Source organism: Sorex fumeus, unplaced genomic scaffold, assembly GCF_029834395.1.
Source record: "Sorex fumeus unplaced genomic scaffold, SorFum_2.1 ptg000024l, whole genome shotgun sequence".
In the NCBI taxonomy this organism is placed as follows: Eukaryota; Metazoa; Chordata; class Mammalia; order Eulipotyphla; family Soricidae; genus Sorex; species Sorex fumeus.
The window spans coordinates 54870492-54941982 of NW_026606081.1; the positions used below are offsets into that span (position 1 = coordinate 54870492).

General features: G+C 49.5%; 1 protein-coding gene across 1 annotated transcript; it reads right to left on the bottom strand.

Moving 5' to 3' along the window:
- Positions 1 to 9981: 9981 nt before the first annotated feature.
- Positions 9982 to 32963, bottom strand: SV2B (synaptic vesicle glycoprotein 2B). The gene is made up of 12 exons (XM_056114398.1): positions 32341 to 32963; positions 23777 to 23957; positions 23125 to 23276; positions 22286 to 22419; positions 21292 to 21381; positions 20475 to 20585; positions 19236 to 19324; positions 17241 to 17405; positions 13928 to 14061; positions 13118 to 13318; positions 12600 to 12759; positions 9982 to 10377 (listed from the first exon to the last, which is right to left on the bottom strand). Exons 1-12 carry the CDS (start codon positions 32879 to 32881, stop codon positions 10194 to 10196), a joined length of 2142 nt encoding a protein of 713 aa, XP_055970373.1. The 5' UTR covers positions 32882 to 32963; the 3' UTR covers positions 9982 to 10193.
- Between the last annotated feature and the right edge of the window lie 38528 nt (positions 32964 to 71491).

Consider the following 71491-nt stretch of genomic DNA (forward strand, 5'->3'; position numbering starts at 1 on the left):
GTAAAGGCAAGGGACTGGTAGAGTAATCAAGAGAGAGAAAAAGAAAGCCTGGCAGAGGGTACCATGGACAGGCAAATAGTCACCGGATTCCACGTCAGCAACACCCAGATATCAGATTCCGAATCAGTATCAACTTGAGACCGGATTCCACATCAGCCTCTGGTAGCCCTGCCCCACAGTCCCCACCAATTCCCTGGGGGCCAGGAATGGCTTCCTCGACCCAAGTCGATGGCCCTCCTGCACATCTACTTAGGCCTTCTGTCGGCCACCCAGATAACCAGAAACAGAAAATTTAGGCCTTTCCAGAAAACAGAAATCAGTGCACCTCAGAATAAGATCCTCGGGCCCTTTGGGCAATTCCTCCAGAATAAGAGATCCCAGATGAGTCTCCAAAATGTTAAACCGGGCCAAGACCTCTCCAGAGGAATCACACAGAGACAAGTTGCAATGCAGTAAGCAAAGGGTCTTTATTGGCTAGCTCGAGCTAGGGTCCAGGTCTCATCCAATGCAGTGGAGTCTTGACAAGGACCCTGACTCCAAACCACAAGCAGTTTATATAGGGCTCAGAGTTAAGAGTCATAGAGTTAAGAGCGGTTTATACACTTGCCTGTTTTTAGCATTGGCCTTATTACATCAGTGATCAGCAATAAGACAGCAGGTACCAGTAACAGATTGGGGTTCTTTCCAAGAAGGATGAAGCGACCCCTCATGACTAGCCAGATCCTACTGCCCAGTTTCTTATTTAGGTGATTTATTCCATTGGGAGTTTACCGGAAATTGCAAGTCCTGCCTCGGGGAAACAGAAAGTGAGGCCTAGATGAGACTTAATGTTAGCTGTATCTTGTCATGGCATCAGTTTTGCCCTCACACAAGGAGGTAATTAGTGCTTTCAATGCTATAATTGAATTTTCTGGAAGCCAAGCCCTGGCCTCCAGAAGCCAGGTGCTGCTATTTGTCCAAAACAGACTCTCCAGAGGCAGAAAGTCCCATTTGCGTCTTCCTCTTTATCTCCGGAAAGCAGAAAATCCCATTTGTGTCTTCCTCTTCCACGTGGGGGTCTCAGGAGATCAGCTTCAGTGAACAGCAGAGATCTCATCCATATAGCATGTCTTAAAATGATGGCCCAGGGATGGAACGCCCAGCTGGGAGGGCATTTACCTTGCATGCACCCAACCCTGAGTTCAATCCCCAGTATTTCCCCTGTGTCCTGACTCCCACCAGGAGTGATTCCTGAGCACAACTGGGTGAGCCCATCCCATAAAATTATTTTAAATAAAGTAGGCAAGATGCTACTCCAAAGAAGACATAGAAAAAAACCCACAGACCTACAAAAGATACAGCGGAAAATGTTCAATGTGATTATTAGGGAAAAGCAAACAAGAATTATAATGAATTATCACATCCCATAAAATTGTGGGGGCCTCCTAGGCCATGCCCAGAAGTACTGGGGTATTGGGGGGCATGGATGGAATTGGACTCCTGCACCCATTTTCCTGTCTCCCATCTAATATTCTCGGCCTCTCCCTGTCCTCCTCTTTTTCCCTCCCCTAGATTCAGTTCCCCAGCAGGGACAGTGCTGTACATGCCATGCAAATTACAGTAGAACTCCGTGGAAAGGCAATATGGATTTTGAAGCAAGATTATGTAAATTGGGGAAAGTCTATGCCTTGGCTTGTCGAAAATCCTTCAGAAAATTGCAAAGTTGAAGTTCTTTTGCATGAGGCCAGCGGCTAACAAGTCAATCCAGAATGGTCATACTCTGAGACACACTTCTTATAAGCACTTGGCAAAGCTGCATTCAGACACTATACGCATCCTGGGTCGGAGCGATAGTACAGCAGGTAGGAAGGCTATGTCTTTAAGCAGGCATTCTCACTCGAATACTCAATCCCTGCAAATTTCCAGGCACAGCCAGGGCTCTGCCTACATAAAATCAGACACCAGCAATAAAATGGGGCAGAACTTCTAAAATGAGGAGGATTTAAATACCAGCTGTGACCACAACACCCAAAAGGAGAGAGAGAACACAGGGGATTGCCCTGCCACAGAGGCAGAGGGGGATTGGGGTATGGGGTGGGGGGGATATTATCCATGGTGGTGGAAAATGGGCACTGGTGAGAAAGTTTCTGTTCATTTCATTGCCCCATTTTTGGATGGGGTTGGATGTTTTCTTCTTGTGGAGTTTAACCAGTATTTTGTATATCCTGGATATCAACCCCTTGTCAGATGTGTATTCGGTGAATATCCTTTCCCATTCTGTAGACTGTTTTTGTATTTTGGTCACTGTTTCTTTGGAGGTGCAGAAGCTTCTTAGTTTAAGATAGTCCCATTTATCTATCTCTGTTTTCACTTGCTCGGCCAGTGGCGTGGCATCTTTGAAGATACCATTAGCTTCAATGTCATGGAGGGTTTTGCCAACTTTATCTTCAATGTACCTTATGGTTTCTGGTCTGATGTTGAGGTCTTTAATCCATTTTGATCTTACTTTTGTACATGGTGTTAGGCAGAGTTCTGAGCCTATTTTTTTGCATGTAGCCGTCCAGTGATGCCAACACAATTTATTAAAGAGGCTTTCCTTACTCCACTTCACATTACTTGCACCTTTATCAAAGATTAGATGAGCATATGATTGAGGAGAGATGTCAGTGTATTCAACCCTGTTCCATTGGTCTGCAGTTCTGCCTTTGTTCCAGTACCATGCTGTTTTAATTATTACTGCTTTGTAGTACAGTTTGAAGTTCGGGAGGTTGATTCCTCCCATTTTCTTTTTCCCAAGAATTGCTTTAGCTATTCGTGGGGGCTTATTGTTCCATATAAATTTCAAGAGTGTTTGCTCCATTTCTTTGAAGAATGTCATGGGTATCCTTATAGGGATTGCAGATCAAAACCACAATGAGATACCATCTCACACCTCAGAGACTGGCCCAAATTCAAAAGAACAAAAGCAACCGATGCTGGCGTGGATGTGGCGAGAAAGGGACACTCCTTCATTGTTGGTGGGAATGTCCACTGGTTCAGCCCTTCTGGACAACAGTATGGACGATTCTCAAAAAATTAGAAATTGAGCTCCCATTTGACCCAGCAATACCACTCCTGGGAATATATCCCAGAGAGGCAAAAATGTATAGTCGAAGTGACATCTGCACTTGTTTGTTCATTGCAGCCCTCTTTACAATAGCCAGAAACTGGAAGAAACCTGAATGCCCAAGAACAGATGACTGGTTAAAGAAACTTTGGTACATCTACACAATGGAGTACTATGTAGCTCTTAGAAAAGATGAAGTCATGAAATTTACATACAAGTGGTACAATATGGAAAGTATCATGCTAAGCGAAATGAGTCAGAAAGAGAGGGATAGACATAGAAAGATTGCATTCATCTGGGGGATATAAAGTAACAAAGTATGAGATTAATACCCAAGAATAGCTGAGATCAGCACCAGGAGGATTACTCCATAACTTAGAGGCCAGCCGGGTATCCTAGAGGAAAGGGCTATTCAGATAGAGAAGGGAGCACCAAATAAAGGATGTTTGGAGGATCCTCCCAGGAGGGGAGCTGCATGTCGAAAGTAGACTATGGACTGAACATGTTTGCCACTCAATGCCTCTTTTGCAGACCACAACACCCAAAAGGAGAGAGAGAACACAGGGGATTGCCCTGCCACAGAGACGGGGGGATGGGGGGATGGGGGTGTGAGGGATATTATCCATGGTGGTGGAAAATGGGCACTGGTGGAGGGATGGGTATCTGATCATTGTATAATTGAAACCAAAGCACAAAAAATTGTAAATCTACAACTTTAAAAAAAATAAAATAAAATAAAGGGGAAAAAAAAAAAAATGGGCACTGGTGGAGGGATGGGTATCTGATCATTGTATAATCAAACCCAAGCACAAAAAATCGTAAATTTACAACTGTACCTCATGGTGTTTCACTAATAAAAAAAGAAAAAAAAAGTCAAAAAAAAATAAAATAAAATAAAATTCTAAAAAATTTAAAAAATAAATAAATAAATAAATACCAGCTGTGGGTTTCCATGTCTGAGTCTCCATCTAAACTGCCCCAAAGATGACCCAAAAATAAATAATAAAACCACCTCTAGCAAATGGTCGAGGGCGAGGGACTCCGGGGTTTTGAGCGAATGTGCTCTGGAATGGCCCTCCAGATCCCAGCACCTGCTAAAGGCTAGACGTTCATGGGTTTGGGAGTTTCTCAGAGATGCCAGGAAACGGGCTAACCTGAGTGACAGCATCCCGGTCTCTGCTGCTGCCTAGTGTTCAAGGATGGAATTCAACTTCCCCTGGAAACTAAAACCCCAACTCAGGCATAGGGCGTCATATGCCAAAACAGAGTCCTGGAAAGCATAGCAATAAGAGGGCTGAAATGCAGGTTTCTGGAATTTATCCTTATTCAAGTCATAAGTAAATTAGCTATCAGCATCCTACATTGGCTAGAGTTGCTTTTTCTGGACCAGTGTCATAGTGGAAGGAAAGTTCTACCCTGAAGTGCAATAGGATGAAATGATAATTTGGAGCTGATGGAACAGCTCAGGGGTCAGAGGTCCAAGACCCCAGGTTTGATCCTCAGTACTGTCTGCCCCCCACTGGGGTGGCCCCTTTGGCCAGGAATGGCCCCAGGTCCCAGGAGCACTTCCTGGTGACAATCCCACCTCCTGTTTTAAAAATATAAAAATAGATTAATAAACACTTGCTTTATCACTTTCAACTATTTTTAAGGTGAGAATTACTTTGTCATTCTTCAGTAGTGACCAATTCCTTCCTAAATAAAATTTCCTTCCTAAAAAAGAATTTGTGACAAGTTCTTATAAGAAATATAAGAATATGAGAATAAGTGACAAACTTCCTTCCTAAATAAGCATCACAGTTACTCCCCAACGTGTGGAGAGTTCTGATACAATTGGGGTTGTATCTGTTCCTCTGTCCACAAGTGGGTCTCAGCGACTTTGCCACTTTTTTTGCTGCCAGGACAATGCCTTGAGGCCCTTTCACAGTCAGAGAGAGAACAGAACTCAAAGCAATGCTGTGAAGCAACGTGCTAGCCCTGCCAGGCAACCACACACTCTGGCTTCCCACTCTGTAAAATCAAACGTGTGACAGTAGCATACTACACAGCTACACAGCTCTAAGAAAGAACAGCACTGGGGACGGAGCAATAGTACTGCAGGTAAGGCTATGCCTCCAGCAGCCAACCTGGGTTCTATCCCCCGCATCCCATATGGCCCTCTGATCGCACCAGGAGTAATTCCTGAGCTCAGAGCCAGGAGTAACCCCTGAGCACTGCCTAGTGTAGCCCCATTAAGAGGGAAAAAAAGAAAAAAGAGGAGGAGAAGCTGAAGCAGAAACATAAGCAAAAGAAGCAGAAGAAGTAAAAGATAAGAAGTAGCAGAAGCAGAGGCAGAAACACAAGAAGGAGAAGGAGGAGAACCCTTGCACCTGGCTTGAATGTTCCAGAAAGTGTTTTATGTCTCTAAGTACATGTTCTGTCCATGCTATAATTGGAGACAACGGTAACAACCTTTATTCCTCCACCCAGCTTTAGTGAGTTGTTCTAAGCCTCTGTTCCAGTTATCATTAATTTTTTGGGGAGGGACCTCATTTGTTTTGTTATCAAAAGCAAGCACATAAATTCCCCCACCTTGTAGTGAAATAAAATGTGCTGCAAACTTGCCTCAAATGCAAAGGCTCCGTAGGATTTATTTCCAAACTCTTCTTACGATTATACCTAAAAACATACGTGGTGACAGAGTTATGCAGCAAAACTTCTCTAGAGAAGCTTCCAGAACCCTTCATGCCACAGCCCTTTATAAGTTCAACTTCCCTCAAAAGCACCAAGTTTTACTTTTACTTTTCACTTTTTTTTTTTTTTTGGCTTTTTGGGTCACACCCAGAAATGCTCAGGGGTCACTCCTGGCTCTGCACTGAGGAATCAGTCCTGGCGAAGCACCAAGTGTTCAATGGAGGATGCACACAGAGGCAGCAAGGGATAGGCGGTCACTATTTTGAAAACATACTTTGCCTAAGGACCGAGTGCAGGCATCTGCCCCTCCCTTTCCCTTTTATCGAGAAGCTTTCAGTGCTTCTCCAAAGATGTCTCCACGCCGAGCTTATGCTGACACTCCAGTATACGTGTCTTGGCATGGACTTACCAACTTCTAATGCAGCCCTGTGTGCAGAAGAAAGTTGGGGGTTTATTGTTATTTTGGAAAGAGAGAACCATTATCAAAGCCAAATTACAAGGCACCACAACATGTTTTATGTCTGTGAAAAATCATTGCCATATAGGGCTGGAGAGATGAAACAGGTGAAGCATTGGGCCTTGTACACAGCCGACCTGGGTTCGATCCCCAGCATCCCACATGGTGACCTGAGCCAGCCAGGAGTGAGCATATAGCCAGGAGTAGTAAGCCCTGAGCATAGCCAATATGTCGCGATTTGGAAGGAAAGGGCTGTTATCGCATACACTCGGGTGACCGCACAGCTAGAATGGCTCTGGACGCTGATGGCCACTTCTCCAGGATGTGAGTTCATGAGTGTCAAGTCAGTCTGGTATTTGATCATTGGGGCCATGAACTTCCCCCAACAAAAATATCGACACATCAGTGCAGTCCCAGATACGGTTTCAGGACAGACACTATCCATGTCACCTGGGAGATTGTGAACAACACATATTGCTGATTTTTGCCTGCACTCTGGATGTGAGGACCAGTGCTCCAGCAGCCTTCCTGGTCCATGAAGCAGCCCCTGGGAAACATGCTCTCCCTCAGCACCGAGAACCTCGGGCAGGAATCTGTCCTCATCCAGAGATGACAAGCAATCAGGACCCCGTCAGGAGAGAAAAATAAACTTTTGACTTCTTACTATTGTCTGCTTAGCCTCCAAGCTTGGGTTTCCAGCTATAAATGAATCCTAAGTGAGTCCCCAATATTGGGTCGACATTAACTGAGGTGCCTCAGAGGAGAAGACAGTTTTCCTGCCCCACTCTCAGGTCCTGCCAATGTTTGCTCTTGCCCTTTCTCCTTCCATGCAGGCAAACCAGTTTCATTTCTACAAGCATGACCCAGCTTTAGAGGGGTCACCTGGGACTCTGAGATGATGCCACATCTGGCCATGATCTATTTAAGCTCCCACACGGTCATGATCCAGACACACACACAAACGAATCTTGGACCTGAGCAACTTGCTGCATCAATCTCTTCAGACCCTAATTATTAAAATTTTAGAATTCTTAGAGCCACGGAAGCTCTCGCTGCTGCACAATATTATATTATATGCATAACATTATATTGTATCCATAATATAAACACATTGTCTAGCATTGCCTTTTCGGCAGGTATGAGTGGTGGTAGAACTGGTCTCGAAATATCGAAGGTAACTAAAGTAGAGAGAGTATTGTGCAAATTATCTGCCACACAGGCAGGGGGAGGTGTGGAATGGGGGGTGGGGGGGCATTGGGGATTTTGGTGGAAAACGTGCACTGGTAAAGGGATGGGTGTTTGACGACTGTATGATCAAAGCTAAAACATGAAAGTTTTGTTACTGCACCTCGCGGTCAATCAATCAATCAGTCTATCAACAAATAGAGGGGTCACCTGACATCTCCTGGAGGGAAACAAACACTGTTGAGGTAGTCTCACTCAGAACCCCACCATGGATGGTCCAAGTGGGAGTCCCCTATGGAGGAGGCATCTGACCACAATACAATCACGTCACTTTCTTCTTGGTGCCAATTTAATCTCCAACTCACCCACTTGCTATAAATGGGGAACAGCAGCAAGAACGGTGCCCCCAGGGCTCAGCCCAGAGACTGGCACCCAGGAAGGAGAATGGATGAACACACTTGGTGAATTTATATCGATTTTGAATTTATTTATGCCGATCTTGTACTGATTCGAATCTTTCTGTTTTCTAATCTTCTCACTCCTCCTGGGTAAATGGTGCATTTTCCACTTCTCAAAGCCTCCATGGGAGAAGGTCACAGGAGGTAGAGGTTGGTGGGGAGAAATAGTCCAGAACTAAAGGAACAAACCACAGTCATGAAAGCAACCATGAAAATCATGGAGCACCTGCAAACATAAGGAAGGTCTGTATCATTAGGTTCCATGGGTGGCGTTGGAAGACTAAATGCTTGAAACGGTTGTATAAGGAACAACTTTGTAAATCATGGTGTTTTAGTAAAGATTTTAATAATTTAATTTTTTAAAACAAAGACTCACCTCATTTGACCTTTCAGGAGCCTCCTAAGCAAAATTAGAAAGTTGAAGGGAACAATTCTCAACACCCCTCCCACAATACACACACACACATACACACACACACACACACGTACTGATACAATCAATCTAAGAATAGCCAAGTAACCTACGTATTTGAAAATAATCTCTAGCCTCAGCTCTTTAAGGTTTGTTGATAGTTATTTTTATTATTCTTTTTAATGAACAAATACAAGGTTTCCAGGGGCCCCTGGGAGTGGGGTTACTGATTACACAACCTTAGGCTAATGGGCTAGCAACGTCCCTTTTAGGCACCCCCCCTACACACACACACACACTAATAATTTCCAATAAATGACAGATTGAAAACCAGCATCCAGAGATGATATGGTTTAGCTGAGACTCTCATACGCAGATAGTCCCCACGCCGGGCACCGTCGAAGCCAGTGTGACCTGTGAGCGATGCACTTGGACATGGGAAGACTCACATGTCTTGAACCTCCCTGGATGCCATCAGGGCATCCTCAGACAGAACATGCAGAGAATGCAGCCAGGTGCATCATCCCGACAGGCTGCCACGGAGACAGCTTTGAAACAAGCGATTCCTCTCAGGAGCAGTGACAACTCTGATGGCAGCCCAATGGCGGCCGGTCCTTCATGGGCACAAGACACAATCCTTATGCATCCCTCAATCCGAGTGATGGATGAGAGGGGAATCACCTTGCTTTGCTTAGGAAGTTGGGGTAAAGTGCCAGAAAGAGACCGAGGATGTCAGATGACGGCTGCAACCACTTCAGTGCCGAAGAGACATGGAGCTCAGAGATTTGCCCCTGGGACCTCATCCTTAGAACAATTTTCTCTGGTTTGGCTGCTAAAAGGAACAAAGGATTTACAAGGACGAATATAGTCTCCTTGCTCACTCCCCCCGTGTGCGGTCCAGGTCATAGAAGGACTTTGTTGGTTCTGAGCGAGCAAGAAAGTCCGTAGCCAGTGCTGAGGGGGTTTTCAGGAGTGAGGTGAGGAGACAGAGTGCGTCTATCCACCCTCACGAAGGAGCAGGAGCATACCCGGGTTACGTGAACTACGCAGCTCTATTTACCCCGTGTATCTCCCAGGCAGAAAAGTTAAATGGCTTTAAGAATTTGTGCTTGCATTCCAATCCATACATCCAATCTCCCAGGACCTCCACCCAGCCCATCCTTCCAAAGTATGGCAAATGCTTGCAGGTTCCATTTCTTCCTGTGACACCCAAACACGGCTATGTACAAAGTTAGTTTACAGAGTAGCAATGCCGTTTCTTGGAGTGACCCAAAATAAGCATGAAGAGCATCATTCAACTAGCCAGTGCATCACCCTGGATAGCTGAGAACACTTTGGTGGGGAGATAGATCCCTCCGGAGAATGCCAGAAGGTTTCGATTTTGATGATCAGAGTATCCACAAGGCAAATCTGCAAGTTTTCCAGGGGAAAAACAAGAGAGGCGATGCTTTGAAGTGCAAAAATTAGATGTAGTCTTTCCTGCAAGTCCTCAGGTGAGTTGGTCAGATCTCCGACCTCCAAGAAAATTTCTGAGGGGAGGCTGAGAGTTTTGTAACATCAGGTTCTGCAGTGCCAGGACACGTGGAGAAACACACCCTTCTTGCCTCGTGCCTGGGAACTGTGGTCGTTCTCGGGTCAATTCCTGGATATTCTGACTTCTCTTGTCACTAAAAAGATTTAGATTTTATCACCTCTTTTATATATATATATATATAATTTAAACACAGCCTGTGGTTGTGTTACCTGAAGTTAAGAGATCAGGGAGTGCAAAGGGGGCTGAGTAGCCCCAAATCCATCACCTGAGTCAGACACACCGACAGCCCTGAATGAGGGGGTCACAAAAGCAACTGATTTGAGCTGTCCAGGGGTAAGGACAGAAAGCGTGGGTGCCTTGGAAGCTCCCAGAAACGGTTCTTCTTCCCCTCACATCAGGACCTGTTCTCTAGTCTCCGGTAGCCGAAGAGCAATGAGGCCGCCACCCACGAGGGATGCAGCAGCCAGAAGGATGGGGATCACCTTGGTGATCCCAACAAATGAAGCGAAGATGGTGTTCCCCAGGATGGCGCCAAACTTGCATATTCCGTTGAGGATGCCAAAGGCGGTGGCCCTGCAAAGGAAAAAAGGTCCATAAGGATCCTGGGGTACTTTCTCTTTCTGGTGGTGAGAGAAGGTACAGAGATTGGGTGGGGGGTGGAGGGGGAGGGAGGAGAGATTGTTTTCCTAGGGGCCAGAGTCATAGAACAGTGGGGAGGGCACCTGACTAGCAGAAAGCCAACCCAGGTTCAGTCCCTGGCATCCTATAGGAGTGATTCCTGAGTGCAGAGCCAGAAGTAATTCCTGAGCACCACCGGGTGTGACCCCAAAATAAATAAACTGGAAAAAAAAAGAGAAAACTTTGGAATAGGGGGAAGGTTCCCAGTGGACTTTCACTGACCTATTATTCACACCACTGGACACTCCTGATTTTTAGGGGGGTCACACCCAGCAATGCACAGGGGTTACTCCTGGATCTGCACTCAAGAATTATTTCTGTATGCAGGCCAATGTTTGGAGATAGAGAGTCAGCTGTCCAGGAGGAATTTTACTGAATTTTGGATGGACTCAAGTTAAAGAAAAAATAAGGAAAATTCAATATTCATATCATAATTTAAGCTTGGGATGTGACCTAGTGGTAGAGAGCAAGGTTCATGTATGTGAGGCCCTGAGTTGATATCTGTCCCCCCCCCACCCCGCAACATACACACACACACACACACACACACAAACACACACACACATCAGTACAGTGTATCTTGACATATATTTAAATTGTCTTTTATATCTTCCAGTAAAGCTTTTTGGTTTTTACTTCCCATAACTGTTTTACCTTTCTCATCAAATCAATTCCTGGGTATTCTCATTTCTCTTGTCACTATAAAGATTTAGATATATATCACCTCTATTTTTATAATTAAAAAAATCCATATATTGTTGGTTTTATTCCTAGTCACTTACCAAAGCATTTCATGGCTTCTTACAGTCTCTTGAATGACGTCTTTTGGATTCCCTAGGTACAAAAATCACTTCCCACTCACATAATAATCTGTTCCCTCTCATTTTAGATAATACACAGAAATTCTTTGACTGGAGAGAGAGAGAGCGTCCAGTTGTGCTCTTCCAAGCTGCCTCTCCCCAGTGCCCTGGGCAGGAGAGAGAGGAAAGCGGGGTGGACGCTTGCCTAGCACATGGCTGACCCAGGTTCGATTCCCACCAGCCCAGTGGGCCCATCAAGCACCACCAGGAATGATTCCTGAGTGCAGAGCCAGGATTAATTGCTGAGCACCACCGGGTGTGACCCCAAAACAAATAAACTGGAAAAAAAGAGAAAAGTTTTGAACAGGGGGAAGGTTCCCAGTGGACTTTCACTGACCTGCTATTCACACCACTGGACACCCCTTATTTTGGGGGGGTCACACCCGGTGATGCACAGGAGTTACTCCTGGCTCATGCACTCAGGAATTGCTCCTGGCGGTGCTGGGGGACCATATGGGATGCTGGGAATCGAACCCCAGTTGGCCGCATGCAAGGAAAATGCTGTAGCTGCTGTGCTCTCGCTCCAGCCCCCCCCCCCCCCCGGACACCCCTTTGCTTTCTTTAAAAGTCACGACTGTCCCTTGAAGGGAAGAACAGCTAGGAGGCAGAATGATCTCTGCCTCTGAAGAGGGCATCTTCCCAGGTGACTGGCAGAGGAATGACGCTAGCGTGAGCACCCCAGTCACCTTCTCGGCAAATGTCCCCGACCCCTAGGTTCACACCGGCCTTCACTTCTCTGCCTCTCTTCCTGGCCCATTGTCTCCAACGACCAGGCCGTTCACGGTGCTCTCTGGCTGCATGAATGATTTCTCTGCCTCTCCTGGAGCTGGGCCTCTCCTTCAGCCCCTCCGCTGCTGGCCACTACACAGGGGACACTCTGTCACTGTCCTCCCGTTGTTCATCAATTTGCCGAGCAGGCTCAGTAACATCTCCATTATGACAACTGTTACTGTGTTTGGCATATTGAATACGTCACGGGTAGCTTGCCAGGCTTTGCCATGCAGGCGAGATACTCGAGGTAGCTTGCCGGGCTCTCTGAGAGGGGCAGAGGAATCGAACTCGGGTTGGCCATGTTGGCCGCTTGCAAGGCAAACGCCCTACCTGCTGTGCCATCACTCCAGCCCCGGGGGGGGACACTCAACCACTTAAAAAGAATTTAGTCCACAGGACTTCAAGCAGACCCAAATGACTCTTGGGAGCTTCTGATCTCTGGCCATCCCAGCTCAGATGAGCAGACAGGAGACAGGGGGAACAGACCTCTGGTTGGTGGGGTAAAGCTCCACTGTGATCACATCCAGCGCATTCCAGGCAGCAATGCTAGTGCCACAGAACAGGCATTGCCAGCCAATCATCGCCGACTCACTGTTGCCAAAGAACAGGAAGAAGCAGCACACCGCCGAGATGAGCATGGAGCCCCCTGCAAGGGAGAGCAAGGCGGAGATTCAGGTGCGCCTGTCCATTCGAAGCCCCATTGTGCTCGCAGGACCCAACGGGGAATGAGGAAACTGGACTCGACCAAGGGTGTGCGTTTCAGAGAGATTTATGCATTATCTTACAAGCGATTGGGGTGTGTGTATGGGGGGGGGGAGGTGATTCATGCCCTTACTGCAGTGCTAAGTGAATCAGGGATGCCACAGACATAAAGGGGCTTCCCAGGGTTGGAACAGACATGTCATCCCCAGGCCACACACCAGCACAATCACGGCTTTCCTTGGGCAGATTCCACTGCCCCCCGCCACCTCCCAGCGCATGGACGGGGTGTCCCCCCAACTCACCAATCATCTTGAGCCTCCCAATTCTGTCCATGAGCAGAGCGGAAATGATGTTCCCAGGCAGGACAGAGAGACTGCCCAGGAAGCTGACGAGGTAAATGAGAAAGTCATTGTCCTCCTCCAAGGCCATGTGGCACCCCTCCTTCTGTTTCAGGAACGTGGAGTTGACAAAGCGGCAGTTGATGAATTTATGCTCGTAGAGGTCTGGGGAGAGAAGGAAATACATGTCTGGTCCATGGTAGGCAGACAGTGCAGGGGAGCCCAGGGCAGGGATGGGCTGTGGTCCAGAACTTGACCCGAGGCAGTGTTCTCATTTATGATGGTGAGGACATGAGTCTGGACTGGCCAGTTCCCACTAGGGCTTACAGTATTGTTTCACTCATGTCCTCTGTTCCTGCAAAGACCCTTCATATGTAGCACCATTTAGCTGAGATCAAGAACTTTGGTGCCCAGGGATGGTGCAATAGCACAGCGGGGGGGGGGGGGGGGCACTGGCCTTGCACGCAGCCAACCTGAGTTCAACCCTTGGCATCCCGTTTGGTCTGTGAGTGCCACCAGGAGTAATTCCTGAGTGCAGGCAGGAGTAAGCCCCGAGCATCACTCAGTGTGGCCCAAAAAACGGAAGGAAAAAAAGATAGTGTGTCTAGTTTGAGCCATACTTGAACCCGAAATCTATGTCCCCTTCCCAAAACTCAGCACTGGGCACTCATATTTGTGAACACATTTCTATTCTGAAAGCTTATACCGAGCAGTTTGAGTGTTAGACAAGAACAGGCACGTCAGAGCCAGGCTAGCTGTGCCCCCAAGTCCTACCTGTATTATAAAATACTGATGACTCGATGGTGCAGTTTTTGAAGTAAGTATCAGTAGATGTCACATCTTCAAAGAAGCACTCATTAAAGAAAGTGTTCTCGAAGAGCACGTGTTTCAAGTACATCCTTATGAATCTGTGAAAAAAGACAGCTGCTTGAGTGACTCACCCAGTAAAATGGGACACAGGAGATCAAAAATCAAGCCCCAAAATAGACCAACAAACCCAAAGGTATCGGAATATTATTTCCAATCCAGGTGAAGTCGCCCACTTCTCAGTTGTGTGTAAGACTTCTACATTTCTTTCTTTTGTTTCTTGGGGTCACACCAGTCATGCTCAAGGATTACTCCGAATTCTGTGGTCAGGGATTACTCTTGATTTTGTACTCCTTGTGAGCTCAGGGGGCCATATGGGATGATATGGTTGGCCCAATAAGCTGCTTTCAAGATAACCACTATCCTATCTCTCTGGTCCTGGACATAAACCTTTTATATACTAGTGTAGTCTCTTTGAAGAACAATTTTGCATGCCCTCCCTTTGCCTTAGAAATATTACAGGACTGTAACAATTTATTCCACATATTCTTGGTCATGCACTCAAAGAAATGCATTCACCGGTTTGCCCTAAGGAAGCAGAAGACGTGGTCGGGTCACTGTCCGAATCGTGTCACTGCTGTCACTTTCTTTATCTTAGGGACCTTCATGTCCAGAGCCTGGCCGAGGAGGTTCTCTAAATCTGCAGCTGCCATGTTTCAGGCAAGGGCTGGGAGACGGTGCGGAGGAAAGGCATTTGCTTTGCACTTGGTCGGCCATACGGTTTCCATGTGCACACGTGACCTTCCCCTTGAACTGTAAATCAGCCAAGATGAAGTCACTGCCTCCAGACGCAGGGTCCCTGCAACTAAGCTCTGCCCAGGCAGTGCCCAGCTGTAGGGACACATAATAGCCAGCAGGTGGCAGCACGATGTAAGAAAAGACAAAGGGTCCTCCTTGCAGTCCTCTGGGAAAGGAAGTGTGTGTGTGTGTGTGTGTGTGTGTGTGTGGGTGTGGGTGGGTGCGCGCGCGTGTATGCGTATGTGTGTGTGTGCAGGCGCACACATGTGTGTGCATGTATGTGCATGTGCATGTTTGTACTTGTGTGCATGCGCATGTGTATCTGTGTCTATTGGTGTGTGTATGTCTGTGTGTCGGTGTCTGTGTGAATTTTTGTGCATCTGGTATGTCTGTGTGTATTTGTGTCTGTGTGTATCTATGTCTGTGTCCACATGTGTGTCCATGTGTGTCTGCATGTGTGTGTGTATGTCTGTGTATTTGTGTGTCTATAGATCTATGTGTGTCTGTGTCTATGTGTATGTGTGTGTGTGTGTGTGTGTGTGCAGGTGTTTGTGTATGTCTCTGTCTGCGACTGTATCTTGGTGGGGGGCATGATTCCAAGTGCTGCTCAGGGGTCTGCGGTGGGGGGGTCCCCTCCCTGTTACTCTCAGCCAGGATAAAGGACCTATATAAGGGCCTTAGGCCCAGAGTGATAGCGCAGAGGGGAGGGCTCTTGCCTTGCACACAGCCAACCCAGATTCAATTTCTCACATACCACATGGTGCCCCAAGCCCACCAGAAGTAATTCCTGAGTGCAGATCCAGGAATAACCCCTGAAAATCACCAGGCATGACCCAGAAATAAAACAAAAACAGTCTAATGGAGGTCTGAAGGGAGAGAGCAGTGGGTAGGCATTTGCTTTGTGTGTAATACACCTGGGTTCCACCCCCCAAATCCCATGTGGTCCTGCAAGCATCACGGAAGTGATCCCTGAGCACAGAGCCGAGAGTAAGCCCTGAACAGAGTGTGACCACTCTTCCTTCCCCACCTTACCCCTCCCCCACAAAAAAAAAAATATATAAACAAACCCCAGAGCCCTGTGGGAACTGGGTTTCACAGTGAGACACAGTTGTGTGAATGTGGGCTGGCGGGGAGTCACCTCCATCTCCATCTCCCAAATGATGAAAGAGAAAGTGTGTTTCCTCTTCCCAGAGTTGCTGTGAGTTTCCCAGGGCAGACTGAGCTAAGATCTTTTCTCAGAAACTGGCGCACAGATAGAGGCTTGTGCTGGCTTCCCTGGTCGCTACTGTCGGCACCCGCAGACACTGAGACGGCACACACGGGCTCTTCCTGTGAACTCACTGCTGCAGGAGCACTCTTGGGGGTAGGGAGCACTCTCGCAGGTGGGGAGCTCTTTGGCGGGTTACATCAACCCACTTCTCATGTCCCCAAGTGCCCAAAATTTCTAGTGCTCCAACAAAGCCAAGATCCTCTGTGCCACACAAGGTCTCTGGACCTCCACGGTCCTCTCTCGTTTTGACTGGGGCGTCCCTGGTTAGTGGTGCCAGAACATCTGTGGAGTGTCTGTGTGCAGGTGCAGGCAGGGAGTGTAGACGGGTGTGACTGTGCTTCAGCACTGAAAATGCCAATGTCCAAACATTGGATTCAGTCCCCGCTGCCCTCGCCCCGGCAGCGTCCACTCCCGGGCCTCACATCTGTCTCACATCTCACACCTTTCCTCCCTCTCTCTCTCCCCTGATACTTTAGGGAGTGTGTGCTTGGGCCTGGCTCCTTCCCTGAGAGCAGTGTGGGCAACAGACCCACACTGGCTGACGGCTGTGGGCACAGGGGGCAGAAGACATGGGGTGGGACATCTTGATGGAGATGGTCAGTCTGGGACGGTTAGCGCTGCCCATGGGTGGAGCCTGCAAAGCCTGATGCCAGAGCAGGAAACATGGGCAAGGGGTCAGCTTTGGATGCCACGACCCAGAGAATCCCAGTCAAGGTGCTGCCTGCCCAGCCTGGAGTCTCCAGAAGACAGACTCCTAAAGCCCAGTGAGCTGGGCTGCCCAGCCCGGAGCATGGACCAAGGGTGCAGGCCTGCACAGACATGGACAGGATGCCCCCAGACTCTGCATACCTACCTCACTCCTGGGGCCGAGGGGGGCCACACAGAACCACCCCGGGAGGTAATATTCAGTGAAAGAATGGTCTCAAGTGAGCCTTGGCATGGAGAAGCTTCTAAAAGCGAAGAACTCTGAGCATGGCCGAGAGTGAGGCTCCAGGCATCTGCATGAAAGTCTCATCTCTGGAGATTTGAGGTGTCAGCCCCAGGGCATGATGGGCTTCTGGCAGCTGTGACTGTGGCAGTGCATGGTTGCTATGGCAGCCTGGAACCCGGAGCCCTGCTGTGATTCATTCCTGCCTTGACACCAGCGATTTCCCGGGGACAGTTCCCCAGCACTGTCCCCGGCCTGCCGAGGCCCCGGGCCCTCCCACTTACTTGTCATTCACAAATTTCCCGTGCTGGTGAATCTGGTTTTCCATCGTGAAGTTGATGGTGGCGCCGTGGACATGCTCCCCGAAAAACAACTTCATCTTCGACTTATATTCTTCATCTTGGAAATACCGGATCATGTCAGGGAACCAAACCGTCAGCCCGTAGTAACTGTGGGAGAGAAGAGGCCACGGGCTTCGGTCTCTCTGGAACAGAGTGGCCTGGTTTCCCGGCTGGGTACAGGACAAGTTTACTTCAGACATATTAAAATGGTGCCTTACTGGAAAATTCAACCCGTCACATTAATAGGCTGAAGGGGGGAATGACGATCTCTTCAGCAAAAAAGACATTTGATAAAAATCAACATGATTCCAACATGATTTTTAAAATATATATTAAGAGGAACCGTAAGGACAATACAGTGGGGAGGGCACTTGCCCTGCATGCAGCCGATCTGGGTTTGATCCCCAGCATCTCCTATGGTTCCTCAAGCACCACCAGGAGTGATTCCTGAGTGCAGAGGCAGGAATAACCCGAGCATTAACAACAACAACAAAAACCCAAGAAACCAGGAATGGATGGATACCTCCCAAACATGCAAGAAAATAACCATCTCATTAATACCCAAGAATAGCTGAGATCAGCACCAGGAGGATTACTCCATAACTTAGAGGCCAGCCAGGTATCCTAGAGGAAAGGGCAGTTCAGATAGAGAAGGGAGCACCAAATAAAGGGTGTTTGGAGGATCCTCCCAGGAGGGGAGATGCATGTCGAAAGTAGACTATGGACTGAACATGTTTGCCACTCAATGCCTCTTTTGCAGACCACAACACCCAAAAGGAGAGAGAGAACACAGGAGATTGCCCTGCCACAGAGGCAGGGTGGGATGGGAGGGATGGGGGTGTGGGGGATATTATCCATGGTGGTGGAAAATGGGCATTGGTGGAGGGATGGGTATCTGATCATTGTATAATCGAAACCCAAGCACAAAAAATTGTAAATCTACAACTGTACCTCATGGTGTTTCACTAAAAAAATAAAAAAATAAAAAATAAAAAAAAAATAACCATCTCAGCCCAGACTGCTGGGGCTGATTTCACAGGGAAACTGGACTTGCACAGAATCAGGAGCAAGGCCAGGCACCCGATCTACCTCTATGCCATAATCCTCTTGGGGAAAAGCTCTCAGGGATATAAAACTGCAAAACCAGGAGGCAAAATGACCTCTATTTTCTGATGACGTGAATTGAATCCTGGACAATTCAGGATAATACCCATTAGATATTCTATTTAAAAAAAAAAATAGAAAAAAGAAAAGCCATCCCGGGTCCCATCTCCTCCTTAAAAGAGAAACGCGAATGATAAAACACTTGGCGCTAACCTTTTCCACTACGAGAGCATTAAAATCCTGACGCTTACAAGAACACTATGCTTGTCAAGGTCGGGGAGCCTGAGGTCGCTGGGGAAGGACGAACAGGCTATATGTCAATGGGCAGAGAATTGCTTTGTCTAAAGAATTACTACGGGATTCACCATCTCCCACGCTACAGCTGTTTTTGTAGAACCAGATCCACTGATGGACTTGCCCAGGGACGAAGCAGCTGCAAGTGGCGACTGCACACGGCCTTACACAAGGCCCTGGCACAAGGCGGCAGAGGGAGTGTCATGGCCATTCCATAGTACAGAGAAATGAGGACAAGTTCCACTGACTGCAGGAAGAGTCCAAAGGTACTCTTGGAAAAAGAAAAGCCAGAGCAAGAGCAGGCGGATGATGAGGGAGGGGCTCTGTTCCCAAGAGTGCCCAGCAGAGAAGGCCCCTGGCGGCCGCCTTTCCTGGGGTTCTTGCTTGCAGGGCTGGCAAGCATCTGCACAGGAGGCCAGGCGGCCGTGCATCTTCTGTTCCCTGCAGTCAGGTTTCCAGGGTGACACCACCCAGGGGCGCCCACACACGGGCCTCAAAAGCCTGAGAAGCAAAAGTCCCAGGGGGAGCCCCCGGTTTTACCTCAAGGCCATGGCGAACCAGACGACAGCCAGCATCAGTGTGTTTGTCCGGAAGGGCCCCAGCACACAGTACAGCGCATTGTCCAAGACCTGGAACCCAGAAACGGGCTTTGAGCGGGGCCCTTGGCAAGCGGCAAGCTCCTACAAGGCCTCCTGTTTGGGTCTTATTTGGGACCCAGCGATGCTCAGGAAATTACTCCTGGCAGTGCTCAGGGGACCCTATGGGATGCCAGGGATGGAATCCAGGTCAGCTGCATGCAAGGCCAATGTCCTCCCCGCTGTGCTATTTCTATGATCCCTGTAAGATTTCTGGTCACTCGGTCTAGGAGCCTGCCTGGGGACGGGGACCTCGGAGTCAGAGAGAAGGAAAAATTCTTCTTACTCTCTAGCTGGCCTCCCTTACCCATGAGCAAAGACGCCCAGCATGGAGAATGTCAAAGCACCTGGAAATTCTATGTAGTGACCTCCGCCCCTCGTGAAAGGACCACAGTGAGGACACAGTGACCACTCACCTCAAGGTCACCCAGGCTCAAGTAACCCGCTTCTCCCAAGAAGGGTCGTTGCCCTTCCAGGAGGCTCTCGGACACATTGCATGGACTCAAAGGGTCTTTTCTTCCCTTTGTCCTTCCTTCAGGGGGAGCTGTTATTCAGACTGGACAGCTGACCATGTCCCACAATCCGGCTTGAGCAGAAAGATGTATAGAGACCAGAGCAACAGGACAGTGGGGAGGGAGTTTGCCTTGCACACAGTCGACCCAAGTTTGATCTCTAGCATCTCACAGGGTCCCCCAAGACCTTCCAGGAGTGATCCCTGAGTACAGAGCTGGGAGTCAGCCCTAAACATCACTAGGTATGGTCCAAAAACAAAAACAAAAAAGTAGATAAAGAGAAGAAGCTATTTGGAGAGTCTGAGCTCGGGCCAGGGAGACAGTACATTGGGGAAAGCGTTTGACTTGTGTTCAGTCAACCTGGGTTTGATCCCCGGCATTGCATATGCTTTCCTGGGAATCATCAAGAGTGAGCCCTGAGTGCAGAGCCAGGAGTGGGCCAGGAGCGAGTATTAAGCCCCACCAGGCGTGGGTGGCCCAAACCAACAAAGTTTGAATTCCAGGTGCAGGAAGCAGAGGAGGGCAGACGCATACAGCTGACCCAGTCCAGCCCCCTTCCCACGTGCTGGGTCTCTGGGCTCTGTCCAAGGTCCCCCACACCCACAGCACCTCCCCTCAGGCCCCTGTCATACCTGCTTGAATGTGGTAGTGAACCTGACCAGCCAGCGCTGGTACCAAGTTCCCGTGGCACTCTGGATCTCGATGAATTCATCCATCTGCTTGGGGGTCTTGATGTTGGAAACCTGCAGAGCAAAGACAGGCTAGAGAACCTCCAGTAAACCCAACTTTGTTTGATTTTTTTCATTTGGGGGCCAAAAATTGGGGGACAAAATTGTCAGGGTTTACTCCTGGTTCTGCACTCAGGAATCCCTCCTGGCAGTGCCCGGGGGACCCTTTGGGATGCTGGGAATTGAACCCGGGTGGGTCATGTGCAAGGCCAGTGCCTTCCCCACTGTCCTGTGGCTTCAACCCTGGAAACCAAATTCTTCTTATTCCCTGACAGTTTTAGGAAGGAGTCCAGGATCTTCATTCTGGACAACATGCTCCCTCTCTCTTAGGGGCTGGAGCAACAGAGCAGTGGATAGGACAACCGCCAACCCAGGTTTGATCCCCGGCACCCCATAGGATTCCCCGAGCAGCACCAGGAATGACCCCTGAGCACAGAACCAGGATTCAGCCCTGAGCACTGCCAGGTGTGGGTCCCTCCCGATGAAAAATATCAAACAAAATCCAAAAGTGGATTCTATTACCTAATCCAACAAATCATTGGCCTGTGTGTGTATGTGTGTATATCTGTGTGTCTGTCTTTCTGTACGTTGTGTGGGTGGAGGTAAGCCCAGGCTGAGGTGATATAGAACCTCCTGTGGGGGTCTATTCCTCTGACAAACGTCCGTGAAGCAAGCCCGTGCCAGGTAGAGGCCCCCCAGGGTGCGGCCCTTGTCCACTCACCGTGAAGACCTTCTCCGGGGTGCCCTTGGCCCTCATATTAGTGTCATGGACACGCTTGAGAATCATCCAGGCTTCATCATGTTTGCCCATCTGGGAAACCAAGGATTGAGACATGAAGAGCAGCCAGTGCTGAGGGGATGCACCCCGGGGGGACGTACCCCAGGGGTCTGCTCCTGAGCCACCTCTGGATGCGAGGCAGTCTGGGTTTGGGCCACTCCTGCCCATGTCCACTCTGGCCAGTGGAGGCACCAGCCTGCCGGGAAAATGCTCATCTCTGCTGGCCACTCCCGCCACACCAGCCGCCAACCAGCTGTCGAAAACTTTTCTGCTCCTCACAGGCAGGAATGGCCAACACGCAGCCCCAGTGGAAGGGCTCAGAATATGGCCCGCAGAAGGCAGGCAGGCCCTGAATCCAGCTGGGGTGCCCTTGTGAGAAGGGAGCCTGGGATGACACCCATGGGGCAACCTAGGGAGCCCCTGAGCTACCTGCAGGCCAATAGCCAGATGCCCAGACCGGCCACGGGACACCCAAATCTTCTGAGGAAGCACCGTCCTGCTGGCATCTGAGGACTGGGGGTGTCTCTCTGCTTCTGTTGCCTTTAGCCACTCGGCCTGTGGTCCATGCAACAGGAGCCCTGGGACCCGAGCCCTGAAGGGCCACACACTGGCATTTTGCTCCCAAGGAAAGTCATCGGGTCCCGGGGCAGGGCTCACTCTGCAGGAGGTTGGGAGCACTTGGGCTGCAGGGGCTGGACGCAGAGGCCTCGGAGAGGGGCTGGACAGCGCCTTTGTGCAGGGCCAGGAGGGGCTTGGGCCACAGCTTGGAAACACGCCCGCCCAGCAGCATGGATGAGCGGGGGAGGCGGGTGTGCTGTGGAAAGCAGCAAGTGCTGGAACAGCAGCCTCAGGGGAGCAGTTAGCAGGGAAGCCACATGCCCGGCACACACAGAGGGGGGCCCTCGGACTGGGAAGGCAGCTGCGGGCGCCAACTCACCTCGAGCAGAAACCGCGGGCTCTCAGGCATGAACTTCAGGGTCACCAGGGACACGGTGCAGGGCAGGGCGCAGACGATGACAAACAGCCTCCAGCTGTGGTAGTGGTAGGCGGTGCCCATGCTGAAACCCCAGCCTGTGGGAGCCAGACACTGCCTGAAGCCCGGGCTGAGCCCCGCTTCCGGCCGCACCCCCCAAAAAGGTGTCTGGAAATGCAGGTACCGGAGCAGACTGGGAACCCAGCGCTCCTCTGCCCCGGGAGGCCTGCCTGACCTCTGCAGGGCCTTGGATCAGACACTGAACTGAGACTGCGTTCCAGAGTCCTAGAGGGCATGAAAATATAGGCCCATACGGGGGTGCTGGAGCAATAGTACAGCGGGGAGGGTGTTTGCCTTGCACACAGCAGATCTGGGTTCGATCCCCGGCATCCCAAAGGGTCCTCCGAGCACCGCCAGGAGTGATTCCTGAGTGTAGAGTCAGGAGGAACCCCTGCTCAGGTATGGCCCAAAAATAAACATATGTGTGTGCGCGTGTGTGCATGCGTGTGCATGCGTGTGTGTGTGTGTGTGTGTGTGTGTGTGTGTGTGTGTGTGTGTGTTCATACTGGTTCACTGGCAGCTGTTTTTCCCCTGCTTTGATTGGAGGCTGAGCTGCATGGGGCCTACCCCAATCCCTCCTGCACAAGGAGGGACAAAGACGTGAAGCTCTCCCACTCCCCCACCCCTGTGAGGAGAGTAGGCAGCCCTGGAGTGGCCCCGGAGCCCAGCCTGTATTGTGACAGGGAGGATTCAGTTGCGACAGTGGCCGAGGCCGCTGTGCCACCGTGGGACTGAGCACTCACCATAGTGCGGGATAATGGTCCAGGCCATGACTGACGCATAGATGCCCCCGGTCATCCAGAAGATGCCCAACCAACTGAGGTGCTCCCCTCGCTTCTCTCGGGACAGGAACTCAGAAAAATAGGCAAACACAATGGGCAGAGCACCGCCAATACTGCAGAGGGAAAGTGTCAGAAAGAATCAAGTCAGGGCTGGGGAGAGAGCCCAGCAGGGAGGGCATTTGCCTTGCACAAAAAAGCCAGCCAGGTTTGATCTTGCGCACCCCACAGGGTCCCCCGAGCCCCATCAGGAGTGATCCTGAATGCAGAGTCAGGAGTCAGCCTGAGCACCGCCAGGTGTGGCCAAGAAAAAAATTAAAAAATAAAAAAATAAGAAGGAATCAAGTCAGACCCGAGAAATGGTCATAGCAGAAACCAAGGGGTGGGGAGGGAGCCCTTTAATCCATCCCGAAGTGAAAAAAATCCAGCAGATCTGAAAATCTGGCAAGAAAGAAAAGAAAGAAGGGCAAGGTGGGGCAAGGGCAGGTTCCCTCTGGGCGAGTTTGGCCTGGGGGTCTGAAAACAGGACTCCTGGCTAATGCACTGTCCTGTTAATCAAATGCAAAGTCAGCCCTAGGCCTTCTGGAGGACCATCTGGGCAGGACTGCGAACCTACCCTATGCCTGAGATGAGGCGGCAGAAGACGAAGGCGCCGTAGCCCTGCACGAAGGAGGAGAGGGAGGCAAACGAGGCATTGATGGCCAATGACGTGCTGAGGACGCGCTTTCTGCCCAGCTTGTCAGCCAGGCCACCCAGGACGAAGGCCCCCGCCATCATCCCCAGATACACGATCAGCCCTGTGAGGGGAGAGGAGAGAGAACGAGAAGCCTTCAGAGCATATGGAAAACCCAATGCCCTGGGGCCCGAGCGACAGCACAGCAGGGAGGGCGCTGCCTGGCACGCAGCTGGCCCAGGTTCGATCCCCCACATCCCTTGAGTACCACCAGGAGTGATTTCTGAGTGCAGAAGGAACTCCTGAGCATCTCCTGGTGTGGACCAAAAAGCACGAAAGAAAGAAAGGAAGAAAGAAGGAAGGAAGGAAGGAAGGAAGGAAGGAAGGAAGAAAGAAAGAAAGAAAGAAAGAAAGAAAGAAAGAAAGAAAGAAAGAAAATCCAATGCCCATTTTCAGGCCTCTGCGAAATGCCATAATGGCTGTCTGGGGTGCAATGCAGCAGAGAGTGGTTTCAGGATTCGCAGTGCTGGGCAGATTTCCCTTCTTTAGAAGGTAACTCCGATCCCCCAGCTGCCTCCCCAGGCTCCTCAGAGGCATGCTAAAACCTATCAACCATTTTTACGTGACTTTCTTGAAGATTTTTAGGTTAATGATCCACTGAGAAAGGAAACGCTGTCATTTTATTGGAAGCAATAACAAAGAAGTGCTTGAACTGCAGATATCCTTACCTGCCAGGTTATGTTTAAAGACGAAATTTCTCAGGGGAAAAAACTCAAGGCAGAGTGGGTGTGGGGACATTGGAAAGGAAGGAAAACGAGCAAATCAGGGGTCAGAGTGATAGTACAGCAGGTAGGGTGTTTGCCTTGCATGTGGCCAACGTGGGTTGGATTCTTGACATCCCAGAGGGCCCCTCAAGCCTGCCAGGAGTAATTCCTGGGTACAGAACTAGGAGTGAGCTCTGAGCACCACCATGTATAACTCCGCCCCCCCCCAAAAAAAAACAAAAACAAAAAGAGCAAATTAAAAACACAACTGGAGCTGGAGTGATGATACAGCAGGGAGGGCATTTGCTTTGCACGCAGCTGATCCAAGTTCTATCCCCAGCATCCCATATGGTCCCCTGAGCACCAGCAGGAGTGATTCCTAAGCACAGAGTCAGGAGTAAGGCCTTAGCATCACTAGGTATGGCTCCAAACCAAACAAACAAAAACCAATCACAATTGCCAGGAAGGCTGGCTGTTTTTCTGAACATCCATGAAGGTCCTTTCCAAGCTATTGCCAGTGTTTAGATTCTTGGTGACAAAGCAGCCATGAGCTCCTCCTAAAACACACAGAATTCAAGTAGCATGACAAAAAGATCAGTCCTGTAATAAACACACCAAGTACAACGCTGCCAGCTCACACATGGGACTCGCCAGAAGCCAGCTTCCTCACAAGAGGTGGCAAATCTCCAGAAACCCACGGATAATTCTTCCCTATTAAGCCTGAGTGCTTGGTAATTATCAGTGCTGGGCTAATAAGCACACACACACTTTATGTACCAAACCTAGGAAGGAAATGTTCCAGGATGTCTCGCCTGCAGAGCAAAGACTGAATCGAGTTCTTGGTATGAGTCTCGGTATGTCCAGTCCAGGCTCACATGTCAGGGAGCACTGAGCCGTGTGGGACAAAGGCTTTCTAAAAGCCAAGGTGCTGGCTTTGTGTGGATGCATGTCAGGAAGGGCCTGACATGTCAGTGAAGGCCTTGGAGGAGGGATGTAACGTCCACTCAGCTGCACAGTAGCCAGCTAGCCTTTCTCCTCTGTTCACCTGGCTCTTTGAGATGAAAAGAAATGATGGTTCCGGGGCTACCACCAGCATTCCCTTGTGAGAATGTTCTTTGCTCACCCACCTTGGAACCCAAAACTTCTCTGTTGCTCTGAGCCATGGAATAAGGGTCCTCCCTTTTCTTCCCACAGATGGAACTCTGCCGTAGATCCTAGCTGAGTATCCCGGCCACTAGGAGATTCTGTGGTTAGCTAAGCACTCTTATCACTGCGAGGACATAGGGAAGATCTGACGCAGGGAGTGTGCATGGAGCTTATGCTCCAGTTGAGGGAAAGAGAATGATATATAAGTAACGGAGGCAGGCTCTACTAATTAGGGGCCCACTGATTGTGCATCAGGGGGTATGTGGCACCCCGAGCTCCACCAGAGGGAACCCTGAGCACAGAGTGAGAGGGAAGCCCTGAGCACCACCAGGTGTATGATCTCCAAAAAAGAAAAAAAAAAAACTAAAAAGCTATCTACAAAGTGCGTCATTGAAAGACTTACAGAGAAAAATATCACAAAACAGAAGGGAATGGGGTGAGGCAGGCGGAAGGTTTAAATAAGATGGTTCAGAGTGATTTCACTGGGAACCAAGTTGCTGAAGGGAATGAGCCCTGGAATGTCTAGAGGAAACTGTGAGCCCCACCTGGTGCGTTTCCCTGTGAAAAACTCAGAAAATGTAGAGAACAACTTCCTACTGCATTCAACCCCTAGGAACATTCTAGAAGATGAATAAAAATTTGCAAGCCAGAGAGATAGTAAAGGAGTCAAAGGATCTGCCTTGCATGCAGTTGGCCCTGGTTGGGTCCCCAGTACCACATTTACCACATATGATCCCCAAGCACTGCCAGGAGTGAGCCCTGAGCACAGTGCCAGCAGTCAGCTCTAAGCACTGCCAAGTATGCCCCTGCAAAAAAATTATTATTTTTATTTATTTTTTTTATTTTGCAAACCCACATGCCTAGGCAGGTCAGTGTCCTCCTGCTAGATGCAGGCATATCCGCCTGGTCCAGCCCGACCAGGCAAAGATCTTGCACATCAGTTCTCAGAGACTCAACCCCATCAGTTCTGAGCCCTGGACTTGCCTCTACAAGGGCAGCATCTTATGAGAAGGTCACAGAAGCCGCAGGGCGCATTTCCACCGAGAAAGTCACGGAGCTGCAGCTGAAGGGCAGACAAGCTGGTCCACTCCCAGAACCGCAGACCATGGCAGACTGCCCAGAGGTGGAGAGGCAGCCTGGGGTGCCCATCGGCGCCCGCCCTGCAAGAGGCTCAGCAGGACAGAGACTGTCCGGGAACTGGCGGGGGGGCTTGGGTCAAAAGGCAGCTAGTGTGTGTGTGTGTACGCGCGCACACACACACATATGTTATGTCTGGAACCCAGGGGGAAGGGGAACAGGGAATCAGGGTTATCCAAATAAACAACTCAAAATCTCCTGACCCCGGCCCAGAGGAAAACAATGTGATAAAGTTCTTTTTTTTATTTTTTTAAATTTTTTTTTGCTTCAAGGCAATCCTCAGTTCTCTAATTTTACTGTGCATACAAAACTCAGGGTGGGGAGTGGAAGTTTGTTATAACTGGAATCCAAGGCTCGGGAGAGAGCCCAAGTGGCCAGCACATGTCTGGTCTGTGCGAAGGCCCTGAGTACAAGCCACCCTCTAGCACCTGCTGAGGGTGGGCCGTATGAGAAGTAAACTAGAGTCTGATTCTGTGTCCTTCGCTCCTACTGTTGCCAGATAGCCAGAGCCCCTCTCCAGAGTAGTTCCAACAGGGCTCTCGTCGAAACCTTGAATTTAGGACCCCTCCTTCCCCCACCTGTCTGCACTCTCCAGCAGGCTGGGGAAACCCTGTGTCACTGTCTGAATGAATGAATGTGCACCTCTACTATCTGAATGAATGAATGCACCTCTTCTGGAATCACTGCATGATTCCCTCTGCCCTGCATGCCCAGGTACTGAGCCATGAGAGAGGAATCAGAGGCCGGATTTGGGTCCAAACCCTTGTCTTTGTAGGAGCAGAGGCCGGAGTAGCCAAAGCAAGTGCCCTCCCTGCTGTCCTGTCACTCGGACCCCATCAAAATGCTCTTGAAGAGACCCAAAATATACCACCTTAGCTTAGGGTTGTGGAGAAGACAGCTGAGATACAGCAAGTGCACAGTGGGGGAGGGGGGGAGGTATAGGGAGGAAGCGCTCTGCTCTCCCCCACTTTCAGCCCCAAAGCAAGTTTGGGTCCGAGTTGTAACACCTGAACCCACAGGATGCCACAGTGTCAGCCACATCCCCCACCTGTGCCAGAGACCCCGTCTTCCTTTCAGAACCTCCCCGGAAACCTCAGTCCTCCGTGCTCCTCTTGTCTCATCACCTCCACCCGCCGCGCTCTCTCTGCAGCTGCTCTTATGCCACCCCCACTGGTGTACAAACCGTCCTTCACTTCTTGGCCTTGAGCCAGTTCAAGTCACAGACAGAAGTCACTGAGCCCAGGAGAGAAGTCACACAGTCGCACAGTCGCCTTGCCCTGGGCTGCCTGGAGACTTTGGTGCAGAAGAGGGGGAGAAAAATGACCCCTAGGAAAAGTACAGCAAGAGACTAACACTCACCAACAACAACAACTGCACCATTGAACTCACCATAACCTGTGGTCAGCGGGAGAAATGGACTCCATAGATTTGACTCATCCAGGTGCAGGGGAGTTACTCAACACAACTTCAGCAAGAAAGCAAATATAGGACTAGCGGGAAAGTGAAGAGGGCTATTAACCTTCGATTAACTACCACAACTCAGTGACCCAGTGGGGAAAAGGTCCCCTCACATGAGGTTAGGCTTTTATTTGCCTTTTTTTCTGGTCACAGTTAGAGGCATAGTGCTCAGGGGCTGGGGCCACACCCAGGGTCTCTCATGTGTGCACCCCAGGCAGACACGGCACTTGGCAAGGAAACCCAAAAGCTGCAATTGCGACTTGCAGAAATGGGGGTGAGGAGAGGAGCTTTGAGCTTTTCACGTCAAACTGCTTCTGGGGGGTGGGCAAGGTCCACAAGGAGGCCGGTAGGCACCGGGCAGGTCTTGAAAGAAGCCTCTGGCCCAGGGGCTGAGCCTGGCCTCCTGCACCCTGGCTCCTTCTGAGCTCCAGGGCTCTGGGGTCAGCATGTAGCGTTGTCAGTCAATGACTTTGACGTTTGGATGCTCGAAATTTCTGGTTGCTTTCTGTGAATCGATTCCAAGGAATGGAATGTCAAGGTGTTAATGGAGGGGTTAATGGAGCTGGGGTTCAGGACAGAAGGCACCAACGGCTGCCTTAGCTGCAAATGGGAAGCCAGAGAGCAATGCCCACTGAGGTCTTCATCACTTACCAACAAAGAAGCCACTTCTTTTGCCAGAGGGCATAGAAATTCAATGTCTGAATCACCCAGGCAGGACCCCAAGCCCATTTTCCTACTCCCACTCCTACATTTGACTGTTTGTATTCACTTTGCTGTGATAAATTTCCCCATCTCCTATCCAAACTCTTTCCACTCCATTCCTCTACTCTGCAACTACATATGTGCCCTCTTGAAAGGTGATATTCTCTTGACCAAGCAACAGAGCCAGGAGTGAGCCCTGAGGGCTTGCAGAGCCGCAGGGCATGCTGGGTCACAAGTTACACCTTGATCCATGAGACAGATGAAGAAGTTGACAGGAAAAGTTCCACTTTGCTTTCGAGGCTGGCTGTTGGGAAGGAAATACAAACGCTGTGATTGTGACTTACAGAAATGGGGGTCATGGAGGTGAGCAGAGAACGCTCTGGACTTGAAGATCACATGGCATGCCAGTGCGCTGTGGCTTTGTTGATGTGACATCTGGAATGAACAAACACTACCCGAGGGTCAAGGGACTTGGCAAAGAAAACCTGTGGCTTTAGCAATCTGCCTAGAGGAAACCAAACCACCAGTCACCGTAGTGGACGTTGCTTATTCCTGGTGTGTTCCGGTAAATGCAACACGGGACTGATTGATACCATCCTTCTTCCTAAGTCGAAGGAGGAAGATGAGTTGGGAGTGGAGAGTTTTGTGCCCGCAGGAACTGGGCCCTGGGCTCAGAGCATGTGATAGGCCAAACTCATCTGCCCTTTGGGGCCGAATTTCTTGAAGGAAGATGAGAAAGGCATGAAGGGACTTCTCTGTTCCTTAATGATCCCACTGATAATACCTATCACCTGTGACCACACCCCCTTCCCGAGGAGGTCACGCCAAGGAGATTCCTCTGGGCTTGCTCCCTCACGCTGGTGTTGGCCTCTGTGTCAGCATATCTGCACAACAGCTGAAAAGCGCTGGCGCTGTGCATGTGAGCCCGCCAAGCCCTGCAGGGAAGGGAGCAGACACATCACCAACATCACTCTGGCTGCTCACTCCCTCCTCCAGGCCCAGGCGCTGTCTCTCAGGCTTCCGCTCAGGAACCCATGCCAATTCTTTGTCAAGTGAAAGCAAAGGAACTCTCTCAGGCTCCATCGTGATGCCAGTCAAGGTGAAGCCCCAGGATCTGTGAGTTCAAGCAAGTGGGCAGAAGCTCTGCCCAGACCAGGGGAGGCTCTGTCCTGGGTACAAAAAGGCTGAAAGGCACAAAACCTCAGAACGCTGGAGACGAGGAAAGCCTCCCTCCCGCTCAGCTGCTTTCCAGCCCGCAAGCTTACCTGTAGTGGTTTCACCTGGGACTCGGGATGGTTTATCTGCAGGGCTGGGTAGTAGGAGTGGGGTCACTGTTTGGTGGTGGCTGGAAGGAGCAGTACTGTTGGACCAAACCTGGCAGTGCTCAGGGATCACTCCTGGCTCTGTGCTCAGGGCTCACTCCTGGCCCTGTGCTCAGGGTTCACTCTCGGCTCTGTGTTCAGGGCTTAGTCCTGGTTCTGTGCTCAGGGATGGCTCCCGGCTCTGTGCTCAGGGCTCACTCCCAGCTCTGAATTCGGGGCTCACTCCCATGTCTGTGCTCGGGGCTCACTCTTGGCTCTGTGCTCAGGGCTCACTCCTGGCTCTTTGCTCAGGGCTCACTCCTGGCGGTGCTTGGGGGACCATATATGATGTCAAGGATGGAAGTGGGAGCATCTGAATGCAAAGCGAAGGCCTTAACCACTGTACTATCCCTCCTTCCCAGTTTCTAGATGCAACTCTCTTTACTTGCTGCATGCTTATTACAGACTGCTGAATTTACCCATCAGCTTTCTATCAGCAAATATCTGACTATGAATTCTCTCTCCTGCTACAACAAACAACCAGCTGTGTGAAAACATGCGGCCCTTGAAGTGGGCTGTCTTCTTTGCAAACATTTTCTTCCTTATAAAATTAAACAAGAGGGGCTGGAGCAATAATACAGCGGGTAGGGCGTTTGCCTTGCACGCGGCCAACCCGGGTTTGATTCCCAGCATCCCACATGGTCCCCCGAGCACCGCCAGAAGTAATTCCTGAGTGTATGAGCCAGAAGTAACCCCTGTGCCTTGCTGGGTGTGACCCAAAAAGAACAAAAAATTAAACAAGAAAAAAACTCAGGCTTAGAGCAGAAGTTGCTGATAATTCTCAAATTTTCAAGACTTTGGACCTCAAAATTCAAAAATATCACTCTCAGTTTTTTTTTCAAACAAGTTAAATGGTTTCTGCTACCTCTAGGAATAACATGGTTCTTCCTGATCTCTCTCCCATGACCCACTTTTCCTCAGCAGACATCGTGGCTAGATCCACTATTTTTCCACATCCTTATATCCAATATGGCAGCCAGTCCTTGGGCTTTTGCCTGTACTGACTTAAACAACCATGGGGTTCTTTCGTGGTCAGGCATCTCCTCAGGGTGGCAGCTCCCCTTTAGAGACAGCTGGGACTTGAGTCTAGTGAGGCCCAGAGACAGTGGTAACCCAGGAGAAACAGCATCTTATGAGATGATTGCCTCGGTGGGAGGCCATTACAATTTCCTCAGTCAGGGCAGGGTCATCTCTGAGATGAAGGAGGGACAGGGTGCGTCTCCTGGCAAAGAGGACCTCTCAGGACTAAGGGGTCACATAATCTCTCAGCTTTCCAGGCCCCATTCCTTCCAAGGCTCTGCTCTAACAGCAGACTCCTGTGAGGCAGGAATTCAGTGGGTCTTCCCTTCTGCCACCACAAACCTTCAGCAGGCTCAGGAGACGAAAGTCCCCTTGGGGGAGGGGGGGTACAGAACCATATTTTAGGTCATCCCCACCTTGCCTGGACTGAGAATTCTGATTCCTGAGTTCAACCCACTCTGTCAGTGACAAGCAGGGCAACCAACCAACCTCATTCTCCTTAGCTTGGATGTCCAGGTCCCTTCTATGTGGTCATTAGAGTAGCCAATGGCGCTCTTTGGGGACTCTCCATTGCCACATCCCACCAGGGCTGCCAATCTTCTATGTACTACTGGAAATAGTTGGCAGGATCTTTAAATCCAGTCAGATCAGAGACCCAACCCCTAAATTCCAGAACCAACGTAGGAACCTTAAGCTTCTGTTGCTCTAAACCATATTCAGAACCAGAACTGCTGGGACTGGATTAGTCTAACTTTGAGAATAATCTCGGAATTAGTCTAGTCCTGAGATAGAACACATTTAATGGTATTAAAAGGCTCTGTAAAAGACTGAAGGTGTTTATGCTACATAAGTCTGACTCTCCTTCATATGTGAAAGTTGCAAAGGGAAAAATCATGGCCCATTTCCCACTTGGACTTACCGAGCATTCCTTTCTTGGCACTCGACAGACACATGTCCTTCTCGGCACTGGGCAGGGCAAAGCTCACCACAAACACCTCCACTCCGTCTGCCATTAAGGCCAGACCCAGGACGAAAAAGAGAATCCACTGGAAGCGCCCATGGCCACACTCCTCCATGATGGTTTCATACTGGTGAGCCAACTGCTCCTCATCCTCCATCCTCTCTGCCATCATGTCCGCTCGCCCGTGAAAACCATCAGCCCTGGAGGGTGCCATCTTGGCCTGCTTGGCCGTGACGTCGTCAGGGTGAGGGATGCCCTGGTACTCGCCCTCGTAGACCTCATCCTCCTCATCGTGGCCTTCCGTAACGTCGCTCTGCGCATCCTCGTCTGGGTTGGACTCTCCACCACGATAGTAGCCATCACTGGGGGCATGGCCCCCGTAGTTCGCCTCATACCCATAGTCATCCACCCCTTGGTTCCGGGACTGTCTGGATGCTTCCCACGCTATATCCCTCGCCCCCCGGTAGAGGTTCGGATTGTTTCGATAACCGTCCTCCATGCTGTGTGCAGAGATTCAGACACTGAATAAGTCTATGGGAGTTCTTGGGAGTATAGGCGATGCCACTCTTTGCTCCTCTGTCTCTCAACTAGAGCGGATTGATGCCAAAGCAATGTCTGTGTCTTTGTTCATTCAATGGTTTCTGGAAGTCTCTGGAAAACTTCAAATTCTGGTATGGGTCCCCACAGAAGATGATGGATGGGAGGTGTTAGTTAGGAACAGGTGCAGCTGACTTCAAGAACAAGGCTCTCAGCTGCCCTGAAGCTCCCCGGGTGGTCCGATTTGTTCTGCCACTTATGAGGAAGCCCTGGGAGTACAGAAAAAAGAAAGACAAGAGCATTAAGAAATGGCAGATTCTTGTGCCTTTTTCCCTCTGGAAAGAAAGATGGCTGCTGCTTGGGAGCTTTGTGGAAAGCCAGGTATGAGCCCGTCGTGATGGGGCGACTAAAACCTCATGGGAAGGGGGGTGCTCCCGGTTCGTCCTTCATGCCCTCCCGAGGTCACGAGTTGCCCCCCAAGAGCGGCTCTCCGGCACGGCCATGGCTCCAGAGCACAGAAACCAATCTCATAATTACCTGTCTCTCAGCAGAAATACTTCCAGGGTCAATACGTAAAATACCAGAAATCCAAAATCACGTGGCTGCAATTTGATTCTTGTGACCAGCTTTAGAAAACAAATTCACAATGCCTTTTCAGCATGTCTGATTTGGGTGTGTAAAGTCTAAATAATAATGGTGCATCTTTTGTCGAAACAATGAATCTAGTCAAAGTAGATAGAGTGTTAACTAGAATTCATCTGCCTCACAGGCATTGGGAGGGTTGGCAGGGGGTGGTTTATTGGGGTTCTTTGTGGTGAAAAATAAGTATTGGTAAAGGGAAATATGTTTGATATTTGCATAACTGAGACTTAAACCTGAAAGCTTTGTAACTTTTCCCACAGTGATTCAAAAAAATAAAATAAAATAAATAAATAAATAAAAGAAATGGCAGATTCTGGACAAAATCTGGACAAAACACTCTCCAGATTGAACCCATGTATTTCCTAATGGTCCTGGTGTGGAACGGAGGGAATCTTGAGCTGCTGTTGGATTCCTTCTGAATGAGTGTGGGTTGGGTCAGGGAGATGGAAGCTAAGAAAGAGAGAACAAGGCCTCTAAGGGGGGGACAAACCACGAACCCTCCACTAGCAAGAGCCATAAAGCAGACACGGGATTGCACCTTGCCAAGCCTTTGCCAGAACAGCAGGCTCTTTGCAGTCCGTTGCCTTTCGAAGACACAAACTTCCCTAACCCTGGGATGTGTGGCCGAGCTGGGCAAATCTGCACCTAGAAATATGTAGCAGAGGAATCTCCAGGACTACTTTTCCCAAAGCCCTATTCCTCAGAGAGGCCTCACTGCACTGGGCAGAAACAGTGAAAGGGGCAGACTAGAGGGGCAGGGGGATGCAAAGACCAGTGTGTCTCAAAAGCAGGGACACTAAGAGTCATTGATGGGCCTGGGCGATGGGACAGCAGTGAAGGTGCTTGCCTTTCACAGGGCTGACCTCAGCATCACACACACACACACACACACACACACACATACACACACACACTGCCAAGAGTAACCCTTGAATGCTGCTGGATATGTCGAAAACAAAGAGTCATTCAACATGCAAATCCCAGGCAAGAGGGTTAGTACAGAGGATGAAGCACTTGCCTGGCATGCAACTGACTCCAGTTTGATTCCCCACACTGCATATGGTCCTGCAAACACTGCCAAGAATGATTCCTGAGCACTGCCACAGTTGGCCCAAAATCCCCACCCAAAAATAAAAACTCTAAAATAAATAAAATTCTAAAACAGAAGAAAAGGAAAGAAAGAGAAGGAAGGAAGGAAGGAAGGAAGGAAGGAAGGAAGGAAGGAAGGAAGGAAGGGAGGGAGGGAGGAAATTCCAAGATTTTTCCCCCAGGCCTGACTTGCAAAGTTGGGGGAAGAGACTGAGAATCTGCATTTCTGACAACCTCCCCCCCAGGAACCCCCAGGCTGGCATCAGGATCCCAGAAGTGACAGAAACAGAGTCTCACCCTCCTACCAAGAACTTCACTATTCCCAGGAAATAAATGCCCTCCAGATTGTGCTGACCACTATGTGTCAGACAAACATTCCCAACGGGAGAGCGCCAAGTACCTGGGGTTCTACCCATCCAGGCAGGGGCAGCAGGATGAATGGACATGCAGGCTGGGAGTGTCCGTTGGGGCCAACAGTGCCAATCTCTGATCCAACTGAGTGAAGGGTAAGAGCAGAGCAATGGGAAGAAAGAGCACAGCATGGTGGGTGGGATGAGGAGTCTCTTCCACTGAGAAATGTCAACTCAGTGATTTTTGCCAGTTTCTAGATCCTACGATTGCTGATAAGTCTCAAAGTTCCAACTCCAGCTATAGCCCAGGGGTCCCCCAACCCCCACCTGGCAACGACCTTCGTCAAAAGTAGTTCTGGGCAGAGGTGATAGGGTTAAGAGGAGGCATTAAGGTGGGCTCTGATCAAATAACCAGTTACCTTACAAAAGGGTTTCGGGCCATGGCCAGGCCCCCGGACCAACCTGACTGTAGGGCTTGCACGTGGGATATAGAGCAGAACAGTTTAAGAGCAAAGAGCTTGTCCAGATTCAACCCAACTCTGACCCTTTCAACTCTCCATGCTTGCCTCAGTGTCCCCACCTGTCAAAGGGCTACGATCTCAAGCTGGAGGAAGAAACTGGAGAATTATCCAGAACTTAGGGTCCTCAAACTCTTTTTTCTGAGATTTATTATTTTTTTTCTTCATTTTTCCAAACCCAGCTGTGCTCAGGACTTATTCCTGGCTCTGCGCTCAGAGATCACTCCTGGGGGAGTTTAGAAGTCCCCGGGTAGTGCTGGGGTTCGACGCCAGGTCAGCCACATATAAGGCCAGTACCCTCCCTGTTACACTGCTGCTCTGGTCTCTGGTTCCTCTGACCCTTGACCCAATCCACAGAAGAGAGATTTGCCAGAGAAAACCATTCAGTCTCATGCAAACCAAGGCCAATTGTGTATGGGCCTTGGTTTGTGTATGGGCCATTGTGTATCCTGCAAGGAGCTTTATGCAATTTAGAGACAAAGTTGGGAATGGGGGGAGGGGGCCTGGGATAGTGCAGCATGGAGGGCGTTTGCCTTGCTTGTGACTGACCTAGGTTCGATCCCCAGCATCCCATATGTTCCCCAGAGCACTGCCAGGAGTAATTCCTGAGTGCTGAGCCAGGAGTAACCCCTGAGCATCACTGGATGTGAACCCCCCCTCAAATAAAAGGCCCTCCCGTTGATCATCGATTTGCTCGAGCGGGCCCAGTAACGTCTCCATTGGAGACTAGGGGCTGGAGCGGGAGCGATAGCACAGCAGGTAGGACGTTTGCCTTGCACGGGGCCGACCCGGGTTCAATTCCCAGCATCCCATATGGTCCCCTGAGCACCGCCAGGGGTAATTCCTGAGTGCAGAGCCCGGAGTAACCCCTGTACATCGCCGGGTGTGACCCAAAAAGAAAAAATTCAATTGATATGCCCCTCAAATAAAGCAAAAATAAATGAATAATTTTTTTTGAAAGCTGGGAATCCGTGTTGGACAGAAAGAGGACATTCTCCCAGGCTGCTGTCTGCTCAACGCATGCACAAAGTGAGCTGAACGGAGTGGTCCCCGCCGCCCCTGCCCACAGCCTGTCTGCCAGGCACATCGCTCTCCTCTTTACAGAGATTCTGCTGCTTCTGGGGGAAGCAAGAGCAGGGAGGGTGATGTTCATACACTGTATCTTCCATCCAGAAAAACCCACATGCTCTTCGGGCACAATTTAGAGGTTCGTCCTGAGGACACAGGAGGTAGTCCGGAAAGGGCACTTAGCACAGTCCCTAGAGATGTGACCCTCCTGTACCACTGCTGTCATTATGGCTATCTGAAGGGACACTGATCATGAAATGTGTAGCCAAGAACACAGAGGGAGCCTCTCCCAGCTCTGCCTGAGATTTGGGCCCATCTGGGCTAAGCTGGAAAACCAAACGGCGAGAAAAACAAACTGACATTTAGTTACTCACAAAGCCAATTGCCTCTCACAAAACTCCAAACTCTTGATTTCTCTCTCTTATTTTTTTTTCTTTTTTTTTTAAATTTTATTTTCATAAGGTTGTTCACATTAATTGATTACATTTAATATTCCAACACCAATCCCACCACATTACACCTTCCCACCATTTATTTCAAACTTTCCCACCACCATTCAAGCCTGCCTGCCAGGGGGCAGATGCTAGATCATTTATTTTCTATTGCTTATTATGAATATCAGAGAGATTGCGCAGCCGCAAAAGCAGCCGTGTGCTTCTAGAATTCTAAAATTGTAAATGGCTGGGGACAGAGACATCTCTGTAGGAGTTTATTCATTTTGAGACTCACTTGGGAGACTCTGGATCAAAGCTGTTGATGCACTGAGATGGCGTCCGGAGGCAGATTTTATGTGTGACAGCCAAGACCCCAAGTGGGTGGGGAGACGGGAAGGGCTGGCCCATCTCTGCTGCCACCATGGAGTCTTAGTCCCTGAATCCAAGTACCTGAATTTTTCTTCTGGAAGCTTGTGGCCACCAGGGTTTCATCTGGAGTGGGCAGAGAGGACACACCCGCTCCCTCTGAGGTACCCAGTGAAGTTGGCTTGATACAGGGTCTGGAGGGATCTCTGGCAAAGCTGTTATCTTCCAGGATCACTGCTATGTCTCTGGATCAAGGCCATTGATGCGATGAGGTGGCGCCCAGAGCTTCTCTCTTTTTATGTCTTTTTTTTTTATCACATCCAGCAATGCTCAGGGGTTACTCCTGGCTCTGCACTCAGAAATCACTCCTAGCGGTGCTCAGGGGACCTTAGGGATGCAGGGAATCAAACCCAGGTCAGCCAGGTACAAGGTAAATGCCCTCCCCGCTGTACTGTCACTCTGGCCCTTGAGATCTGATGTCTTAAGCAGCTCCTCAATCACGCAGCTCTGAGCTGGGTGCTGCTGGACCCAGGACAGGTATAGAGTAAACACTTATTCAGAATTAAACCGCACAGAGAACAAAGCTACAAATAATTTTCTGGTCTACTGATGCAACGCATGCCAAATGGGCTGTCAAACACTAGCCCTTTGATGTGCTCATTTAAGGGAAAGAGAATTCCAAGAGCAAATAAGTTTAGGGAACCTCCCCCATACACACCCAAGACACACTTCTGGAGATTCCTAAGGCATCCTTGAGAGAGGGAGACTCGGTTTCCCCCCTGCCCACTGTTGCTTGTGGCTCCATCCTAGCTGACTTGACTCAATATTTTAGACATTTCTACAGATTCCCAGACTGTCTCTGAGACCGAGCCATTTACATTTTCCCAAGATCATCAATCTTTTTGTTTGTTTGGTTTTTGTTTTTTTTTGGGGGGTCACATCAGGGCTCCTCATGGTTCTTCACTCAGGAATCACTCCTGGCAGACTCTATGGGATGCTGGGGATTGAAACCAGGTGGGCTGTGAGGCCAGTGCCCTCCCTGATGTCCTATTGCTCCAGTCCCCACTCCAAGGTCATAAATTCTGCCCCTTGGGTTCACAGAGACCAAGAGATAATGACATAGAACCTGGAGAGATGGCTGAATAAATCACCTAGAGGCCCTAAATACATTCAGAGTGTTACTCTAAACAACACAGACAGGCCCTGGGCTAATTGGACTTCTCTGAGAACACTCTGGTTTTGAAGAAGTAACACAAAGACTCAGTTTTCCTACAAAACCCCACAAAAACGAGCCAAACTTATTCAGTCCTATGCTAAGTCCCTCCCCTGCTGGGAAGTTTCTTTCTCTCCTACTTTCCTGCCAACTTTTCTACTTTGTAACCCTGAGTCTGGAGATATTGACTACTCAATATTTGAAAAACCACTCAGTATTTCCATTCTGAAAACATCCAAGAACCTGGAACCGGTGGATGAACACAGACTTGCCGGCACATTCTGGCATTGGTTATCACATCAAAGACCAACCTCACATGTCCTCAGCACACTCCAGGCTCCAAGAACAGATTTGTCTCACAAGTTACCAGGCAGGGCGAAGTTCTGGCTTCAAGGTAAGAAACTAGCTCACACTCCACAACGCTGGGAGAGACATTCCAGAAAACAGTTCGGCAGTTTCTCAAGATGTATTTTAATGCCCTTGTGCCCATTCTATGAGTCTATCCAAGATAAATGTAAGACAAACAAGGTCTGATACATATGTTAATAATTTCATTTATAATGACATTAAGACAACAAAATGTGGTTGGCCTGTTGGTGTCATGGTACCACATAAATGATCTTCAAAGTCCAATAAATCTAAGGCTGAAGAGACAGTACAGAGGGAGGGTGCTTGCCTTGCATGCAGTTGACCTGGGTTTGATCCCTGGCACCTATGTGGTCCCTTGAGCCCCAACAGGAGTGATCTCTGAGCACAGAGCCAGGTGTGACCTAAAAAGGAATGAAAGAAGAGAGAAAGGAAGAAAAGAAGGGAGGAAGAAAAGAAGGAAGGAAGGAAGGAAGGAAGGAAGGAAGGAAGGGAGGGAGGGAGGGAGGGAGGGAGAGGGAAGGAGGGAAGGAGGGGGAGGGAAGGAGGGAAGGAGGGGGAGGGAGGGATGGAGGGAGGGAGGGAGGGAGGGGGAGGGAGGGTGAAGAAAGGAAGGGAGGGAAGGAAGGGGGTAGGAGGGAGGAAGGTAAAGGAGGAAGGATGAAGAAAGGAAGGGAAGGAAGGAGGGAGGGAGGAGGGAAAGAAGGAAGGAAGGTAGGAAGGAAGGGAGGGAGGGAGGGAGGAAGCGAGGGAAGGAGAGAAGGAGGGAGGGAGGGAGGGAGGAAATTTTCACCAGTTTTAGTCAAATTTTGATGGTGCATCAGGAAAACAGAATGCACGGACTTTGGTGCAAGAATAAGAAAAGATGGTCTCTTAGCAACAGTGCTGGATCTTCAGCACGTCCTTGCAATCTGAATACAGTCACGGGTACCCCTGGTTGGGGTACAGAGCCCTGCCAGAGACTCATTCAGAGAGTCAGGGCAGAGGAAGGCGGCAGTGACCCTGAGATGAGAATTGGGACCCTGTGTGTAGAAGGCCCATGTTCCAACATGTGAGCTGGCCTTAGCAATGCCTCAAATGGTTTGTCAGAGATTTAGCAGTGCCAAGGGGAACGCTTGAGCAATAAGCAGTGCGTATTGTCCCTGCACTGAAATGCGATTCTATTTTACGTGAGCATGACTCATTCTGATAGCCTACAGTAATCAGGCTGTTCCCTTTTCAGAAGATGCAGAGTTTTGTTGTTTTAAATGTTCGCTCAATAAAGGAGACGATTAGTTATTCAGTGTTTGATTAAACACAGTCCAGAGGCCAGAAGGAAAAAAAAAAAGACCCACTTGTTTACCTTTGTTCAAACAAATAATAAAAACTATTGAACCAACTGACACGCTAAGCACTGCCTTACAGAAGGATCTATCAAGTTCCCAGCTGAGACTGCAGGGGTGAAGAGCTTCTAAGGAAATCTTGAATTATCTGTTATCGACTTTGTGGCCCTAGAATACCCTTTAGCCCCCTCTGTGCCTTCTGAGACATTGTCTGTGTCAGAAGTAGGTTGTATCAAACGGTTCGTGGGTGGGAAATAGTGGAGTTTATGGGACTGGTCTGCTGAGGCTTCGGAGGACCAGAGCCCCACTTAACAAGTGCTTACTCCCCAATGATTTCTACCATGTTAAAAGAGCTGGTAGAAGTGCTTCCGTGGATGTGGGGGAAAAGGGATGCTCTTTCACTGCTGGTGGGAATGCCCACTGGTCCAGCCTTTCTGGAAAACAATATGGACAGTCCTTCAAAAACTAGAAATTGAGCTTCCATATGACCCCGCAATACCACTTTTGGGAATATATCCCGAGGATTCAAAAAAGCACAGTAGAAATGACATCTATACCTATATGTTCATTACAGCACTGATCACAATAGACAAAATCTGGAAACAACCCAAGTGCCCTAGAACAGATGACTGGTTAAAGAAACTTTGGTACATCTACACAATGGAATACTGTGCAGCTATTAGGAGAGATGAAGCCATGAAATTTTCTTATAAATGGATAGACATGGAGAGTGTCATGCTAAGTGAAATGAGTCAGAAAGAGAGGGACAGACATAGAAGGACTGCACTCATTTGTGGAGTATAAAACAGCATAACATGAGGCTGACACCTAAGGACAGTAGATACACGGGACAGATAGACTGCTCCATAGCTGGAAGCCTGCCTCATGAGCAAAGGGGAGAAGGCAGCTGGAATAGAGAAGAGATCAATAAGAAAATGCTGGCTAGAGGAACCGGTTGGGATGGGAGATGTGTGCTGAAAGTAGATAATGGACCAAACATGATAACCTCTCAGTATCTGCATTGCAAACCATAATGCCCAAAAGTAGAGAGAGAGTATGGGGAATATTGTCTGCCATGGAGGCAGGGGGAGGGTGGGAAAGGGGGTGTATACCGGGGATATTGGTGGTGGGGGATGTGTACTGGTGGAGGGATGGGTATTTGATCATTGTGTGATTGTAACCCAAATATGAAAGCTTGTAACTATCTCACAGTGATTCAATAAAATTTTTTTAAAAATAAAACAAAATGAAATACAAATTAAAGAGCCAAAAAGAAAAAAGAGCTGGTGGACAAGGAGCAAGGAACAATTGATTATTAAACAACATTCACCCCATGCAATCTTTCTGTTGGAAGAAAAGAAACCAGTACTTTAATGCCAAATCCTCTCAAGGGATGCCACCTTGAATGGAATTTGCAGAAAGCCTCTTCATTTCAAAATACAAAAGCAAGGGACTGGCACAATAGCACAGCGGAGAGGGCACTTGCTTCGCCCGTGGCTGACCTGGATTCAATCCCCGGAATCCCATATGGTCTCCTGAGCACTGCAGGAGTGGTCCCTGGGCACAGAGCCAGGAGTCAGCCCTGAGCACTGCCAAGAGTGCTCCCCTCCCCCCCCCACAAAAAGCAAAATAATAAGTCTAGAGGGAAATAGGACTAATAAAAGTGATATTTAGATCTGCCAATCCATATGCTTAACAAACCAATCAATGTTTAAATACTTAAATTACTGGAATATAAGCCTGTTACTGGGACATAAAGGTCATGCATTTAAAGAACATGTTAATAATTTTTAAATGGCTGCACCAAAAAAGCAAATGAATTGCGAAGCAAAGCATAAAATAGTGTCATATGGAAGCCAAACATTTCCATGATGTGACATAGGGTAAAAATGCGTATTAGAAAATCCTTCTGGCAGGGTGATATGAAAGGCATCCCTGTCAGCCTCATAAGCCCTGAAATGCCCACTTTCTCCTTCTCTGCATTCTAAACCCGTGGCTTCTCACTCTCGAACTCTGGTGAATCACGAGTGATGGGGAAATGCAGACTCCCAGGCCCCAGTCTAAACCTACTAGGACAGAGTAGAGAAAATTGTGCTTTATGGGCTGGAGAGAGAGAACAGTGGAGAAGCCATTTGCCTTGCACACGAACTACCTGGGTTTGATCGTTGGCACTGCATATGGTCCCCTGAGCCTGCCAGGAGTGAGCCCTAAACATGGCCAGAATGGCCAAAAACAAACAAACAAACAAAAAAACCAAAAATTGCATTATCGGTAGCAAATGCCCCAGATCCTTCTGAACCCATCCCCCATGCCTGGCCAGTGGGTACACTCTGTGAGTGAAGAAATAGGCTGGGGGCTGCAGCAGGGCTGTGCTTTTCCCCCACAGGGGCCCTTTCAGTCCTTAGGGGGCCTCTTCTCTGTAACCAGGGTCTTGGGGGGGTTGCAGAAAGTCTTTCTCAGTGCTATTTCCTACCTTGGCACGGGGCTGCCGGGGACCCGTTCACATTTACACAACCCACCTTGGGGCCACAGACTTGCCTGTGACTCGGCTCATGGCCTGACCTTCAATTTTTGTCTCTCTCCGCAGGAGACAAAAGGGGGCTAGAGGAGGGGTCACCCGGTGGTTGGGAAGAGTCAGTGAGCTTCTGTGCCTGGTCAAAAGGTGGCTTCTATTATGGGAACTGCTGTGAGTTCAAGACCTCATTCTCCTCTAGATACCCTTGGAGGTGGCCAGGAAACAGCCCAACTCCGCCTCTCATGACTATAAACAAATGAGAGCACAGAGGATGGGGGCAGGCGCCACCCCCATTCCCCTTCCTGAAGATGCCAGCTCACCAGAGACAGAAAGATGGACCTAAGAGTCAAAACTGCTCTGATCTCAGAATATCTCCCTGCCTGATCTCTCAGACTCCCTGCTCCTCCGCCCCACACACTCACACTGAATACTCCTTGGCAATGCACCAAATTCTCCCCTACTTAGATAGCAGATAGCTTGGAATATCACGTTTCACTCAAGTGAGAGAAAGAATCCGGAGTTCTGACATCCGTCGACGATCAAGGATCAGGGACGCTGTCTCATTTGCCAAGGTGTCGAAAATCAGATGGGCTGGTCACGTAATGAGATTTAAAGACGACCGTTGGACTAGAGCTGTTACTGACTGGATTCCACGGGATGTCAAAAGACCGCGTGGCCGCCCACCTACCAGATGGTCAGACTTCTTCGTCAAGATCATGAACGATCGGTTTGAGGCCCTTCATGTTCCCGGAGCGAAGAGATGCCATTGGGCTACACTAGCACGCGACAGGGACAAATGGAGACGTTACTGGCGCCCGCTCGAGCAAATCGACGACTACCGGGAAGTTAAGTGATTAAGTGATTAGATAGCAGAATGGATTCTTTCTCAGTCGCCTGTCTCAGGGAGAACCTCCAATAAAATTGCACGGAAAATGACAGAGCATAGACCTGCATGGCTTTGCTTTCACTGAGCTCCACAGCAAGGCAGAGACCTGGGCCAGTGACAGCCTGAATGTCATTCCCGGTGGGAACTCTGCCTCTTGCCCGGGACACCCTCTAAAGTCTCAGCACCCTAACTCCAGAGGCAGGCTGCAGCCTGCTAGCACCTCGGGCACCCTGCTAGCTGCCTCCCTGAGCCCATCCCATTCCCCCAACCTGCACTTCCCAAAGTGGAAACTATTCCTTGTGCGGGTTCCCAGTATGATCCCAAGACAAGCCAACACACTGTTAAATAACACTGACGCCTCAGACACAGCGTGGTTCCACTGCCCGTGTTCTCTCAACCTCCTGTGCTTAAGGGAAAAGTCTCCCGGGGAAGGCAGAAGCTTCCTGCTATACCTTGTCCAGTGCTCCCCTCCCCACACCTTTTTTTTTTAAACAAGATGACATCAAGCCTTTGACTCACGGGCTTTATTTTATTTTTTGGCTTTTTGGCTTTTTGAGTCACACCCAGCGATGCTCAGGGGTTTCCCCTGGCTCTGCACTCAAGAATTACTCCCGATGATGCTCAGGGGACCATATGGGATGCCGGGAATTGAACCTGGGTCAGCTGCATGCAAGGCAAACACCCCCACCCCTCTCTCACTGCACTATCTGGACCCAACTCACAGCCTTTAGAAGGGGACCGTGTCTGGCAAAACATCAACCATGGAATTCGGTATCATTTCCACTATGTCTCTTTCATGTTTCAAACAAAATTCACGTTTCCTTTAAGTAGAAATATATTATGCAGATTTGATTTTTCTCCCCCTAAGATTAACAGAAATATTTTCATATTACCCCAGGGGGGCTGGGGGGACACAAAACAATGATCCTTGTCCATTTCCAGGTTTTGCTTATAAACAAAGATGAAGCAGCAAATTCAGTGATGGAGAAAAGACAAGAAAACAGACAAACCTGTGCTCGGTATCCCTGGGCTCTGGGCCTGTCTGAACCGTGAAACAGATTTGCTCCACATGCCCCTGCTAAATGCCTGTGAAAAACCCCAGCAGCTCGGGAACAAAGGCCGACTTATCTTCAGAACGCGACATGTTCATACCCCTTTGAAAAAAGGACAAACTCTCCATGGACACCCTACTCTGGCAAGTGTCCTCATTTTTCTCCATCTGATCATTTATTTTACTGTCGGCTCCAGATTTTTAACGATAAATTTTCAAACTCCTACCACTCCAAAGTCAGGCGTGAGCTTCCACACAGCATTTTGTGGACTAGATCTTTCCTCCCACACAGCCTCAGGATGTGTTTCTTCAAAGAACTGATAGCTCAATAGCCCCCAAATAACTCAAATGAATGCTGTGTTACCCCGTACATATGCTCAGGAGTGAGAGTTTCGTTCCTAAATCAAGGTGTTTTGTGAGTCAGGATGAGCTGGTGTTTGCTTTGGGGGGAACAGGCAGAGAAGGATGCGGCAGGGAAAAGTGAATCTAAGGAGAGAAGATTCTGACCTCAAGGAAGGTGTACCCAGGCCCTTGGGCCTCACCATCTTGTTCCCTCTCCTTCCAGAACATTCCTGTGTCATCCACTGCCCCTCACAATGAGGTACACTCAACAAGGAACACTTACATCTTTCCAAACTAAGCACTGACCCCTGAGAGCTCACGTACCCAAGGAAACGCTAAGATGGGCAGACTCAGAGCAAGTCTGAGCAAATTCGGGCCAAGTCCAATGATGGGAAGAAAGTTCTGGGGGGGGGGGGCTGGTGCACACAGCAGCAGCTCAGGGCAAGAGACATGTGAAAAGGCAGTAGGAGCAGACTGGAGGGGAACCTGGAGAAACTCAGAGGGTGCTGAGCCTCCTGAGCCCTAAAATGTTTCTGGGGTGAAGCCAGCCCAGACCCATTTGAAGAGGAAAAGGCAGGGAATGGGGACACGTTAGTTATTCTGGTCCGCTTTGCGTGGCTCGTTCCAGGAGGCAGTATTCCCTTTGGAAAGGAGGGGAAGATTAGTCAAAAGGAGCCCTGGGCGCGGCCCAGATCTGAAGACCGTGAGGGGGTCTGATCTAAAGTGCCATTTATAGACCGTCCACAGTGCCCACAGATTCAATCTTCCAGAGCAGGAACAGATGTAATAACCCACTGAGTGTTTCAGACACCTCTTTCTCCTTCCCAAAATACATGTGATTCCAACCCAGCTGACAGGATGAAAGTCCAGTTCAAGAGCGGAAACCAGCCCAGATCACAGGACAGGAGCAGGACCAAAGACACAGACTGTGGCCTGACGCTGCCAGTCACCCTCAGCACTCTAATGGGTCTGGAGTCAAGTTCTCCAGCACCCCCCTCCAGCTCCTCTGGCACCTCTTATCTGAGGAGCCCCCAAACCATCTGCTCACTCCTCCACAGCTCAGCCAGATTCTCTTAATGGCTTCTCAAGATACTCAACACGTCCTCAACTGACCTTGACAGATGGGTCCTGGTCACCACCCCTCCACCTCTCTCACATCCTTTTCCCTCTCTGGCTGACCCTTTCGAGGTCCACCAACACTTGGGGGCCCCTTATTCAGAGGAGGGGACTGGGAACACCAACGAGGCTTATGATCTGCATGAATCAGGGGCTAAGAAGAGACTCAGGGCAGAATCTCCCTCTGTCCTCACACACAGGGCAGTCTCCCCCTCCTGTTCCCGGGCAGCTGTGCCAACATAGCCCCAAAAGTCACAGTGAGTACTGGCATGAAACGTCAAAAAAGATTTATGGCTCCAATAGGGGGCAGGAGGCTTAAAATTTGGATTCCTTCCTAAAGGATGGAAAATGCGGTGAATACAGATGGATGGGAGAGTGCAGAAGACGGAGTCTGGCAGACGGCAAGTGTGAAATGATGATGTTCAAAAGGAGCTGTGACACCTCCACCCCCACCCCCAGCCCAAAGCAAGCAGGAGACCACGGCATGCTGGGGGCACTTCCTGTCTTGCTTTGCCTCTGTGTTCACTGAATATGTCACCGACCAAATGTACCTGCTCTGAGCTACATTTGAACTTGCATCAGCCATGAAAATGCCCCTTCTCTACATTTGGCAGGGCGGGAGGTGGGGGGGGGGGGGGCGGGCAGAGCTATGGTCACACTCAGCAGTGCTCAGAGGCTATTTCTGGCTCCACACTCAGGAATCATTCCTGGCAGTGCTCAGGGGACCCTGTAAGATGCTGGGGATAAAACCCGGGTTGGCCATGTGCAAGGCAGACACCTGCCCTGCCGTCCTATAGCTCCAGCAATCCCCCTTCTCGACTTCTGTCTGCAATGAGCATTCTCCACACCTGGGGCAGAGGGCTCACCCCATGCCCTTGACTGAGATCTCCAAGTTCTGCTCTACCCCACTCTCTGTGAACTGCAGCTCTCCAGATGCCCCAAACCCTTCTTTGGGGGATGACTACAGAGAGGCTCAAAGCTTGGCTTGCCTCCCTCATAAGCTCCACACATTTCCCTGAAATAATACTTTTTTTTAAAGACTACATCTCTGCCTGCTGCCATTCCTGCTTTCAGCTACTAATTTTCCTGGAATAAGGCACCTCCAGGCCGACAGCCCCGCCCTGGCATATTACTTCTCCATAATTAGTCGCTTCTTCTCTCCACCCTCACCCCTAATTCTGCTCTGCGAAGTATAAACTTGGTAATTAGGAAGGGCTCAAACACTGCCAGGAAGGCAAACAGATTTCAAGCCAGATCTTAGCATTTTGCACATGCTGGGCTCTGCTCCAAATCCAAGAATCGCCACAGAAGAAAGGGGGAAGGAGGAACCCTGGAAAGGCCCTTCTGGCCCTGTGGGGGCTTCCCGCCCCCACACAGCTGCCATGAGAATGACCCATGACCACAACTTGCAGGAGAAGCTGGATCCAGCCCAGGGGCACTGAGTCTGTGCCTGGTTCTCAGCCAACTTCATGCTCCCCTGTCGACCCAGAAAATCAGTGATGGACCTTAGGGAAATCCAAATCAAGACAACAATACGATATCATCTCACAACAGCGCAAACGTACAGAACAATCTCTGCTGGCAGGGATGTGCTGAGAAAGGAACCCGCATCCACTGCTGATGGGAAGGTTGTCTGGTCCAGCCCCTGTGGAAACCAAGATGGAGGGTTCTCAGGGAACTCAGAACTGAGCTGCCATCACAAAACAATCACAAATCATCCTGTTATTCGTCGATTGCCTCGAGCAGGCCCCAGTAACGTCTCTTTCATCCTAGCCCTGAGATTATATTCAAGGCTCTTTAGGAGAATGAGACCCATCATTGTTACTGGTATTTGGCATATTGGGTACGCCACGGGGAGTTTGCCAGACTCTGCCGTGTGGGCAGGCTACATTCAGTAACCTGCCAGTTTGTCCAAAGTAGGAATGAGATAATAAGATGTCATAATAAGATGTCGCACGGCCACAAACGCGGTCACGTGGTTCCGGGAGCTGGTTTTTATAGTCTCTGAGTCTTGGCTGTTGATGGGATTACACGGCGCCAGGGGGCCAGGTGGTGGGTGTGACCCCCGCCTACTGGAATTTGGAGGATCTGGGTGGAGGATGCTCGGCCCAAATCCGAGTAGGCTTGGAGATCTCGGCCCCAGAACCCGCGTGACTTTGTCCCTCTGCCAGTACCTTCATGTGTGCGGAGAGTGGTCTCAGCATGGTGGTGGCTGGTCCTGGAGGTCTTTGGCTGCCGGAGCCCTCGTCGGGGCGGGGAGGAAAGCTCAACCCGCTCCCCTCCAAGGGGTCCCGGCGAGTGAGGACAGTCAGGTGCGGGGGCAGGAGACTGCACTGTTCTCTTCCTGGTTTTTATAACCAGCTCCCGGAAGAGCTACCATACAACCCAGTAATTCCACTTTGGGTTGTCTATCCCCACGATAGAAAAAAATATGCACATCATTATTCTACTCAAACCTCAGGACAATAGCTAAGATTTGGAATCAGCCTGGATGTCCAGTGACAGATCAGTGGGTCATGAAGATGTCATGAAGATGACACAGCAGAATACTATGCAGCTGTAAAGAAGGATGAAACCATGCCATTAGCTGCAACATGGGTTGGATGGCAGACATCACGTTAAATGAAGTAAGACAGAAGAAGGATAAACACAGGATGCTATCACTTACATGTGCGAGAGTAACTGAATGAGGGAATACAATGGTTTAAAGGGGGGATGCCCAGATAAACCTTTGCCTCACAATATAGAGAGAAGGAAAGAAAGAGTGGGGGGGGGGAGAAAAGACAAAGGAAAAGCAACAGGGGCCAGGTCAGGGGAGTCAGGCACAAAGGTAGTGATAAGGAATGATAGAGACAATTATCCAAACTACAGAGTCAGAAATCAAGAGACTCAAACTTTAGAAACCAAATCCAGAAAGGGCCTATCAGGAGGGCAGGCTGGGAAGTTAACCCCGGTGGTGAGCTCATCCTGCAATATTGATGCCTAAAACTCAACTACAAATAACTTTGTAAATCATGAGGCTTTCATTTTAAAAAACTTAAAAAAAAAGAAAATCAGTGATGGAGACAGAGACCACTGGACCCCAGCGCTGCCAGCTCAGATGATGGCTTCTGTCCACACGCCTCTGCCCACAACCCAGCTGCCTGTTGAAAGTCACTCCTACACACTTGGCAGGGAAAGCTTGCAAATGACATCAGTGCCTCAGGAAGCCTTATGACATCATCCAGCAGCAGGACTGTGTGGTCACTCAGATCCCAGCTGCAGGGAGGAAGCACATGGGGCCAGGGGCTCATGGGATGGGGCATGGACAGGTCCGTCGTAAGTGCAGCACTGCCACCCAAAAATCACAACGAAGACTAGGGGCAAGGCAGAAGGCATCAAGGACTGGAGCAGAAATCCAGATTTGATCACTGCATGACTGCCCCGAATCTGGGCCCCCAGTCCCCAGACCAACCAAGCAGGATGAAGAGGGAATTTCCATGAGTGACCCAAGGCATCTTGAGAAAGGAGAAGAAAAGGGGTTTCTCTGATGTCGGTCCAACAATACAGCTAACATCAGGCAGAAGAGTGGGAAGAAAGAAGCAAAGGCGCAAATTCAATGGCTAAGGTAGGGGGGTCCCCCTGGACAGGAGCCCCAGAGCCAGCTGGGGTGGTAGATCCAGTACAAGGGAATGAACCAGGAGCCCAAAGTTTCCAGAAGAGGGGCAAGGTTTCCTGGAGAAGGGAAGAGGCCCACATCAGGGCCAAGGGCTCTGCAACCAGAGCTTTAAGGCCTGGACTTCTGGGGGCTCGCCACTAGAAAGGACATTTCTATAGAAATTCTAATTCTGGGTAAGACACACACACACCCCACCACAATTTCTCTTTCTGCATAGTTTAGGGAGTGGTAAAGGCTGCTCATGAATCTGCATGGCTTTTGTCACCTCAGCTCAGAATGACCCCAAAGGAGAAGCTGGTTCTGCTCAACCTGCCTCTCTCTTCCTCTCCCTCTCTCTCTCCCTCTCTTTCTCTCCCTCTCCTTCTCTTCTTCTCCCTTTCCCACTCCCTCTCTTCCTCTCTCTCCCTCCCTTTCCCTCTCCCTCTCTTCCTCTCCCTGTCCTTCCCTCTCCCTCTTCCTTCCTCTCCCTCTCTCTCTCCCTCTCTTCTCTCTCCCTCTCCCTCTCTCTTCCTCTCTTTCCCTCTCCCTCTCCTCTCGCTCCTCTTTCCCTCTTTCTCCCTCTCCTTCCCTCTCTCTCTGTCTCTCCCTCTCTCTCCCTCTCCTTCTCTCTCCCCCTTCTTCCCTCTCTCTCTGTATCTCCCTTTCTCTGTGTCTCTCTCCCTCTCCCTCTTTCTCCCTTTTTATCTCTTCCTCTTTTTTCTCTCTCCTCCCTCTCCCCCTCTCTCTCCCTTTTTCTCTCCTTTCACTCTCTCACTTGCTTTCTCTCTCTTCCTCCCCCGTCTCTCTAGTTCTTGTCTTCTCACTCTTGGAGCACTAGGGATCTTCACAGGCAAGGCCGTATCACATCTCTCACCCAATCCCAACCTTCTGAGACATGTCCTTGGAGTTGAGAATAGCTGAGAACTTTCTGTCCCAGAGTCCTGAGAGGTGAGAGAGGAGAAGGAAGGTTGGATGGAAGGAAAACACCCAATTGGTGACAAAAAGTTCCTTTCCAGAAGGCGCCTTCCTGGAGCCGGAGCGATAGAACAGTGGGGCAGGTACTTGACTTACACACAGCCAACCTGGGTTTTACCCATGTCACCCCAAACCGCCCCCTGAGCCCATCAGGAGTGATCCCTGAGCACAAATGCCCTAAACACAACAGGGTGTGGCCCCAAACCAAGAAAGGCAAGTGTCTCCTGGCCTCACGGAGCACAGGGCTGTGGCACACCAGGAGGAAAACGGTCAGGGACATTTTTGGGTGCTCCTGGGTGATAGCCGGACTTTTCCTGCACCCCAAGAGCAAGAAGGACACTTCCTGTGCAGGACACACCTCAGAGCTGCCTGCAGCCAACACGGGAGGCACCAACCAAGAGCCAACACCCTCTGGCCTCTCACAGTGAAGGGGCTCGAGAAACTTTCATCCAGATCACTGGGTTTTTTTTTCTCTTTGGATCACACCTGGCAATGCACAGAAGTTATTCCTGGCTCTGCACTTAGGAATTACTCCTGGCAGTGCTCAGGGGACCATATGGTATGCTGGGAATCGAACCCAGGTCGGCCACATACAAGGCAAACGCCCTAACCTCTGTACTATTGCTCCAGCCCCTCACTGGGTTGTTTTCAAGGAAAAGATACTGTCCAGCACACAGCACACAGTAATGACATCCAGACAGCAAGGAGGCAAGTCATCCGCAAACTGGTGGGCATAGAAACAGAAGTCGTGTAGCTTCGTTTTCCTTACACAAAATGGTGGTGCTGAGGAATTCTATGGGAACTGGTCAGACACCAGAATGCAGCTCATTGCCAGAGAAGCTTGGGAGCTTCCTCTGGCTGGGGCACTACAGGTGCTCATCCCTCTCCCGCCCCCTCCCGACAGCAGACCAGGCTTGGGGTCCTGTCAGTCACCTCTTGCTGGCAGGAATCAAACACCATCTTCTGCACTGTGGGACTCCCACAGTCCAGCACTAGGAAGGTCCCATCCTTAGATTATTCTGTGTTCCTGATAAAAGTGTTCTTCAATCCCACTTTTTTGAAAGGTTCAGGAGGAAATTGTTAAATTTTCTGATTTAGGGGCCCCCTAAATCATAGCAGTACTCAATCACCCAAGCTGGACAGGCCAGTGCTGGGGGCCTCCAGGGCCAGGTGGGAAGTGGTTAGGGGCCTTCAGGGCTACCCCAAGAGGGACTCAGGTGGCCATGAGGTGGGCTGGGGTTGACCTGGGTCCATGCACATCCAAGCCCTCAATTCTGGAACACTACTTGGCTATCAGAAAAGATAAAACATGTCATTGGCTACTGCATGGATGGGACTGAAGGGAAGTGCTGAGTGAGTGAGGTCAGCCAGAGAGAGACCGCTCACATATGTGGGAATGAAGAATAACAGGGAATAACAATCAGCCAGCGGTAAGCTATCCTGAGAGCTGACCTGCCAGACTGAATCTACCTTGAGACGCTGGTGGAAGGACGCCGACACTGGGCCAGTGTGGTGTGGAGCCCTCTAAGCCTGGACTCTTGTGAGCAGTATTCACCATCGTGGTGCTAAAATCTCTTTTAAAGGATAGGGCGAGGGGGAAGAAAAAGAAAATAGTGATTTGTGTAGATGAAAACCCACAAATCCCCAATGTTGCTTCTCAGTCTATGAATACAGAAGCTTATTAATATAATTGGAATTTACACTCCATAAAAATTTTATGAATCTACTTTATCTTCACGGTGAGGAATTCTTGTTGCCGCAATCAAATGATTTCAGGCTTCACATTATTCTTCTAGGGAGAAAACCAGTATTTGGCAGATGTGACCCTAACGCCCACCCATAAAAGCTCTACTTTAAATACCGAAGTATTTTTAACATTTGCATCAATAGAGCAAACCCCAGGCGGCGGCGGCTTTCAGCACCATGGACAGAGCTCTCCCCTGGTGCTCTAGGAGGCTGGAAGTCTTTGCTGCTGCATCAAAAATGATTGATTAAATGTGAGGCTCTGAAGCTCATCTCCCTAAGAGACATTTGAGGGCAGCCTAAAATTCCCTTGTAACAAATCTATGGGGAAAGCAGATCTTTCCTCAAGCAGTCCCACCAGGTCGACAAATTGCCCAAATTCCTTTTTAAAATGCAGCTCTCCTGCACCCAGAGATGGTGCATGTAAATAGCTCTGTCGGCCAGTCCCTCCCGCACACATGGTTTTTCTGCCAGTAAGCCACATGCATGACTCAGACTTCTGTACTTGTCATAAGAATAAAGCGTGCCCAAACAGTTCTTTCTGGCACAGGCAAAGAAAATAAAAAGTGAACTTTTAAAAGATAATTCTCTTTGTGTATTTACTAGCCATGCCAGGCTAAGAAAGCCTTGTATCTCCTTTGAATTGTTAAAGCTCAGGAGGCACCTAGGTTTTTTCCAGACCCTCTAGCTTGCTCAATCACTTGTGAGTAGGTGTGATTATTTCCTCTGAACGTCAGAAACCAAGTCTCAGAGGGGTGGAGGGACTTGCTAAAGATGCACAGCAAATCACACCTGGATCAAGATGAACTTTAAAACTTGCCTCCACCCTCCAGGCATGCACGATGCAGTTCTCTTCATTGCCGTGCTGCTCCATGGCAGTATGCTTGACAGATCATTTTTGCCCGGTGGCTGATCTTATTTGCAGCAAGGCATAAGGAAGCCAATTTAAACAGTATCATTAGTTCTATTTATATCAAAGAAAACACATTCATGGCGGTGAGCTGCCAAACATGTCTGAAGTAGGAATAGAGTCACTGGCTTTCTGCACAAGGAAGTGATTCTGCTGTCTTCACTATGCAGAGCACTGAGAAGTTCCCAGTTTGGCCAGAGTCCATTTTGTTAGGAAGAAGGGAGTGGGATATTCTGCGCCAACATCCCTTGCCTAGAGAAAGACCCTGCAGTGCAGAAATGCCCTGCCAAGCACCCACCTGCTTTGAAGGATGAAGCTATAAGATATAAGGAGTGGGGGTCCAGGTACAGCCCTGGACAGGATGCAGGCCATGTTGGCAGGGGTCTGGTAGCGATTAAAATATAAAGAGTAGGAGGGTGGAAAGGTAATACATCAGTAAAGCACTTGCCTTGCATGCAGCCAATGCAGGTTTTTTCCCCAGCATCCCCTATGGTTCCCTGAGCACCGCCAGGAGTGATTCCTGAGTGCAGAGCCAGGAGTAACTCCTGACCACCGCTGGGTATGCCCCCCAAACAGAAACAAAATAAATAAAAATTAAAATTTATGACAGGGCAAACTTGGAGACATTTTCCTCCAAGATTCTTCACACAAAATAGCAGTTTCCATTGTGGATTCTTTCTTTGCCTGTACGATGTCATCTGCCCTTCCCCAGAGACTAAGTTCTATGATAAAAATGGGTTTTATTGTACCACACATTCACTTTGCTCTGTAACTGCCTGGGCATTCATCAAACCGACAAAGGAAATGAAAACCCCGGCCTCAGAGCTGTGTGGATGTCAGTGGATGTCAAAGGGATCAGAGAAGTAAACAAGCCAGATCTACATTCCCTGGCAATGAGCAGGAAGCAGAAGGGGTGGGGATAGACTCTTTATGCCAGGGACATTCCGGAGCACAAAAAAATGAATCTTCCCCCTGGCCTTTGAAAACTTTGATATATTCACCTACCCATTATCTCTCCATGTCTTATTTTCACAACTTGCTTAACACCCTAAATTATAGCCTTGGGCCCAAAACACAATTAAACTTAGCACTTGTAAGAGGACTTAATTGCTGGTGTTATTTAGGTGAAACTATAGGGGCCAGAGAGATTATGCCGGGGTTAAGGCCTGTGGCTTCCCTGGTCACCACACGTCCTCTTGGCATTGCCGGGTGCAGTCTTGGAGTCCTTCCAGCACCACTTGGATGGCTTTGGGGTAATCTCCAGCACCAAAGGCTCAAAGCAGTGCTTCATTCTTGCATTCTTGCATTAAACCCCAGGTCGGGTTGCTGAGAATGCCTAAGAGAGCTTCTGAACACTGCGTCGGAATCCCTATCTTCTCAGCCCGCCCACCCACCACACCCCCCAGAAAAGAGTATACTAGACCCATCTTCATCTTTCATGAAGGGTCTAGAACACTCAACATCCTCAACATGCGTTAATAATGCATGAGGGAGGCCAGAGAGGTAGTACAATAGGCAGAGTGCTTGCCTTTCTTGCAGCTAAACCAGGTTTGATTCCCAGTGCCACATATGGTCCCCCAAGTCCCACCAGGAATGATCCCAGAGCATAGAGCCAGGAGTCGGCCCTGAGCATCGCTGGGTATGGACCAAAAACCAGAAAGAAAAAAAAAAAGAAAGCATGAGGGAGACTTGAAGCATCTCATTCTTCCCCACTCCTCATCCAGAATCTAGCTCTGGCCTATCCCAATGTCCTGTCAGTTGTTTTCATGCACTGAAACCCTGTAAGGCATGAGAGCAACTGGCCAAAGTGTCCAGTGGAAGTCAGGAAGAGTCACTCAGGTAGCAGAAATCTGAAGGGTCTAGCGTCAAACAGGAGAGGCTGAATCCTGACCTCTATTCCCCAGCCATGTGACATTGGGCAAACGGCCCAGATGTTCTCACCCTTAGCTTCCTTGTCTATCAAGAGGAAAAGATTCCTTACAGTATAGGAATAAGGTGAGAAATAAATCAGATTATGCACATAGACACTCAGCACTTGGGTGTTGTCTGTCTTCTTAAAGCACTGAACAGGCTGACTCGTCACAGATCAGTGATGCGCAGTGGTTTCCTCTCCTATTTGTGGGGAACAGTGAAAGGGGGACTTTCAAGATTCTACTGAGAATGCCCTTTTTCTCTTTTCTAATTTTTTTAAATTAAAGAACTGTCATTTTTTACAATTCTTGATTTTTACAGTTCTTGATAATTCTAGGTAAACGTCCCAGCACCAACCCCTCCGGCACCAACTTCTCTCCACAGTGTCCCCAAGTTCCACCCCCAGCCTGACACCTTGACAGGCCCCTTTTAAAGTTTGGTGGTTGACTGCTTCACGAATATTCTCTGCAGAGACGCCAAACTGCAAAGAATTTCAGGTACCCCAGTGTGCAGGCTGAGAATCCTGAGTTGGTCTGGAGTGACAGCGGGCAGCCTCCCTCACCCCCAGTACTTCTGGAAGCCCCAAAAGCCAAGCCCACCTCCCAGAGCCACTGCCATGCCAACGCACGACACCTCCCTATTCCTCAATATTGAAACTCCAGCAGGCATCCACCAAATTAGATGGAAAAGTAACATAGAAACCGATTAAACTAAACAAGCAAAAACAATAACACAGAAGTCTCAACTGGCAACAAACAGCTTAGTACGTTCTTAGACTAGGAATCACCAACCCCATAATCAGATATAACAATTTTTCCAGAGTGATAGTACAGCGGGTAGGTCACCTGCCTTTCATGCAGCAGAACCAGGTCTGATCATCCCATTTGGTCCCCAAGCCTGCCAAAAGCAACTCCTGAGTGCAGAGCAGAAGTAAGCCCAGAGCACTGCTGAGTGTAACCCAGAAACAAACAAGCAAAAAAATATATAACAATTTTTCACAATAAAAAATTGATTTTTGACCTCCAACTCTATCAAAAAATGGGGAGAAGAAATGAACGGAAGCCTCCTCAAAAAAGAAATACAAGCGGGTATGGTGTCGCCAGCAGGTCAATCTGTACCTGTGAGGCGAGTGCATCAGCAGCCTCATGGCGCCTTCAGACTTCCAGATACCCCAAAATTGCTGCTGTGCCTTTGGCCAGACCCCAAAAACTTGGGGCAAAGTTTACCAAGAAAGTAAACGGCCAAAAGTTAGGTGTGTGGGAAACACACCCACAAACCACCTCCGGCTCAGCTATATAATTGGAGGCAAGGCCTCTTTGGTTCCTGATTGAACTGCTTAATGGACATGATCCCAGAGACTCAGAAACGAATCTCAGAACCCAGTGGCTTTAGGTAGAAATGCGTCTGGTCTCTGCAGTAGGCTACCGGTGCTGGGCCAACCCAGGTGGGAATAGGTTTCATGCCTTGGCCTGTTCCCCCTGGTGGCCCAGTGGCCAACATCCATCTGAGGCCACTGGATAGTCACATTTGGGCCCCCAGTGACGAGACACAGAGGGCCTCATGGGATGGGGGTGGAGCCGGGCTTGTCCTCCCCACCCCAACGAGACCCCAAGTCATCGCCCACGAATGGCCTCTCTGGCTCCTGATCAAGCTGCTTAATGGCCATGATCCCAGAGACTCAGAAACAAATCTCAAAACCCAGTAGCTTTTGGCAGAAATGCATCCAGACTCCACAGTACGTTACTGTCGCCGGGCCACCCCAGGGAGGAAAGGGTGTTGTCCCTCCGCCTGCTCCCTCTTGGCGACTTGGTGGCTGTCATCCTCCAGAGGCCATTGGACAGTCAGACTTGGGCCCGCAGTGACGAAATTTGTTGGGCCTCACGGGATTGGCGGGGGGGGGACCCGGGCCTGTCCTCCCCACCCCAATGAGACCCCAAGTCATCGCCCACAAACGGCCTCTCTGGCTCCTTCATCAAGCTGCTCAACGGCAATGATCCCAGAGACTCAGGAGCAGATCTCTAAACCCAGTGGCTTTTGGCAGAAATCCCTCCAGATTTAAGTGTTAAAATTTCGGAATTTCAAAACCACATGGCCCTACTGCAGCCACACGACATCATATGTTATTCATAACCAGCAATAGAACACAAATTGTCTATTGTTGCCTTTTCAGCAGATCTGAGTGTTGGGGTAAAATCTCAAATAATGGTGGGTCTGGTGTCGAAATAGTGAATGTGATCAAAGTAGAGAGAGAGTAATGTGGAAATCATCTGTCCCACAGGCAGGGGAAGGGTGTGGGATGGGGGTAAACTGGGATTTTTGGTGGTGGAGAATGGGCACTGGTGAAGGTATGGGTGTTTCATTGTATGACTGAGACTTAGACCCAAAAGTTTTGTAACCGCTCTCACAGTGATTCAATAAATAAAATTATAAAAAATGGAAAAAAATAAATATAAATAGCCAAAAGGCACATGAAAAAATGCTCTACATCGCTAATCATCAGGGAGGTACAAATCAAAACAACAATGAGATGTCATCTCACACCACAGAGATTGGCACACATCAATAAGAACAACCAGTGCTGATGCGGATGTGGGGAGAAAGTTGTTGTTAAGAATGCTGACTGGTCCAGCCTTTTTGGAAAAAAATATGGTCATTCCGTCAAAAATTAGAAATTAAACTTCATATGACTCTGCAATGCCACTTCTGGAGATATACCCTGAGGGTGCAAAAAAGCACGGTAGAAATGACACCTGCACCTGTATGTTCATTGCAGCACTGTTCACAATAGTCAGAATCTGGAAACAGCCCCAGTACCCAAGAACAGATGACTAGTTAAAGAAACGTTGATATATCTACACAATGGAATACTACACAGCTGTTAGGAAAGATGAAGTCATGGAATTTGCTTATAAGTGGATGGTCATGGAGAGTATTGTGCTAAGTAAAATGAGTCAGAAAGAGAGGGACAGACATAGAATGACTCATTTGTGGAATATAAATAACATAATATGAGACTGACACCCAAGGACAGTAGAAACAGAAATATTGCTCCATGGTTGGTAGCCTGCCTCATGAGCGAGGGGAGAAGGTAGCTGGAATAGAGAAGGGATCGCTAAGTCAGTGATGGTTGGAGGGATCGTTCCGGATGGGAGATGTGTGCTGAAAGTAGATAAAGGACCAAACGTGATAGCCTCTCAGTATCTGTACTGCAAACAATACTGCCCAAAAGTAGAAAGAGAGTATGGGGGAGATTGTCTGCCATGGAGGCGAGGGGAGGGGCGGGATGCGGGAGGGGGAACTGGGGACATTGGTGGTGGAGAATGTGCACTGGTGGAGGAATGGGTGTTCGATCATTGTGTGACTAAAACTCAAACATAAAAGCTTTGTATCTCATGGTGATTCAATTTTTAAAAATTGAGTTTTATACGTATTGATTTTAATAATGGAGTTTTGCTATCCAATCAATATCAACTCTAGAACTGTATCAACAGTTGAGGTTTTTGTCTACATCAAAATTATTTTTTTAATTTTTTTGACTTTAAAAATTAATTTTAGTGGTTGCAGTTTGGTTCTTATGTCCTCAGTGTTGAGGGTTCTGATCCAGAGCTGGTTCACTAGAAGCGGACTCTGCTTTAGACATTCTCCAAAAAGCCACATCACCCACAAAGCCCCTCCTTCATGGCTGACCCATTCTGGCCCTCTTGTGGCAATGTCACAGTGAGGGACCACCTCAGTGCTGATGATTGTTGATTGCGCTTGACTATGGGGGGGGGGGGGAAGGAGTACATCTTCAAGGTAAGCTATTTATTCATTTCAGTATGGTTGGTGGATAATATTAATAATAGCTGAAACACTCATCAGACCTTTGTTCTGAGCAAGAGCCTTTGTTTAGTGCTTATGTTCAAGGGCTTGATCTCTAGGGTGGGAACAGAACTCTCCACACAACTGCAAGGACAGCGGCTGCAGGAACAGGGAGGAGGGGGAGACGTCTCTGGTGGGAGTGAAGAGCTCAGAGTCATTGGCAGAAAGATAAAGTAGCTCTGACAGAAATCAGCAGGTACTTCCTGGGGCTACTTCTTATCTTCTTATCACGATCATCATTACTGGCTTTTCTGGCCGCAGTTGGTGGTGCTCAGGGCTTCATTCTGTTTCTGTGCTCAGGGATCACTCTTGGCATTGCTTAGAGGACCATATGTGGTGCCAGATCTGCTCTGTGCAAGGCAAGTGACTTTATCCTCTGTATTATCTCTTGGGTACCCCCACCACACCCGCCCCAGCGTTACTTTGAAAGTTCAGTCTGTGCCTCGCCTGCTTAGAATTGAGGCAGATTCTTTGTAAGGGTAAGAAATCAGCCATGAACCTTGTCGCATGTGCATAGGGGATGGAGGGCAGTGAGGAGAGAAGGGATCACTATGACAATGATAGCTGGAAGTGCCTGCCATAGAGCATAGAGAGAGGCAGAGGGCAGGGGGAGGGAAACTGGAGACATTGGTGGTGGGAAATGTGCACTGGCGAAGGGATGGGTGCTGGAATATTATATGACTGAAACCCAGTCATGAACAACTTTGTACCTGTGTATCTCACTGTGATTCAATTTTTCAACAAATTTTTAAAAATTTAAAAAGAAAAGAAATCAGTCATGGTCAGATAGGTTATATATTTTATTGTCCTGTCAAAGCCACAGCTTTGATACCCATGTAAGAGAGAGAGAGAAAGAGAGAGAGAGAAAGAGAGAGAGAGAGAGAGAGAGAGAGAGTGTGCGCGTGCACATTGCTAGGAATGGAACCCATGTCTCTTAAAGAAAGGCCCTTCCTTCCTGCTGAGTCATATCCCCAACCCCAGGGGAAATACCCACCTATGCTATTACTCATCTACCTGAGGGAGAGGGAATGAGGAGGTTCTCTCTCCCCTGCTCTCTCCCCAACCAGCCAGAGCCCCAGTCTTCATGCAGACTCCAGCTGAGGTTTCCAGAAAGTCGATAATGATGGCAGGTACAGCGGGAGGGAAGCTCAGAGCAAATAATATGGTGGGCAGTGCTGGCTTCAGTCTTTAACTCTCTGTTGCCCGCTTGGACCCCAGGGCAGCCCAGACCCAGAATAAATCCCCAAATGAAAGTCTCCTTTTCCCGAATAGATTAAGGGGGGCGGGGGGGGGCGGGCGTGGGTGTGGGACACAGGGGCTGGGGATACCCGCTCACCTCTCCTTTTTTATTTCTGCTGCTCTGTCCCAGTCATGAACCTGAAATTCTTCTACAGGGCAGAAGAGGGGTGAGCCACGACGGTACAAAATCTTTGAGCAAAACCCCCATTCTCTGAACACAGGAACAATTCCTACACAGAGCAGAGCAGGAGAATTCCTCTGCCTATTTTTGTCTCATTGTTTCACCCTAAAGTGGGCCAATCTGCATAAAGCACAGAACTGTGCAAAACACTGAAAAATCCAGGTGTCAAGCTGGAGAGATAGCTCCAGGGTTAAGGCACTTGCCTTAATGTGGCCAGCCCTGGTTCAATCCCCAGGACCACAGCCTACAGTCCCCAGCGCCCACGGGGAGTGAACCCCGAGTGTAGAGCCAGGAATCACCCCCAGAGCACTGCTGGTCATGGCTCCAAATAACAAAAAGGCACTCAGACTTCAATCTGTAGATGGAGGACAGGGAAGCCAGAGATGAAAGCATGGGTGACAGGAGGTGACAGACTCATACAAGGAAGGGGGCAGCCAAAACTAGCGTTCCAATCCTCCTATGCAATCCTCAGCTTGCTCCAAAATGGTTGTGTGCAGAATTAGCCCCAGCAGCGCGTCAGACTCCAAGAATGGCGCTAGAGGTTAGTCTGGCTTCCAGCTCCTAGCCTGGTGCCTAAGTGCAGTGAGCCAGCTCCAATCTCATCGCAAAGATGAAAACTCAATTGGCATGAGAGCAGCATCACAAGACGCCAGGCTCACAACTTGCTGAATTGGTTCCCTGGGGGGAAGGCCACCTGAGGAAAACTCAGTCTGTGCTCAGGGAGAGGGAATCAGTGCCCCTCAATCATTTGCTCAGGACCTACCCACCCACCCCCCTAGAACTGAGCTGTGCATTTCCTTACATGGGAGTCGGGGTCTCACATGTGTGATGACATTCAGAACCATCAAATGGAAAGAGGCGCACAGGGTGGCCTCGATGTCTTACAAAGGAGGACAGCGTCCTGGGAGGAGCAAAACAGAGGACCAGACCAATAGGAGACACGAGGATGAAACCAGAGCTGCAGGAGACAGACGTTTGGGCAGAGCCCCTGTGAGCTCAGAGTGCCAGGGATGAATGTGTCACCTAAGGGTACGAGAGGCCGCACCTGGGAGAAACTGGGGGACTCAGTGGGACCCAGAATCAAACTTGGATCAACTGTGTGCCAGGCAGTCACCTGAACAACCCCTGCCACCCTGCTCTATCTCTGCGCTCCCTGGTGAGATCTTCTGAAGATGGAGCTGGGAGAAACAAACTGAGGAATGAAGACCCTGAAGAATGAGAAGGGTACGTGCTGCGGCCCCCCTCAAGCCTCAGAAGGAGTGCAGGTGGCCGGCACTGAGCTTCACACTCTGGCCTCTGACAACAGAAAAATAAAGCTAGGTTGAGCTCAACACCCAAACCCTTAGCGGCTTGCTGCATCAGGAAAGGGAACATGAATACTCTGGAATGACATCAAAAGGGGGCAAGAGGACAGATGACAGCCTGAGGTGCCTCCAGGGTGGAGAGGGTCCAGGAAGCTGCCCATGTGGCACCCAGGGCAGCTGTTGGGACATCAGACTCAGGGGCACAGCCACAATGGTGCTGATCTTTGTTTTGTTTTGGGCCACATCTGGTGATACTCAGGGCTTACTCCTGGCTCTTATTCAGGGATCACTCCTGGCAGGGCTTGGGGACCCTAGGGGTTGCCGGATATTGATCCCAGGTTAGCTCTTGCCGCTGTCCTATCTCTCCAGCCCTTGTATTACATAAATGTTTGCTCTCACGATTGTCTATACAGAGATGAGGAGATGTGAAAAAGCTTAGGATGATAACACTGTGTATATCAGTGTTATTGAAAATATGTTGATGAGACTCTCTGGCTGTGAGTTTTGTAAGAGTTGACTGTGTGTGTGTGTGTGTGTGTGTGTGTGTACTACATGAGAACACAGCAGCAACACTTGTTTGCAAACCCTCTGATGGACAGTCATCATCCCTCCCACCAATGAACACCAAAAGCTTGCAGAGCTAGGAAAAATTAACAAGAGGCAGCTACTAATTCGCAGCTGTCTTTGAGAGCATTAATTATCAATTCTTCAGCTAATTTAGCTATAACAGCTTGTTTCTTAACATTGCCTTACTAAACTTGTCACACGGTACTCAAAATTGGAGGCAAAAGCCAAAACAAAACAAACTCCTACTATCCCCCAGGGAGAAGTGGTCAGATGAGTCGGGATGCATAAAAGGTTCTTGAGAACAGTGAAGAATTTTTGCTATTCGATCACAGAGAACATGATGGAGATTTGGGCACAGAAATCTGATTTGGACAATCTAGCGAGCTCTAAGAGTCGAACATGTGATGGAACATTTAAATGGCATCTGCATATGTACAGCCAATGATATCTGTGATAGCTAATGGTAAGAGCAGTGTGGGCTGGGGACAGTCCAGCACACAGTGCCCCAGGCTCAATCACTGGCCACCAAGGCTGATGCCTGAGCACCACACAGTGTGCCACCCCCCAAAATAAACAAAAAGGAGGAAAGACTGGGGTCTCTGTTCATCTTTCTTTCTGGGTCAATTCACTTCCGGAGAAAACTGGGGACAGGTGTCCCTTGTGCTGAATATCACTAAGAATTAATATTCAACTATATGTATGACCTTCAGTGGACACTGAATCCTTAATAATCAACTTTGAGAAGGAAAGGAGCTTTGCCTTTTCTAACATATACCCGAATACCATGAAAACTATTTGTTTCACAGGCCAAACACTGTCCTCAAAATCACTGATGTCAGATGAAAACTAGGAGAACACTTAAGTTATGAATAAGGGCCTTCAAAGGCAAGTGCTTAAACACAACCCACAAAAGAGAATTCGCTATTTGTATAGCAACAACAGATGCTGCGTTAACATGAATAAGTTCATTTATTAATATGAATGAGTGCATTGCGGGTCAGCATTCCTTCCAGTTAGCTACATTATTGATGGTCTTAGGGGGCCGACAGATGGAGGCTAATCTGCCCTCAGAGTTTGCAGCTTACCCTGTAATACCCTACAGGGGAGAAGGCAGTCAAGGGCCTGAAGAGGCATCAAGTTGCACCCATTTTCTAATAAAATTCTGGGCTATTTGTGACAATATAGCATGTGACAATATGGCAAAGGGCAGAGATCAAGACTGCCTGTGTGCAGAGTTAGGGGACCCTGGCAAGCAAAAGGAGGAAGAAAAGGGACCAGCGGAAGGAGAAGATGAACGATCAGGAAATAAAACAGACACTGTCTGATACTGCAAATAAAAGTTTGAGATGAGGACTTAACTCCAAGCACTGCTTAAAAGATGCTCATTGCACAGGAGTGCTCCGAATCCACCTGCACCTTTAAATGCCTTCTACTCTATAGCTTCCAATGTATGTTCTGTGCTCAACTTCCCCCTGTAATTTCCTATCCTTCAACTGGGGATACTGATGCTGGGAAATGTACACTGGTGGAGGGATGGGTACTGGAGCACTGTTATGACTGAAACCATGAACAGCTTTGTAAGGGTCTCTCTCACAGTGATTCAATAAAAATATACATTAAAAAACAATAATTTATTTTCCTTCTCTGTGGCCAACTCCAGGATGAGATTGAAGAAATCATGTGATTCTGCCTGACTTTAAATTTCCATCCCAATAAAGCACCCGCCTGAAGAGAGGTTGGTGAGAGGAAGCATGGAGGATCTGAGCACATCTGTGTGTGTGTGTGTGTGTGTGTGTGTGTGTGTGTCTGAGGGTTTGCTCAGTGCCTGAGACCCTAAGATAGAGTTCTCCTAACCAGAGTTCACTGCAAAATTGTCACACCCTGTTGTTTCAGTCCAAGAGCTGGGTTGCAACCTTTTACCACCGAATCATTGAACAATCTGATTCTGTTTGTCACACCTCTTAGGTACCCAGAGCAGTGACCTGCTCACTGCAGCATATGGGTGAATCATTTGTCTTCTCTGGCACCGCAAGCCCTGGGCACCTCTGTCAGTGTGTGAGCAACCCTTAAAGGGTGTGTGCTCTGTGCTTCACAAGAGGGATGAGGTCGCCGGTGGCCACCAGCTGGCAAACACTGCAAACCAGCAAGCACTCAGCCTTGGGATGATTCTTCACAGGCAATTAAGAAACACAAGGATGGTTCCAAGGATGGGTGGGGCACTGGCCTTGCTTTCAGTTGACCTGGGTTCAATCTCCAGCATCCCATAGTGTCCTCCAAGCCCTGCCAGGAGTGATGCCTGAGGGCAGGGCTAGGAGGAAACCCTGAGCACCACTGAGTATGGCCCAAAAAGATAGAAAAAAATAAAGAAGGAAAGAAAGAAAGAAAGAAAGAAGGAAGGAAGGAAGGAAGGAAGGAAGGAAGGAAGGAAAGAAAGAAAGGTAAAAAGAAAAAAAGAGCTGACACTGAGACAGTGATTCTCAGGGGCCATATCACACCTCCCAGGGAGCCCCAGGATATTTCAAGAAGGTCACTGTAAAAAACTCACATCAATGTGGGGGGGAGGTGCGTATAGCGCAAAATTACGTGGCCAACCAGTAAGATCAGGAGGAGCACAGGAAGGAGGCAAGGTCTGAAGGTTGCCATGGCAGGGAAGGGCTGAAGACATTGTAGACGGGGCACAGATGTGGCCAGTGAAGACACGTACACACACGTGATGCTGAGGACGGCAGGTCAGAGAAGGAACCCATCACAGTGGCAGAGTCCTCAGTAACCATAATTTGCAACACTGCCCCGGAAAATTCACTGCTATTAGTTCTCTCCTATAATCTCCCCAGTGTAGCACACAAATCAATAACAAATACTGTGTTCTTCACCACCCCACACACACACCCTTTTTTTTCAGACTGGAAAAACACTGAGTGACCACAGGAAATTCTGCACACTGATTCGGACTCTCCCACTGAACGGATGTTCATGAACCATCTGACCAGCCTAGTCTTGTGTGGAAGACTGTTGAGGAAGAAATAATTTTTAACACTGGCATCATATTATTTTCAATCTTCACCAAATGGTCATCAGCCGTATTTTGCCAAAACCAAAACAAAGAAAGAAAAAAAAATTCAACAACAAAGAAAACTCAGCATCAAATTCTACAGTGAAATCCGGGTTTCCTCCACATTGATCAACCCCACACAGAGGCTGCAATTAATGACAGGCTCATCCTAGGAGGACTGACGCAACAGTGATGCAGCCATGGGGACAGGCTACCACGGGGACTTCAGGCCACAGGAATATCTGGCCCATGGCCCACATCCAGGTTGCCCAGGCAGGAGGCAGTGAGGAAGAAGACAAAGCCGAGTTCTCCAAGGCGGGCTGGGGCGGGCACGGGCCCTGTGGGGAGGGCACTGCTCAGCTCCTGCTAGGCAGACATTAGAGTTACATGAGGAAGATGCACTTCGGGCCAGGAGGGTTTGAGAACTGGACCGGGAGAAAGTACCACCCTGTGAAAACCTTCCTGGGGAGGGGTTACGTGGGCATCTGTCTGAGAGTCCCCATCTGTCTGTCCATTACAGATGATGTACCCTGGGCCAGACCACTAGCACAACAGGGAGGGCACTTACCTTGCACACGGCCAAGCCAGATTCTAAACCCAGCACCCCATATGGTCCCCAGAGCCGCTCCAGGAGTGATCCCTGACCACAGAGCCAGGAGTAAGCCCTGAACATCACTGGGCGTGGCCCCCAAACAAAACAAAACAAGAGACAAGATGGCTTGGAAGCATCTGCTCAGCGGAGGGGGAGCCCAGGCAGCTCAGGGGACAGCTGGCGGGCAGTTCTCCACCCACACCCCCTATCCAGGCGCCTCTCTGGACCCTCAAAAAGCCCCACAGACTGACACCGGCAGGTTCGAACAGGAAGTCGCGGCTTAGGGAGCCATGCTATTTGTGCCTGCATCTGAATAATTTAACACTCCCTCCAAAATAGAATATCATTAGGGCTTGTCAATTCCTGCACGGTGGAGCAGACCGCCTCACCGAAAGGAAGGAGGGCAAGGAGGGGAGGGAAAGGGCCCCCTGAGCCGCAGTGGTCCTTCTCCTCTGTCAGCCTGAGGCAGCCAACAGAAGCGCTGCCCTTTCCAGCCCTGTGGCCACCCCCTTGTGCTCATCTGTTTCTGACCCAGGTTTTCCCAAAACCACCCCACCACCCAGGACCAGCTCTCCCTGCTCCCCGACTGCCCAGTCCTGCCTCACATCTCTGCCTGGGCCACCAACACCTTCGCTTCCCCCGTTAGCCCACCTTCAGGGTACACCTAGGCCAAGCAGGTTAAGGATTCAGAGACTGGATTCCTCCCCAGGGGCTCACTGGGAAAAGCTACAGGATGGTTCTCATGTCCTCTCGCGGGTGCGTGTTGGAGGGCTGGGGGGTCAGGATCACTGCCTGGGCCCTCTCACCTGTTCTGACTCCAGGTAGAAAACTCTGCCCACAGGCGCCAGCGGGGGGGTTTCGAGGCCGAGGAGAACAGCTTGAGTGTTCTCGCACCTCCTCCGCCTGCCTCTCGCACCCCACCCTCAGCTCAGCCTCAGCCCCGAAGGGTGACTCAGCGGTGGGATGGACGCCAATAGCTCCGGGAGGGGCTGGCAGTCACTGGGGAGACACAGAGTCCCCTGCTCGGCCTGTGCCCAGATACGCGACTGTGTTCTGCAGATGCTCAGGGTGACTGAGCTAGCGGGGAGAGCTTGCCCAAAAGGCACCTTCCATGGCATGCTGCCTGCTTCACCTGGGGGACCCCCAGATCATTACTCCCTCATGGCCTCCATGTCCCCACCACGCCCCTATACCCTTACTCCCTGTGGCCTCCATGTCTTCAGAGACTCTGGGAAGTGAGTGAATGTTGCTTTAATGCTTCGAATGAGAAAAAGGAAAGGAAGCTTCCAGCTCTACCCCCAAATCTGCTTAGCTAGGCGGAGCTAATTTGGAAATCATGCTGGATGCCCTGGGAATTTCGGGGGTGGCATTCGGGACCATGACTCGGGGCTTATTCCTCAAGGTTCACTCTTGGCGGGGCTAGGGAGACCATCTGGGGTGCCGAGGATCAAACCCAGGTCAATCACGTGCAAGGCAATCACCCTATTGCTGTGCTATTGCTCAGGTCCCATCCCTGGGACTCTTTTTGTACCCCAATATGCAGGGTGTACAACCCAAGCTCCACTGTAAAGCCTGTGGAGACCCCCAAAAAACACCAGACCAGGTGCCTTGCTCCTTCCCCTAGACCCTTGGCTTCCCCACACCCCCGGCCCCAACACCAGGGCTCATTCTGTGTCTACCCTGTCCTGCTCCCTTCCTCCTCAGCTGAAGGTTTCTAATCGGGAGTAAGGAAGAGGAATATCAGCTTCCTGAAACCCTTCAGAGCACGTCTGCCCGTGGTGGCAGAGAGCGCTGCTGACATAATGCATTCCTGGCAGCCCGCCATGGGGCATGAGAAGCTTGTCTCGGAACAGCCACTCGGGGCAGAGGGCTGATCTGTGACCGCCTGGACTCTGCCCGTTAATCAGAATATCCCAGAAATGCTTCACTCTCCCTCCCCACTCCCCACCCCCACGCTCTCCACTCTTTCCTGTAAAGATGAAGCCAAGCGGAGGGGAAGGACATCACCCAGCCTTGCCCAGGAGGGCCCAGGCAGCCTGGCCATTAGCGCCTGCCCTCGCAGTCAATCTGCTGCCCAGCTGCCCGGCCTCTGTGCAGTTCGTTAACAATGCAGTTCAGCCCTAGGTTTCAGAGCCCAGGTCGGATCCCAGAGGACACAGGTCCACACAGCACTCCTTGAGAACGAAAGTCTAAGTACCTCTATTGTCCACGACTTTTACCCAGGAGAAGATACAGACTGGGTAATAATAATAAAAATTCAAAAAGAAATTTTTAAGGGGGCCACTTCTGGTGGTGTTCAGGGGTTACTCCCGGTTCTGCATTTAGGAATTACCCCTGGCGGTGCTCAGGGCCTTATGTGTTGGTGGGGATCGAACCTGGGTTGGCTGCATGGAGGGCAAATGCTCTCCCCACTGTACTATCACCCTACCCCACTCCCCGCAAAAAATTTAATTTGAAAGAATCTATCCACACCTGGTCATCACTGAACTTGGTCCAAGAGCCGGAACACTGGTAAGCAAGCCCTTCCCAGGCAGGACTGCAGGGCACTTCCAAGCTGGCCTTCCCAAGCAGTCCTTAACTGGACGCTGGCCAGTCAGCTCTTGGCTAACGTTCCTTATAAGAGTTAGAGTTCTCGATTTTAATTCGCTGAGAGTGTCGGGTGTCTTTAGAAACACAGCGATTGAGTGAATAACACATCTTAAGTACTTAGCACATGGCTGAGGAGAGAACAAGTACTCAACAAATGTCAGTTCGTCAGACCCGGAGCCAGAGTGCAGGGGGAAGGGCGCTGGCCTGGCACGTGGCTGACCTGGGTTGGATCCCCAACATCCCAGAGGGGCCCCCAAGCACCAGAAGGAGTGATCCCTAAGTGCAGAGCCATAAGTAAGCCCTGAGCACTGCGAGGAGGAAGGAAGGAAGGAAGAAGGAAGGAAGGAAGGAAGGAAGGAAGGAAGGAAGGAAGGAAGGAAGGAAAGAAGGAAGAAAAGACCATCCGAGCCCCTTTCCCTCATGGGCTGCAAATGTCTGCTGTGTGCCCTGGACAGTGCTTCCCCAGACGTGGCTGCTTGCGAGTCCTAAGGAAGGAGGTACATTCGCTCAGAAACACAGAGGAAACACCACCCCTCCCTGAATCCACACGAGGGGGGGTGGTGACGGTAAATGCAAATGACAGATTCGTGACTTCCCAGAGGGAAAAAATAGCAGGAACAGATGGCCTGAGGCTGGGAGATTTCATTTAAATCTTAATAACATTTTGATAATTGAGTGAATGTGCTGAGGGAAGAACAGACCGGAGCCTGTGAGCTCTCTCACACGGGACACAGGGACAGCTGGGCTGAGTGTCCTGCTGGGGGCACACAAAAACGGAGCCGCTGTGTCAGGGCTCCATAGAAGAACTTTCTAGAAAGCACCTCAGCTGAAAAAAATCAAGAATTCTGTGATTTTTTTTCAAGTTCGACTCTTTTCCAACTCCTATCAAGTACTACTTTTCTAACCAGAAAAAATATATATAAATTTATTTAAAAGATATATAAATTTATAATTTTATAAAAATATATGTAAAATAGTTACATATAATATAAACATATATAAAATATTTACCTATTATATATTTATGAATATATTTACATATATATTTACATATACATACGTAAATATTTGTATTTTATATATTTATATTTTTCTAGTTAGGAAAGTGGTACTTGATAGGATTTGGAAGAGTCAAATATATATTCGATTATATATAATATTATACATAGTAGATAGGGCATTTGCCTTGCATGCATCCCAGCCTGGCCGAGCCAGTTTCGAATCCTCTGCCCCTCTCAGAGAGCCCGGCAAGCTACGGAGAGTATCTTGCCCCCACCGCAAAGCCTGGCAAGCTACCCTGATGTATTCAATATGCCAAACACAGTAACAACAAGTCTCAATAAGACTTTACTGGGCCCCGCTCAAGCAAATCAATGAACAAGGGGAGGACAGTGCTACATAGTAGATAAGCTGATTCTATATATAATAACAAACATAAGGAATCCAACTACTCAGATGGAAAGAGAGACAGAGGTGTTTCAAGGCCCCTTGCAACTCAGTATCTTCCGCCAGCCACACCTGACCCATTCCTGAACAACAACAACAGGGCAAGGACACCGGCCAGTCGGGACCAGACTGTCCCCCACAGCCTTGCTCTAGCATCCCACAGACACAGCCCTCAGAGTCAGCTGATCCTCCCAGCCCCTCTGACTCTGCATCTCCCCCTGAACACTAAGGGCTCCCATCTCTCTCCAGACGACGCTTACCGTCAGGGAAGGCGGGCACCCTGCTCCTGGCGGAAGTCTGCTCCTCTGAGAAGCAGGTGACTGGGCACTCCCAGCAGAGGCCATCTGCTGCAGGCCAGGCAGATGCTGGGGATTAGGAGTCAAAGCCTCAAAGCCGGGCGCCTCCGCCCACAGGATCAGCCGGCTCCCTGCACCCCAGCCCCCGCTCTGCCTAGAGAAAGCTTTGTAGCTGGTGGGTGGGTCGCGCCCTGGCTGGCCCCAGAGCTGGAGGGAGGGCTGGGAAGGAACTGGGAAGCAGAGACAAACCAAGGCAGAGGAAGGAAGTGAACTTGCGGCCCCTGCCTGCCTTGCTCTGCCCCTGGACTCTGCTCAGCCTTACGCAGCCCATGGGCACTGTGGACCTCTGAGAGTCACCGATGGGGCCGCCTGCAGTTATCACACCCTGGGCCATGTCCAGGTGGATGAGGACACAGCTCTCTCCTGCCTCACTGAGCTCCTGCCTCCAGATCCCCAGCCAAAGCCAGCCCCATGGACCCTGGCCCCGCACGACTCTACATCTCGCCCGGCAGGTCTGTGCTGCTCCCTCCAGCCAGCCTTCCTGGATTAGAAGCACACAGTCTCCCGCCTCTGCCAGCCCAGTCCCCAGGAGCACAGGCCTGGGGGGCTCTTCTGCCATTGGGGCAGCACACGCCCAGGCGGGACCCAATTTTTCTGTCTCTTTAAGACGCCCCCGCATCCTTCCCAGCACCCCACCTCCCCAGCTCACAAAGGATTTTCTCACCTGACTTTGTGGGCTGGAGCGATAGCACAGCGGCATTTGCCTTGCACGCAGCCAACATGGCTGACCCGAGTTCAATTCCTCTGCCCCTCTCGGAGAGCCCGGCAAGCTACCGAGAGATATGCCAAACACAGTAACAACAAAGTCTCACAATGGAGACGTTACTGGACCCACTGAGAAAATCGATGAACAATGGGAGGACAGTGACAGTGACTTTGTGGAAAGGGAAGGAAATCTTTTGCTTCCAGATTGAACAGTCTAGAATCCAGG

Coding starts and splice junctions, on each gene's coding strand:
- SV2B (XM_056114398.1), bottom strand. CDS start 32,881: ATGGAGGACGGTTATCGAAACAATCCGAACCTCTACCGGGGGGCGAGG. Junction 23,277..23,776: donor CGCCTCATCTCAGGCATAGG/GTAGGTTCGCAG, acceptor TTCCCTCTGCAG/TATTGGCGGTGCTCTGCCCA. Junction 20,586..21,291: donor CCCCGGAGAAGGTCTTCACG/GTGAGTGGACAA, acceptor TTTGCTCTGCAG/GTTTCCAACATCAAGACCCC.